This window comes from Delphinus delphis, chromosome 20 (assembly GCF_949987515.2).
Source record: "Delphinus delphis chromosome 20, mDelDel1.2, whole genome shotgun sequence".
NCBI classification, from domain to species: domain Eukaryota; kingdom Metazoa; phylum Chordata; class Mammalia; order Artiodactyla; family Delphinidae; genus Delphinus; species Delphinus delphis.
Genome location: NC_082702.1, coordinates 9296134 through 9360476, shown reverse-complemented (window position 1 = coordinate 9360476; position 64343 = coordinate 9296134). Strand labels below are relative to the sequence as shown.

At 50.4% G+C, this 64343-nt stretch overlaps 3 protein-coding genes and 1 pseudogene across 3 annotated transcripts; 3 read left to right on the top strand and 1 right to left on the bottom strand.

Annotated features, from left to right (window-relative positions):
- Positions 1–13021: 13021 nt before the first annotated feature.
- On the top strand, positions 13022–13633 carry PNMA8C (PNMA family member 8C). The gene has a single exon (XM_059999585.1). It carries the CDS (start codon positions 13022–13024, stop codon positions 13631–13633), a length of 612 nt encoding a protein of 203 aa, XP_059855568.1.
- A 9320-nt stretch (positions 13634–22953) lies between these two features.
- Positions 22954–25149, top strand: CCDC8 (coiled-coil domain containing 8). Its single transcript, XM_059998954.1, has one exon. It carries the CDS (start codon positions 23143–23145, stop codon positions 24574–24576), a length of 1434 nt encoding a protein of 477 aa, XP_059854937.1. The 5' UTR covers positions 22954–23142; the 3' UTR covers positions 24577–25149.
- A 2575-nt stretch (positions 25150–27724) lies between these two features.
- On the bottom strand, positions 27725–37409 carry LOC132417026 (paraneoplastic antigen-like protein 8B). The gene is given in 9 exon segments (XM_060000637.1): positions 27725–28181; positions 28183–28273; positions 28276–28537; positions 28540–28595; positions 28598–28685; positions 28687–28827; positions 28830–29636; positions 37041–37157; positions 37245–37409. Coding segments are annotated over 9 exon segments (2184 nt in total).
- Positions 37408–38986, top strand: LOC132417025 (paraneoplastic antigen-like protein 8B; annotated as a pseudogene).
- The last annotated feature ends 25357 nt before the right edge of the window (positions 38987–64343 follow it).

Sequence of the window (64343 nt, the reverse complement as noted above, 5' to 3'; positions counted from 1 at the left end):
TCATCAGTTCTACTTTCCGGATGGACCCAGAATCCATCCACTTTTTACCCTGGATTGGTCTCCATCTCCTCCCACCTCCCTGCCTGCTCCCATGATTGCCACATAAACCCAATGAAATTTAGATTTCAGATAAATGATTTTGTTTGGTATAAGTATGTCCCAAATATTGTATGGGACATGCTTATAACTAAAATAATATTCATTGTTTATCTGAAATTAAAATTTCACTGGGCAACCTACCTTTTAATTTATTATATCCAGCAACCTCTAGCCTCACTATAGAAGATTCCCCACATGCGGCCAGAGGGTTCCTGTTAGCCCCTAAGTCAGATCATGTCCCTCTCTGTTCAGAACCCTGGCTCCTATATCCCTCAGAATCAAAGCCCAAAATCTCATCATGGCCCTACTAACTTTACCTTCTACTTACTTCTTTGCCTTCGCCTCCCTCCACTCTGTCCCTTGTTTACTCTGCTCCAGCTGAGACAGGCTGGGACCTGGGACCCTTTGCTGCAGTGCCGCCACGCTTGCACCTGGACACACCTCTTCTCCAGCAACAGAATACAAAGAAACTGTGTGGGACTAAAAATAACTGCGTGCATGTGCACTTGGGGCAAATTCTGGACCAAAGATACAAAGAGACCAAAAAGACCCAACTGCCACTTTTGAAGAGCCTGGAGCAAAAGCAGGGGTCGGGGTGGGGGTGGGGGTTCGGGAGCAAAGACAGGGTACTGCGCTCGCCCCCTGCACACAACACCACCTAAGGGGTGGGCAAACCACCTAAGCCACCGCTCCAGCCGGACCCCTGGACACACCCCTTCCCTCACCCCATGTAAGGAACAAGCTCGCCCCCCAACCCCCTGGCCCCAGGGAGCGAGCCAGCAAGGAAACCTGTTGTTTGTTCTCGCTCCCCCCTGCTGCCGCAGGGGCCCCAAAAAAGCCTTGCCTGACTTTCTTGGCTGGCCTCTGATCAATTTCTATTGTTGAAGGAGGCCAAGAACCCTGGTCCGTAACATAGCTACCCTGCTATTCCTTGATCACAATACGCATAGTCCTGCCTCGGGGCCTTTGCACTGGCTGTTCTGTCTGCCTGAACTGCTGTTGCTCCAGATAGTTCCATGACTTACTCTCTCATTTCCTTTAAGTCTTTGTTCAAATGGCATCTTTTCAATGACACTCGCTCTGACCACTCTACCAAAAAATGCCTCCGTCCTCCCCACCCTCGTATCTTTAGAACTTATCACTTCCTCACTTACTGTTTTATTTATTTATTTATTATTTGTCTCCTCCTACTAGAATATAAGCTCCATGAGGGCAGGAATTTTCTTTCTTTCTCTTTGGCTGCGTTGGGTCTTAGTTGCTGCGTGTGGGCTTTCTCTAGCTGGCGGTGAGCAGAGGTTACTCTTCCTTGCGGTGCATGGGATTCTTATTGCAGTGGCTTCTCTTGTTGCGGAGCACAGGCTCTAGGTGCGCGGGTTCAGTAGTTGTGGCTCGCAGGCTCTAGAGCATAGGCTCAGTAGTTGTGGCGCACGGGCTTAGTTGCTCCGCGGCACGGGATCTTCCCGGACCAGGGCTCGAACCCGTGTCCCCTGCATTGGCAGGCAGATTCTTAACCACTGCACCGCCAGGGAAGCCCCTTTTTCCTTCTTTTGCTGTGCACACCTCTGTAAGACACTTCCCAGCCTCCTCTGACCACATGACCTGAGTGGAAGGGAATTTAAACCTCCTGCCCATGATTCTCTCTACTTGTTCCTCGTTGAAGCCAGCTGGAACAGAGAAGCCTCCCGGCACCACCTCAGAAGCCAAAAGTTGAACATGGAGGAGCTATAAGGTGGAAGGAACTCGGGTTCCTGGATCACACCTTGAGGAAAAGCATTCTTTACATGAGCAAGAATAAACTCCTATCATTATTTGAGCCATTAGACATTTTTGGGGGGCGTGTTTGTTACAGCAGCTAATGTTCCCCTGACTAAGACAACAGGAGAAATGAAGTTTATAGTTTCCCCAGGTGAAGTCTAGTTGATAGAGAGATACATATTCCTTTCCCAGCTCTGGACCTAGTAGTCAAAGGCAGGTTCTGGTATAAAATTCATGGAGTGTCTTTCCAAGGAGGACTGATAGCAACCCTCTTCCCTATGTATTGATCACATCAACTTAAGAGGCTGTATTTATTAGGCTATTTTACTTTTAAGCTACAGAAGCTCAGGCTTCTGTTTTAAAAAAGCTGAATTGGCTCTTGGAAATACAGTGCGGGCAGAGCAGAGTGCGTTGTATTGTTCGTTTGTTTGGACACCTTTACAACAATTGGGATATAAATGGCTGTCTCTCTGAGTCTGCCTTCTCTGCACGTCTCTGCCTGTTGGCTTTATTTTTTGAATCTGAGACCACCTTTTTTTTTTTTCAGGAGAAGCTCCTGGCACATTCTAAGCTCACATTCCCCCAATTCTCATTTTTCCAAAGAAGAATTGAGGCTGTCTCTGGTCTTAAGGTCTGAGAGCCCACCTGTCCCCTCCTGCAATCCTGTCCTGGCATCTCCAACAACTGTCTGCGTAACGCTGAGTAACACCCCATGGCTCTCTGGGCCCAGTTTCTCTTCTGTAAGTCAGTCAGTAAAGAATGTGTTTGACTGAAAGTAATAGAAAACGATGATATAAAAAATATGTACTTATTTTTCTCGCATAACAAAAAATCCGGAAGAATGTGGTTTGGTATTGGTTCAATGGTATTGAAGGTATTGGTTCAATGACATCTGATGTCCCAGGTTCTTTGTCTCTCTGCCTCACCATCCTTAGAGTGTTGACTTTCATGTTTGTGCCTGTTGCTTCATGACCACAGGATGGCTGCTACAACTCTGACCATCACATCCACAATCAAGGTACGAATAAGGGGAAAGCCCTTTCTGACCCTTATTATCAGGGACACAAAGGTTTGCCCGAAGCCTCCCAGCTGACTTCTGCTTTCATCTCCTTGGCCATGATGGTGTCACATGACTGTGAGTAATAGTCAAGGATGCTGGGAAAATGAGTCCCTGTCTTTCAGCCTCGAAAACAGTGGTGGGTAGTGAAGAAGGGGGCTGGGAATGATCTTTGGGTTACCATAGGAACCACTGGAGTTCAGTGTCATGAATGTGATGAATAAGGAAGAGTCTGAGACAAGGAGGAAACAGAAGTTCTTATGGGGGGTGAGGATGATTCCTTTCTATGGGGGGTGTAATTTACAGCTGGGGGACAATCCATGGTCAGTTGTGACTCTGGAATCTTCTGCAACAAGGGAGAAGTAACAGAAACAACAATAATAATACAACAGTAATAATTAGCAACTAACATATGTGCCAGGCACCTGCTCTACAAACACAGACTCATTTATTGCTCCAACAAACCCTATGATTACTCCTATGATCATATCCTCACTGGGCTCACAGCTTCACTCGTATTCCCCACGGTGTGTTCCCCACTCAGCAGCCAGAGGGAATCTTTAAAACTGAAGTCAGATTATGTCTCTCCTTAGCTCAGAGCCCTCCCACAGCTCCTCCCTCACTCACAGTAAAAGCCAGAGTCCTTGCCGCGGACCCAAAAGCCTCAGACAATCTGCCCTCCCTCCACCTGTCATCTCTCTGACCTCATTTCCCCCTACTTCTCACCCTGCCAGCCACACTAGCTTCCTTGCTTTTTTCTTGCAAGCTCTAGGCATGCTCCTGCCCCAGGACCTTTGCACTTGCTAAATCCTTCTGCTAAGGTTCTTTCCCAATTTCCAGAGGACTTGCTCCCTCGCCTCCTTCAGGTCTCTACTGAGATGCCCCTTTCTCCCCAAGGTCTCCTTGACCCAGTCCCCCAGCTCTGTCAGTTCCTCATTCTTGATTTGTTGGCTACCTAGCCCTTAGCACCATCTAACTGCCCGTAGAGTTTATTCATTTCTTTTGTTTTTCTCCTTCTCTAGAGTGGAAGCTCCCCAAGGGCTGGGGTGTTTGCCTGTCTCATTCATGCTGCATCTCCAGCACTTAGAACGGTGCCTGAAACGTAGAAGATGCTCAATAAATATTAGTTGGATACAGGAATGGTTGATCTCCATTTGGAAGATAAAGAGAGCTACTGTTGATGGTGCACTTACTGTGTGCCAGCGACCACCCTAAACGCCTCCAGTGTATCCATGCACCAAACCATTACAATGCTGTGAGGATTCAGTTATCCCCAATTTACAGATTGAGAAATTGAGGCCCAGGGAGATGAAGAGAGCTGCTCTACCAAGTTTCTGCTACGGTAATAAATTACCACAAACTCAGTGACTTAAAACAATACACACTTATGGTCTTAAATTCTGGAGATTAGAAATCTAAACAGGTCAGCAGGGCTGTCTTCCTTCTAGAGGCTCGAGGGACGAATCCCTTTCCCTGCCTTTTCCATTGTGTAGAGGCTGCCTGCATTCCCTGGCTCACGGCCCTTCCGTGCCTCTCTCGGAACTCTGCTTCCCTCCTTCTCAGACTCTGACCCTCCTGCTTCCCTCTTTCCTGTATAAGGATCTTTTTGATTCCATTGGGCCCCCCTGGATGATCTAGGTTACTGTCCCCATCTCAGGGTCCTTAACCTGATCACATCTGTGAAGTCCCTTTTGCCGCAGCGGGGCAACACGTTCCCAGGGTCAGCACAGCAACTGTCCTTGGGGGACATTATTCACCCCATCACAGTTCCTGTAGTTACGTTCAGAAAATAATCCACAGCGCTGAGATCCAAACTCGCATCTGGCTGGCTGCAGAGCCCCCGATCTATCCTACTCGCCATGACTGCGGGAGGAGACCCGTCACAGCCCCCACCTTTCTCTGGGGTACAAAGAGAAGCTTCCCAAGCCGCTCGGAGGCCCGCCAAGCTCTGCGCGCCGCGTTCCCTCCGTCCCCCCAGCTCCCCACCCCCTGCCACTGGGTTTCTGCTCCTGGAATGCAACTTGTTTCCTTTGGACTTTGGCCTGTGAACAACCTTCCAGGCCCTTCCCTCCCCCTCAGCCCGGGGATGTGCTCAGGCGTGTTGGAAGGACCGAGGGGCCAGCCGGCGCCAGATTCTGGGCCCGGAGCACAGGGAGGGTTTGCAGCTGGGCTGGGGAAGGGGCCCCACTTTTTCTGCAAAAACCATGCCCTGCCATGATGCAGGGAAGACTCAAACATCCAGCCTCCCAGATTTCACAGAAAACCCAGAACCACAAACCTCAAATGCGTAACCCTCCTGTTTTTCTAGTAAGTTTTCCTCACCAAGCCTGTGGCTGGCGATTCTCCTCTCTCCTCAAACCTCCAAGTGCCCCCACCTATCCTGAATCCCCAACTGCTGATCGCGCATCTTCCTTTATTAAGAACAGAGACGAGACAGGCAGAGGTATTATGGGATAGAATTTAAGTCTGGATTCTGCAGCTCAACTGCCCAACTTCAGAAAGACTTGCCTCTTACCAGCTGTGTGACCTTGGGGAAGGCCATTCCCCTCTGTGGGCCTCAGTGTTCTCATCTGTAAGATGGGGATGAAATCGTAACAGTACCTACCTCTGAGGATTTTTATGCAAATCCAACGAGTTATATTTGCAAAGTGCTTAGAACAGGGTCTGGTATGTAAGCACTATATAAGTTTTTGTTAAAAAAGAAAATAAAATTAAAATTTGCTTCCTTAGCTTCCCATGGTGAAACCCACCTTTGCCAACATACGCTTGCTTTTCTCTTCCATCCTTGGAGGAAATGGCCATGCTCCCACCAAAAGCCAGTCCCTTCTCTGCACTGGGGTCCCACCTTCCTTACTGGGGGAAGGCTCCATCTCTCTCTAACCTGTTTCACAGTCTTGCTTGCATCATTTATTGGTTTTGAGAAGCCCTCTTTGACCCCATCTCCAGCTGCCACCCCATTCCCTCCCTTTCCTCTTTATAGCAAAACACCTTGAAAGAACTGCTACCCTTGGGTTTCGACAGACACACCTTCCGGTCACTGTTCCAACCCCCTGTGCTTTGATTTCTGTTCCCACCTCTCAAAAAGTACAGGGGCCTCCGTTTTGTAAAGCCAGCAAAACAGCCACTTCTCTGCCCTCATCTGACTGCTACTCCTTCCCTGAAGCCCTCTCTTCTCTGTGCTGTTACATTCTTCTTTTGAAATAATTTCAAACTTACAGCTGAGTTGCAAACTAGGACCAAGAACTCCTGCATCCCTGTAACATTCTGGCAGGTATGTGTCATCATTCCATCTCTCTCTGTTTCTCCCCAGCCGTCCTCCTTTCTCCCTCTGTTATGAGCTGTGTCCCTCCCCCCAAAATGATATGTTGAAGTCTTAACCCCCAGTAGCTCAGAATGTGACCTTATTTGCAAAGAGGGTGGCTGCAGACGTAATCAATAAAGATGAGGTCCTACTAGAGTAGAATGGGCTCCGAATCCCATGTGACTGGTGTCCAGTAAGAAGACAGCCACAGGGCTTCCCTAATGGCGCAGTGGTTGAGAGTCCGCCTGCCGATGCAGGGGACACGGGTTCGTGCCCCGGTCCGGGAAGATCCCACATGCCGCAGAGCGGCTGGGCCCGTGAGCCATGGCCGCTGGGCCTGCGTGTCCAGAGCCTGTGCTCCGCAACGGGAGAGGCCACAACAGTGAGAGGCCCGCGTACTGCAAAAAAAAAAAAAAAAGTGGCATCTGCCAGGCTGCTCTGGCATGAATCACTACCTTTCCCTTTGTAACTCCTCTCTTTGCTTTAAACACACACACACACACATACACACACACACACACACACTTCCCTTCGTTTTGTAAGCAATACCTCTTGAGGATTTCAGTTTCCTAGAAAGGGAATCTTGATACCTGCACAGGGAGACGCCCTCCTGCTTTTTTTTCACATGTGCAATTGTCCCGTTATACGGATGCATCATGATTTGCTAAACAGCCCTCTATAAGCGGATTCTTGGGCCAATTCCAATATTTTGCTATTCTTCTTTGCTCTTCAAGCACACACTCTTGGGGTTCTTCTGCCCCCTCCCCTCCTGTGCAATCCCTCTTCTTGACTTCTCCTCTTCTGCCTGACATTGATCCACCCCAGGGCCATTTTCTCTCCTTTCTCCACACCCTCTCTCTAGATGATCTCATCCTGCCCCTCAGCTTAAAATACCTCCATGTGCCAATGACTTCTATATTTATATCTCCACCCCATCTCTCCCCCGAGCTCCGGGCTCGCATGTCTAACTCCGTTTGGAGGTCTGATGGGCATATCACATTGAAGACCTCCCCAAAAGGAATTCCTGATCTCCCAGCTCATTTCTCCCTAAAGTTTCCCCATCATGGTGAATAGACCCACCATCGTTCTAAACATCTGAGCCAAAAATAGAGTCATTAAGACTTTTTCATTGAGGTGCAATTCATGTAACATAAAATCAACCATTTTAAAGTGTACAAGTGGCATTTGTACCTTCACAATGTTGTGCGACCATCACCTCTATCTAGTCCAAGAATTTTCATCACCCCCAAAGGAAATCCAATACTCGTTAAGCAGTCACCCCCCATTCCCCCCTCCCTCAATACCTGGCAACCACTAATCAATTTTATATCCCTACGGCTTTACCTATTTTGTAAAGCCTCTCTCCTGCTTTATTTTTTCCCAAAACCACTCATTATCACCCTGTGACATATTCTATATCTTTCTTATTTATTTTGTCTCTGCTCTGTCTGCCCAACAGAGTGCCAGCTCTCAAACGGCAGGGAATTTTGTCTGTCTTGTTCACTGCTCTATCCCCACTGCCTAGAATCCAACTCATACGTGGTGCAGATGATATACTAATTTCCTTTATTTGTAAAGCTTTCCTACTCCTCAGCAAAAAAAAAAGAACCTCAAATTTTTTTTTAAAAGAGTAAAGATAGGGCTTCCCTGGTGGCACAGTGGTTGAGAGTCCGCCTGCCGATGCAGGGGACACGGGTTCGTGCCCTGGTCCGGGAGGATCCCACGTGCCGTGGAGCGGCTGGACCTGTGAGCCATGGCCGCTGAGCCTGCTTGTCCGGAGCCTGTGCTCTGCAACGGGAGAGGGCACAACAGTGAGAGGCCCGCATACCGCAAAAAAAAAAAAAAAAAGAGTAAAGATATGAACAGAAAATTTAGAGAAAAAATTAAATTAAATTAAAAATTAAAAAGTTAACTAGCTGTGTGGCCCTAGGTAAGTGATTTACCCTCTCTGATCCTTTCCCTGACTATAAAATACAGGAGCTGCTCAATAAATACTCGTTGAATAAATGAGCAACTAAATCAGTAAAACAATATATAACTCATAAACTGTGGTAAAAGTTAAATGACTTACTGAAAAAGAATATATATATATAGAAAAAGAATACATATATGTATATGTATATAATTGAATCACTTTGCTGTACACCTAATAAATACAACATTGTAAATCAACTATACTTCAATTTTTAAAAAATGGTTTAAAGAAGTTAAATGACTTAGTACAGATTCAGGGCTTAGAATGTTGTCTGGCACACCGCATGCCCTATGTAAGTGATAGTGATGACTCCTTTTAAAAATAGTATTATTGCTGTGGTTATTATATGCAACCTTCAAGATCCCTTCCAGTGTCACCTCCTCCAGGAAGCCTTACTGGATGAGACCAGACAGGACCAGTTGCTCATGGTCCCCAAAGCACTTTATGTAGTTTTCTCTTTAAACTTCAGCAAGACACGTCCCAATTAGTATACTCTGTATTCTCTGCCCCGCACCAAAGATCAGAACACATTTTCGTGATAATTATAGGGCTTTTCTCCCTGTAAACAGGCTGGCCTGGCCTGTCCTAACCACTGGACTCTAAGCTCCTAAAAGTAGAGCTTACTTCACTCACTCAAGTATGCCTAACACGTCGCCCAGAGCCTGGAACAAGGAAAGTTCTCAAGCAATCTTGGTGGATCCAATAAATGCACCATTCTGTCACCTGCCTCTCAGTATGTAACGTGCATAAACCCAGGGATATGCAATAGTACCCCAAGGATTCATAAATCCATGGCAAATTGTTTTTGCAAGGAGCTTGTTAGAAACATCGCTATTACAAGTCTTCTTTCCCTAGTTTTACTGAAAAATTGACATACATTACTGTATAAGTTTAAGGTATATGGCATCATGGCTTGATTTACCTATATTGTGAAATGATTACCAAGTTCAGCCAATATCCACCTTCTCATAGAGATACAATAAAAAGAAAAGACAGAAGGAGGGGAAGAAGGAAACATTTGTTTCTCCTTGTGTTGAGAACTCTTAGTACTTTTTTTTTTCTTTTTTACACCCTTATAGTTATTTATCAGGTGAACAATACGTTTAAAAATCGTCATTGCAAAAAAAAAAAATCGTCGTTGCCAAGAACTCTTGGTATTCTTTATTTTTTTTAATTAATTAATTAATTAAGGCTGCGTTGGGTTTTCATCGCTGGGTGCGGGCTTTCTCTAGTTGAGGTGAGCTGGGGCTACTCTTTGTTGCGGTGCACGGGCTTCTCATTGCCGAGACTTCTCTTGTTGCGGAGCACAGGCTCTAGGCGCGCGGGCTTCAATAACTGTGGCACGTGGACTCAGTAGCTGTGGCTTGCGGGCTCTAGAGCACAGGCTCAGTAGTTGTGACGCGCGGGCTTACTTGTTCTGCGGCATGCAGGATCTTCCCGGACCAGGGCTCGAACCCGTGTTCCCTGCATTGGCAGGCAGATTTTTATCCACTGCGCCACCAGGGAAGTCCCTCCTGGTATTCTTTTTTTTTTTTTTTTTTGCGGTACGCGGGCCTCTCACTGTTGTGGCCTCTCCCGTTGCGGAGCACAGGCTCCAGACGCGCAGGCTCAGCGGCCATGGCTCACGGGCCCAGCCGCTCCGCGGCATGTGGGATCCTTCCGGACCGGGGCACGAACCCGTGTCCCCTGCGTCGGCAGGCGGACTCCCAACCACTGCGCCACCAGGGAAGCCGTCTCTTGGTATTCTTTTAACAACTTTCCCATATCTTGTGCAGCAGTGTTAACTAAATTCCTCATGTTGTACATTACATCCCTATTATTTTTTTATTACTCAAAGTTTGTACCTTTTGACCACCTTCACCCATTTTTTTCCACGCTTGACCCCCTGTCTCTGGCCACCACCAATCTGTTTGCTTTATGTATGAGTTTGGGTTTGTGGGTTTTTTTTTTTAAAGATTTCACATATATTTGAGATGATATAGTATTTGTCTTTCTGTATCTGACTTATTTCACTTAGCATTATATCCTCAAGGTCCATCCACGTTGTCATAAATAGCAGGGTTTCCTTCTTTTTAGTGGCTGAACGGTATTCGTGTGTGTGTGTGTGACATTTTCTTTATCCATTCATTCATTGATGGGCACTTAGGTTGTTTCCATATCTTGGCTATTATAAATAATGCTGCTGTGAACATGGGTGTGCAGATATCTTTTAGTGTTTTCCTTTCCTTCGTATAAATACCCAGAAGTGGAAATGTTGGATCATATGGTTGATCTGTTTTTCATTTTCTGAGGCACCTCCATACTGTTTTTCATAGCAGCTGCACCAAGTTACATTCCCCAAGGCAAATATTTATGACCTTCCCACCATAATAGCTATTCCGTCACTTCTGTTATCTAAATCTCATGCAAATTTCCTTTTAGACAACTCTAACCCAGAGCCACCAGGGGAAAGGTGTTCTAGGATACAGAGGCCCCACTTAGTTAAGTTGGACAGAACTAAATTGCCACACAGCCCAGAGGGGGACAGCAGCCTACCCAAGGTCACACAGCAACTGTATGATGGGACAGGAACCAAGCCAGGTGACACAATAGGGCACTTTCTTCTCAGGGAACAGCATAGTGTTATATGAGGTTAAATGTTTAGGCCCAGGCGTCAGGGTGCCCAAGGAAGGAAGTCTAGCTTTGTCATTCATTAGCTATGTGGCCTTAGGTAACTGAATTAACCTCTCTGATCCCCAGTTTTCTTGCCTATAAAATTGGGGACATTAATAATACCCCTTCATAGGGTTGCTGTAAAATGAAATGCGTGTGCAGAGTTTAGCATGGTGCCGGGCACATTGTGAGAGCTTGTGGCAGGCACGACTGTGTACACTGTTATTTCCAATTCCCCTGCACTTCTACGTGCAAGGGTGACTGTACTTCCCCACCTCCCGGAAGTTAGGTGTGGTCATGTGACTTGCTTTGGCCAATGAAATATGAGCAAAAGTCACAGGTAGCTTCCGGGTGGAAGTATTCAAATGCTGGTGCATGAGTCCCTCTGCTCTCTATTCGCTTGCTGTGGTAGTCATGGGAGCACACGATGACTTGGAAATAAAAAAGCAGCCTGCATCACTGAACCACAGCATGAAGGCGGTTGCCCTGAGAGGTCTCTGTGATTCTCTCAGCTCTGCCTTCCTCTGGAAGTAGAATTCATCCTCAAGATGTCTTCTCTTGTGGTTCCCAGATGGCTTCCTGCAGCTCCCATATTTATTCTTTCCCATCTAGGGGGAAAGAGAGGGTATTCCTCCTTGTAACTAGTCACAAAACTCCTGAGCGTCTTTCTGATTGGACTAAGTCCATGTATCCAGCCCTTAACCAATCTCCATGACCAGGGAGATAGAATGCACTGATTGGCTTGGGCCTGGGTTACCTGGGTGACCACTTCTGAACCAATCACTGTGGCAAGGGGGTGGGATTATGCTGATTAGTTCAAACCCTTCAGTGCCCGTCCCTGGAGCTGGGAGTTTGGAGGGTGTCAGTCTGATTCAAACTTATGGCTTTTATTACTGGGATGGTAAGAGGAGAAATGGCCATTGTGAAGGTGAACACGTGTGCAGGACATTTCTTTTTCCTTTTAAAAAATATATTTGAAACAGTCACAAACTTATAGGAAAGTTGCATGTATGGTACAAAGAACTTTCCCCCCCACCGACGGTTTTGAGAGTAAATTGCAAATCTGGTACCCTATCATCCCTGAATATTGTAGTGGGTGTGTCCTACAAACAAGGACATTCCACGGTAAAGATACTTTTGTTCCCTTTGATTCATACATTTTATATGAGACAACATAATAGACCACATTCCTCCACCAAACTTTCCATCTACCCGTTTACTTATATCCACATAGATTCATGGATTCTTGTTTTATTTAAGGGGTTGTGATCCGTTGCGCTCATTTTTAATGTTGATGCTCAAAATGTCCCAGATTTGGCCAGTGGGAGCCCTTCAAGCTGGCTCTATGCCCTTCCACCTGTTCTCATCATTCTTTGAGTATTTCCTTACTTTCTGACCCCAAAAGTGTTCCAGGCTCTTCTTGTATCTTCCCTGTCCCCCGACCCCTAGAATCAGCCATTTTCTCAAGGGAGAAGAGAGGGTACTTCTGAAGGCGGGTGGCTGACCCCTCACCCCTGAATGACTCCCCTCAGACTCAGATTTCAATGCAGCGGGCCGGGCCATTGGCAGAGGCAATGCTCTAGGAGTTGCCATGGAGACCGCTGAGCTGCAGAGCGGAAGGAGGCGGTGATGTCATTGTGGGAGCAAGTGCAGCGGCCACATCCTTGTCTCAGCCAGGCCACAGGGCAGTGAGGGTAGCCTCTGGGCCAGCGGCAAGGAACGAGCCGCCCTGCCCGCCAGGCACCCTCGCAGGACACCCCGGTGACAGCAGCCCCAGGGCGATCAGCTGTCCCAGATCTGCTGAGACTGACAGGGCCTGCGAGGCCTTTGAGGACCACCGCCAGAAAGAGGGACCAGCATCTTCATACTCTCTCTGGTGCGGCCTTGCCTAGGACTCAGGATCCACGAGCTAGCCGGCAGACACCCACCCCTGCTTCACACTCTGTAAGTCCCTAGGAATTCCCAAGAGCCCCCTGGGAGGGAGGTTACAGAAGGTTGGACACTGTGCAGCCCTGTGGGCAGGGCCTGGGGCATCTTTGGCCAAGGTGGACAAACTAGGCCCCGTGAGGCCTCTCTCTTTGCCTTGGGAAGGGGTCGTGGCGTCCTGGATAACGTTTTGGATTCCCGAGACAGCTCAGGTGTGCGCCATCGGGCATACTGCTGCCTCAGAGAGCTGGGTAAGATGCTTTTCGGCGTCAAGGACATTGCATTGTTGGAGCATGGGTGCAAGGCTTTTGAGGTGGACAGTTACAAGTCTCTGATGATCCTGGGTATCCCGGAAAACTGCAACCGTGAGGAATTCGAAGAGATCATACAGGCCTCCCTAAAACCTCTGGGTAAGTTCAAAGTGGCTGGGAAGGCCTTTGTGGAAGAAGAGAGCTCCAAGGCCATCATCGTTAGGCTGGCAGAGGACATCAATTATGCCGTGATCTCCAGGGAGATCAAGGGCAAGGGCGGCATGTGGAGAGTGGTCTACATGCCCCGGAAGCAGGATATTGAATTCCTGACCAAGCTGAACCTCTTCCTGCAGAGCCAGGGCAGGACGGCGGAAGATGTGGCCCGGGTCCTAAGGCAGGAACTGTGCCCGACAGTGACGGGCCCCAGAGAACTTCCTGCCAGAAACTGCTATGAGCCTGGGCCAGGGGAGAAACCGGGGCCTGGGGCCACTGCTGCAGTGGACAGGGTGCCACCTGTGGACTCCACGAAGGAGAGCAAGGCGGGAGATGGCAAGAAAGGCAAGCGGAAGCACAAGAAAAACCGTCGACGACACCATGCATCTGACAGGAAGCTGTGAGGTGACCTGGGGTGGGCGTCAGCTGAGTGGGTGTGGGTGGCGACTTGGAAAGGTGGGTGCCCTCTGAGTAAGGTCGGGGGATGAGAGTGAATGTGGATAATGCGAGTGAGGATGAGTTACCCAGTCAAGGGAGTGGGCAACTTTTCAGTAAGAATGGGTAACATCTGACTAGTGTGAGCAAAGGTGGGTATTTTTGTTTTTGTTTTATTTGCGGTACGCGGGCCTCTCACTGCCGTGGCCTCTCCCGTTGCAGAGCACAGGCTCCGGACGCGCAGGCTCAGCGGCCATGGCTCACGGGCCCAGCCGCTCCGCGGCATGTGGGATCTTCCCGGACCGGGGCACGAACCCGTGTCCTCTGCATCGGCAGGCGGACTCTCAACCGCTGCGCCACCAGGGAAGCCCTGCATTGTTTTTAAAAGGGGTGTTATCAGGTCTCATGGCCAAGAGAACACAAAACACACAGCTTTCTTCTATCTCACTGGCTTCCAGTGGCTGATGGGAAAAGTGAAACAATTTATCTGGAATAAAAACAATAACAGCTATCCTGTGTTCCAGGCACTGTGCAGAGTCCTTCATATCCACTAATTCATTGTATCTTCCCATCCCTTGGGGTATGGGACTATAGGTCCACAACCCCTGATTCAAAACCCTCGGGCCAGGTGTGGTTCAGAATTCAGAGTACTGGGTTTTAGAAAAGTGATACAGAGACTATATCTTATATTGTGTAATTCACCCCCAGGGGGATTTGGGCAGCTCCCATAATCATATCCATTAGTATTCTAATAGTAGAGAAATACTGACATTAAGTGAAATAAATTAAAACTGTAGGGCTTCCCTGGTGGTGCAGTGGTTGAGAGTCCGCCTGCCGATGCAGGGGACACGGGTTCGTGCCCCGGTCCGGGAGGATCCCACATGCCGTGGAGTGGCTGGGCCCGTGAGCCATGGCCGCTGAGCCTGCGCGTCCGGAGCCTGCGCTCCGCAACGGGAGAGGCCACCACAACAGTGAGAGGCCCGCGTACCGCAAAAAAAAACAAAAAAAAACCCTGTAAATAGCCTCATGTCAGTCTAGATTTTGCTTCCAATTTTTTTTCATTTTTTGGATACATTTTTTGGTGCAAAGCTTTCAGAGCTTTTTGGATTTCAGAAGAGGAGCTAAGTGATTATGAACTATCATTTTATCGTGACCATCTTCTCATTCTATGGCTGAAGAAAGCGATGCTCAGAAAGGTTAAGTGACTTGCCTAAGGCCACACAGGAAAGCTCAAAAGAAATTGAAGCCCAGATCTTTCTGACTACAGTCTGTGCCCTAACACAGATCCCAAGAAAAGGGGACAGGTCACACCACAGCGGTGGGGGGGGGGGGGGCACACGAGGAAGCTCCAGGATTGGTCAGGAGGCAGAGGGAGAGGGAGAGGGGGAACCGTGGACAAGAACTTTATTATGGTTTCTTCAGGGAAGGAATGGGTGAGGCAGGGAAGGCAGGCTCAGGATTGGCTAGTCTGAATAATTTCAGCAGGCTCTGGGGTAAACGGACTGTCCCTAGGTGTCTGGGACCTGGCCCCGGAGTGAATAGGGTAGGTGGATGGTGGCCCAGAGTGTAAGGGCTTAATAAAGAAGGTAGCTGGGGGCACGGGCTCTGCATTGGTTGGTTCGTTTGCATTTGAAGAACACGTTCAAGGACAAGCATTGTTCCCTTTCTCTAGGAATTGCCTAACCCTGGGAAGGGCAGCCCCTCAAGGGTCAGCAAGTCCCCAGATGTCAAAGCATCAGAGTACAGAAAATAAAAGACATGGTTAATACAGTGATAAACATACAACATGGATAACTATCTCTGTAAGTTCATAGTGGAACTAAATTCCTCTAATCTGCTTGCTCATTAGGCAACCTGCCAGTTAAGGCAGCAGAAGCCTCTGTCTGGTGTATGGAGGTTGGAGGTGAGGAATAGTGTTGGACGGATGGCCTGGGTACGAGTCCGGTCTCTTCCACTTCCCAGAGCGTGAGCCTGGGCACGCCTCTTATCCCCCTGTGCCTTGGGTTGCTTATCTGTAAAATGGGGCTAGTAGTAACCTATTTCACCAGGTTTGGGGGAGGAGTAAATCTGTCCAGACATATAAAGGACTTAGCACAGTGGCTGAGAGGGGGAAGCTGTTAAGTGTTGGCCGTTGGGATCCTGGATCCAGTGACAGTTGCGTTTTGCGTTGACAAAGAACACAGTCTGGTTTTAGAGCTCAGATTCCTGAACTTGATAAAAGCGTACCCAGCTCCCACAGCAGACTACGTGTTCTCTGTGTGCTGACAAAAGGCTGCTTCAGAATGGGATGCCGAAAGGCAGCCTGGTGAATCCACCAAGGTCATGACCTTCGGAAGACAGTACCCACAGGTCCCTGGCATCAACAGGGCACACAATGGAAGGAGTGTCAAAGGATTTGGGGCTACACAGTCCTGGGTTCAATTCTGGATTCTGCTGCCTGTTTAGCCGTGTGTCTTCAGGGAGCCGACTTCACCTCTCTGGGCCTTAGTTTCTTTATCTGTAAAGTGGGGCTAATGCTACCCATGCTACAGATTCTTTGCAACAGAGAGAGGACACAGCTTGCAGTGAAAAACGTAGGCTCTGAAATATTCATAGGAGCGTTAGATATAAAGCTGCTAGAACCCAGATCTCCACTGAGAAGCGAATGGATAAATCGTGGAGTATTCACTCAATAAATGATGACATAGCAACTAAAAGGAATGATCTACAGATACAGCACCACAGATGAATTCCCAAATCATGATGTTGAGTGAAAGAAGCCAAACAAAAAGGACACATGGTATGATTCTTTTGATATAAAACGCTAAAAAAAGCAACACTTATAGGACAGAAGTCAGATCAGTGGTTGGGGGTAGGCAGAGGTGACGGCCATAAACAGTACAAGGGGAGTTTTGGGGCTGATGGAAGGATTCTATATCTTGATGGTGGTGATGACTCTAAAACTTACCACAATGGACATTTAAAAAGGTTATGTTGTATAAGATATAAAGTATACTTTCAATAAAACTGACTTAATGAAATAAAGAGTGGGGCGGTCTGGAGGTGGGCTGCTTGGGTAAAGTACTTCATTTTTGTGCCTCAATTTCCTCATCTGTGAAATGGGTTGATAGTAATCGTACCTATTGTTGAGGGTGATCATGAAGACTCAAAAAGATGCTATCTGAAGATCAAGTGCTCAGTCAGGGGGAGGCGATTTTACAGGAAAGTTCGGTGTGAGATATGTGAATGCCAAAAGTTTCATAGACTCCTGAGAGAAGGGAGGTCTAACCATTGGAACGCCCTCGTGTGAGGCTGCCGACGAGGGGCAGGCAGCAGACAGAAGCTCTGCAGGCTGGGGTGGGGGGCATTTTAAAACATTTCCAAGGTTCCCATCACCCAAAACTGACTCCTGGGGATCAGGACACTGCACAAGAATTCTTTCACTTCAGGAATAATTATTCTTGAGAGACAAGGTCAAGGAATAAAACTCGAATGCTTTAATTTGGAGTTTTCTTCAGTCCTGCCAGAGAGAAGTCCAACATCAAGGTGTTGGCAAGGCTGAGCTCTCTCCAGAGGCTCTAGGGAAGACTTCCTTGCCTCTTCCAGCTTCTGATGACTCCAGGTGTTCCTGGGCTTGTGGCCCCATCACTCCAGTCTCTGTCACCATCTTCACATGGCCTCCTCCGATTCTGTACCTCTTTTCTGTGTCTCTGTCATCTGCTTCCTCTGCTTCTCTCTTATAAGGACATCCCTGATGGTAGTTTTTGGGTCCACCCAGATAATCCATGGCAATCTCATCTTAAATCTTTACCTACATCTGCAAAGACCCTTTTTCCAGATAAAGCACCATTTTCCAATTCCAGGGATGAGGACCTGAAATCTTTGGGTAGATATTATTCAACCTGAGAGCCCCCCGCACCCTTTAAAGGGCTCCTCTATGTTGCTAAAATTGGACAAACAGTAATTTCCGATCCGGTTCTTCGCTGCTATTGTGGTACTTCCAGTTGGTCAAGTTCCTCTATGGACATTCATTTCCTCACCTACTTCTGTCCATCCTTACCAGCCATCACCTCTGTCAGAGTCATTTGGGAAGATTTTTAAATGTAGGACCCCACCCCCACCCTAAGACATTCTGATCCAGTAGGTTGGACTCAGGAAAGTGGGATTTCTAAAACTCTTTCCAGTGATTCTAATGTACAACCAGATTTGAGAATCACTGCTTTAGAGAAATGTGCCACACGAATAAATGAATGAATGAATGATTCTTTAAATATACGGCTGCTCTAACTACCAGCTTTGCTTCCATACTCACCAAAAGCCTTCAGATTTGGGATTGGGGAGGGTGGGAGGGGAGTGCGACCCAATTATGTGGTTGGAGTGTGGGCCACAAGGCTGCTTCCTGCCGTATGTGTTGAGGACCTACTATGTGCTGTCACTTCACCCAGTGATATCTGGTTCAAAAGTGTGGATAATTTATATCCTGTTCATTCTAGATAGGGATCTGATTTTGGGACATTTAGGACAAATCTGGTGACTGTGCCAGAGTTACAAATGTCACCTGGGAGAGAAGTCTTCGGGGATCTCCCGCCAACCTTGTTCCCTACCCACAACCACCACAGGCAACAGGGCAAATAAAGGAGGCTTAAGAGTATGGGGCTGGAGGGACTTCCCTGGCAGTCCAGTGGTTAAGATTCTGCACTTCCACTGCAGGGGGCAGAGGTTCGACCCCTGGTCAGGGAACTAGGATCCCACACTATTTAAAAAGAGTATGGGGTGGGACTTCCTTGGTGGTCCAGTGGTTAAGCCTTCCCCTTCCAATGCAGGGGGTGTGGATTCGATCCCTGGTGGGGGAGCTGAGATCCCACATGCCTGCAAACAAGGAACCAAAACATAAAACAGAAGCAATATTGTAACGATCTCAATAAAGACTTAAAAAAAAAGAAGTAGGAGGCTGGAATCTAGGAATCCTGAGTGATTCAAAGTTCTGCCACTTCTTAGCTGTGTGGCTGCCTTTGGCCTCAGTTTTTCTCATCTGAAAAATGGGAATAATACTTGTTTAGGAGGGGTTGTGGGATTAAAAGAGAAAATGCACAGGGTTGAGGGTAAAACAGATGCTCAAGGAAAATGAATTATTATCAGTATTATTACATTCCAGGCTTGAGGGCTTATGCAAAGATGAAAGCTGCTGAGAAAAAAGAAAACTGAGATCGATCTGCTTGTACTGATATGGAAAGACGTCAAGACATGCTACTAAGTGAAAAAAGCATGTTTTATAGCACTAGATCTATAATCCCCTCATTCATTCATTCAACAAATACTTTGAGCTCCGATCAGCACTGTTCTAGATTCTGCAAATTCAGCAGCGAACAAACTAGACAAATATCCCTGCTGTCATGGGGCTAGTATTCTAATAGGGTGAGACAATGAATAAATAAGAAAATACGAGGAAGTGGTAAATGATGTGATGAAAATAATTCAGGATCATGTTAAAAATCCTCATGGGTTAAATTCTAAAATTACCCATGCCAGCATTTTTATTTTAGAAAACAAAGTACAGAGGCATTTAACTGTGGTTACTTTGGGGGGAGAGGCTGGAGGCTTGGGACTGGGAGACTTGTTTTTCATTTTAGCCTTTCTGTAAACTTCAGCATTTTCTTAAATGTGTGTGTGTTACTTTTATTAATTTTTTTTAAAGTGGCAACCAAGTGTAGCTGGGTAGAGAGCGTTGAGCCATGTTTTGTTTTCTTCCTCCATTCTTTCTGGATTTTTCATTTCTTTTAAACAAGTATAGTAGGAGCTATAATTATCGGGTTTTTCTGGGGCGGCTGGAGAATCTCGCCTGCCAGAGAGCTGGGTAATCTAAATCGCCCACAGCGGAACTGCTCAGGGATTGGCAATTTGTGTAACAATGTTGAACATTTGAGGGTTTTATTTCTAGGATAATCCTCCCCCCCCCACCCCCAAACACAATTTTTACCAGTTACAAAACCCAATGCCTCATCTGCGAGGCCATTCCCACGTGGAAGTCTTGACTTATCAGAGTTGGATTCTTAAGCCAACATTCCTCAACCAGAGGTGTCGCAGAAATTTTTAGTTTCGGACCTCTACAAAGCAGCTTCTCCGGGAAGCTGATTTGTGGGATCAGGCCGAGGGAAGTAATAAGAGGCTGAGAGGAGTGGCTACCTTGCTCCGCCCTCCGCCTCCGCCCACCCTCTCAGAGCGGACCATCGGGAAGGAGTGCATCTTCCTCGTTGCCATGGAGAACGCTGGGAGGCGGGGAGAGAAATTGTGCAAGAGGGAGGGGCGTAGTGACCCCGGCGGCTGGGATGGAGCTTGTGAGAGGAGGAGGAGAAAATCCAGCGAAGCCTAACGATCCGGCTCTGCAAAGGCAAAAACAACCCGAATGAGCCAATAACTGTGAAAAGGTCTCAGCGAGACCTTAACCATCCCCCGCCCCCGCAAGCATCTTTCTTCCTCCCTTCTTTCCTTCTCTCCCTTCCTTCTTTCCCTAAACATCTGCCTGCTTCCTTCAAGAGTGAAATAAAATCACACGTGGTGAGTTAAAGTTACACGTGTTCATTTTTATACTTTTATATTAAAGTCATTAGTTTACAGGTTTTGTTGTTGCGATATTTCTTTTAACAGTTCTAGTTCTTTATAATTGGTCTCCTTTGTAATCCCATGGATGCAATTCTATGCGTTGAAAAGCTATCCTGAAAAGGGTCTATGGCACAGAAAGGGTTAAGGATTCCTGGACTGGAGGGCCCAGAAGAGGGTGGAGGCCAACTAGTAGTTTGGGGGTGGCAGGCAGTATGACCTTTCTAAAATGATGACCTTTGAGGTGTAGGAGATTGCCAAGAGGAAGTGGGAGCAGAACATTTTGGGTGTTGGGAACAGCAAGTGCAAAGGTCCTGAGGTGGCAGTAAGCCTGTGTGTTGGATGAACAGTTAGGAGGCAGGTGTGGCTGGAGTGGAGTGAGGAGGAGAGGAAGAGAGAGGGAAGTGGGGAGATTTCATAGGGCTTCGTGGGCCTCAGAGTTACCTGGGAAGCTTTGCAAATCCTGGTCAACACGTCCCAGGGATCCTGACGCACTATGTCTGTGGCCAAGTCTGAGGACCTTCCATTTAATTTAACTTACTTTAATGAACATTTTTCTTTTTTGGCCCCTCCGCAGGGTTTGTGGGATCTTAATTCCCTGACCAGGGATTGAACCCGCGCCCTTGGCAGTGAAAGCGCGGAGTCCCAACCACTGAACCTCCAGGGAATTCCCTTAATGAACATTTTCGATTGCTAAAAATCTAAGGAATCCCAAAGGATAGAGAGTGAAAAGTACATGTCTCTGCCACCTCTGGGGGTCCCTAGTGCCCCTCCCCAGACACAGCCATTTTGGGCGGTACTTATATACGTGATGAGTAAACATATGCACCTAGACCCTTTGGCCTTCGCATGCGCACACGCTCACACGCACACGTCAGACTGTTTCAGATTCAAATCCAGGTTCCAATACTTCCTGGCCATGTGACCTTGAGCAAGTGATTTTATTTCCTCAGCTATAAAATGGGAATGATCATCATATTACCTGTCTCATAATGTTTTGGTGAGTTAATTTCATGAGTTAATTCGTAGAGAGCACTTAGAAAGATGCCTAGTACATAGGAAGTGCTCCATAAAAGGTGATTCTCAGTCACTTCTTTTTTTTCATAGCTGCCTAGTATATATCACTTTAAGAACAGAGCTGTGCAGTTTAGTCAAATACTACAAATGAACAATTAGGTTCATCTGAGACAGGCTGGGACCTGGGACCCTTTGCTGCAGTGCCGCCATGCTTGCACCTGGACACACGTCTCCTCCAGCAACAGAATACAAGGAAACTATATGGGACTAAAAATAACTGCGTGCATGCGCAGTTAGGGCAAATGCTGGACAAAAGATACCAAAAAAATCCAACTGCCACTTTTGAAGAGCCCAGAACAAAAGCAGGGGGTCTGGAGCAAAAACAGGGTACTGCGCACGCCCCCTGCACACAACATCACCTAAGGGGTGGGCAAACCACCTAAGCCACCGCTCCAGCCGGACCCCTGGACACACCCCTACCCTCACCCCATATGAGCATCTCCCCCCACACACACACCCGGCCCCAGGGAGCGAGCCAGCAAGAGAACGTGTTGTTTGTTCTCTCTCCCCTCTGCTGCCGCAGGGGCCCCAATAAAGCCTTGCCTGAATTTCTTGTCTGGCCTCTGATCAATTTCTATTGATCAAGGTCAAGAACTCTGGTCGGTAACGCATTCACTCACTCAAAAATATTTCTTGGGCACCTACTGTGTGCCAAGCCCCACACTGCAGTTGGTGCAGAAAGACCCTGGTACCAAGGTCTCCACCCACACATCTCGGTATATAGGTAGGAACTGCTGGTACCACAAGTCACGCGATTTTAAAACGGTAATATACAGTGCCAATGGCTTTCAAAGGGACTGTCCCATTAGCACGCCCACCTTCAGGGCTTGGCTGGAACCCGCACGTTTAGGATGGCAGGTTTGGGAACTGCTGCCTTTCCTGGGGTAAGGTGCTGACGTGGGCTTGGGCTTTGGCGCGGGCGTTCAGCTTGGAAGATAGGGCCCCTGAGAGGCCCGGGGCGCGGCCACACCCCTGTGGGGGAGGGGAGCGAGGGCGTCCCGAAGGGAGTGGACAGCCCCCTTGTCAGTCTTCCCGAGTCCCGGAGTGTAAGATGAGAAGGGGGTAGGTGGGCCTCATCCTGGGGGAAGGCGAGGAGGAGCTTCCTGCGCGCGCGCGCGCTCCTAGGCATTGAGCGCTCGGGCTGGGAGGTGGGAGGTGCGTCAAGGTCAGCCTGGACCGGGGTGGCAGCCTGCCTAGGGGCGGGAGACCCTCCTGGGGAACTGGGCTGCGGCCTCCAAGCGCCTCGGCCATATTGAATAGCCACGGCTGAGCCTTCTTTGTCTGCGAAGTTCTCTCCCAAGTTCCAGGCACGTCCCTGGAACAGGAAGAGCCTCCGGGCAGCCCCTGTATCGCAGCTGCAGCCGGGACACCCGTTTGCAGCTTGCGGTGGGCTTGGAGCCTCAGGACTGACCTCATCCCGGCTCACGTAAGCATCCTGGAAATTGATCCCCACCAGTCCTTGAGGGGAGCGGGACTTGATCAAGACCAGACTCGTTGCAGGCGGAGAAATTGGGAGGTGAGACTCTCCCGGCGGCGCCACCGAGACCCCACCCTCACCCCCAAGACCCGGGGCTACGAGTAGTTTGGGCTCATTGCCCCCACCCCAGATTTCACCCTGGAGATTTTAAAGACCCTCGAGAAAAGCCATGTGGGGGGCTGGTTCCCCTGGGGCTTCCTCCCATCCCCCGACTGCCTGATCCTCTGGAGCGTCCCCGACGTCTGCAAAGATGTGGATTTGGACGTCCTCGTGGAAGCCTTGAAGCCTGTGGGGACCTTTAAGAAGATCGGCAAGGTGTTTCGCCGGGAGGAGGACTCCACAGTGGGGATGCTGCAAATCGGGGAGGACGTGGACTATTTGCTCATCCCCCGCGAAGTCAGGCTGGCGGGAGGCGTCTGGAGGGTCATCTCCAAGCCCGCCACCAAGGAGGCGGAATTTCGGGAGCGGCTGATCCAGTTTCTGGAGGAAGAAGGCCGCACCCTGGAGGATGTGGCCCGCATCATAGAGAAGAGCACTCCGCATCCACCCCAAACCCCCAAAAAACCCAAGGGGCCCCGGATGAGGAGAGTCCAGCAGATGGTGACCCCACCTCCCCGGCTGGTCGTGGGCACTTATGACAGCAGCAACGCCAGTGACAGCGAGTTCAGCGACTTCGAGACCTCCAGAGACAAGGGTGACAAGGGCCACAGAGGCACGGGGCGTGGCAGGAAGGTGCGCAAAATGCCTGTCAGTTACCTGGGCAGCAAATTCCTTGGGAGCGACCTGGAGAGCGAGGATGACGAGGAACTGGTGGAGGCCTTCCTCCGGCGAGGGGAGAAGAAGCCCAGCGCGCCGCCAGCCCGCCGCCGGGTGAACCTGCCAGTGCCCATGTTTGAGGACAACCCGGTGCCCCAGCTGTCCAAGGCGGACAGGTGGCGGGAGTACGTCACCCAGGTGTCCTGGGGGAAGCTGAAGCGGAGGGTGAAGGGCTGGGCACCGAGGTCCAGCCCAGGGGTGGGCGAAGCCTGGCAGGCCTCTACCAGGTTGGAGAGGGATGGCGTATCAGTGCCACGCAGCGCCAGCCTGGGGGATAATGTGGGAAATGCAGGAGACGGGCAGGTGCCTGAGAGCCCCCCAAGACGGTGGAGGCCTAAGATCAACTGGGCCTCATTCTGGCGTCGCAGGAGAGAGGAGGCAGCAGCCAGGGCTCAGGGGGCAGAGGCTGTAGATGAGCAGAGAGTGGAGGCCGTAGATAATCAGAGGGTGGAGGCCGTAGGTGATCAAAGAGCAGGGGCCGTGGCTGTCCAGGGGGCAGAGGCCATGGCTGTCCAGGGGGCAGAGGCTGTGGGTAATCAGAGGGCAGAAGATGCAGATAATCAGAGGGCAGAAGGCCCAGCTGTCCAGAGGGTAGAGGATGCAGATAATCAGAGGGCAGAGGCACCAGATGTCCAGGGAGCAGAGGCTGTATCTGAGGAGGCAGAGGCCATATCTGACCAGAGGGCAGAGACCCCAGCTGTCCAGGGAGTTGAATCCTCGGCCGCTGGGAGGGCCCTAGGGGTCAGCCCAGGATCTAGGACCCGGAAACAGGTCAAGACAGTGAGGTTCCAGACCCCTGGACGCTTTTCCTGGTTTCGAAAGCGCCGGAGAGCCTTCTGGTACACTCCCCGGTTGCCCACCCTGCCCAAGAGAGTCCCCAGGGCAGGCGGGGCTAGGAGCCTCAGGGTCTTGAGGGCTGAGGCCAGAGCAGAGGCAGAGCACGGGGAGCAGGAAAACCAGCTGTGAGGAGAGGGCAGGGGGGCCACGGAGGACCTCGCCACCAGCCACAGTATGGGCCGCTCAGGGTGTGTCCCTAACTCCGACCCTTGGACAGAGGTGCTATCTCCGTACTTGAAAATGGAGGTACAGCAAGGGCTTGGCAGTGCCCCGCACATCTCCATCTAACACCCCTCTTTGTTTTCTTGTTAAAATTGTGGCTCTCAGGCATTGATTTAATTTTGTTTTCTCGTGGCTTGTGGGATCTTAATTCCTGGATCAGGGATTGAACCTGGGCCCGGCAGTAAAAGTGCCAAATCCTAACCACTGGACCACCAGGGAATTCCCCATGCATTGATTTTTTTTTTAAAAATATAGACTCTTTATAGTAACCCAAGGAATGTAAATAAAGAAACCCATACAAGGGAGTCGCATCACCCATGATTTTAACTTCTTCATATGCAATTCTGGGTGCTCAGCTTGAAAAAGGGAGAGAGGTGAGGGAGAAATTCCTTCCTCTTCTCCTTTTTCTTCGCCCTTTCGCCTGCACACTTAAACTCACTGCCTCCTGGAACTTAAAAAGAGGGCGCAGGTCAACATGCAAATAAAAGTGTTTACAAACTTATTTCTTGGCTGTGGACTCGGCAACTGAAGAGTGCTCCAGGGTGGTTTTGTCATACCCTTGTGTCCCCTCCCCTCCCCCCCTCCATGACGGGCGACTTGTGTTTAAGTCACTTTGCTTGCCATCCCCACATTCCTGGGTTCTGCAGTCTTGGTGGGTACAGGGCCCGCAGTTTACATGCTTTGTCACATCTTGGCTACCAAGTACAGAGTCATCATCTGGGAAACGTGGCCAAAACGCAGGTTCTGGAGCCCTTTGTGCCAGAGCTGTGAATTGCTGGTGCAGGCTGTGAGGCCCAGGAATCCGTTTTGATCAAGCCCCACAAACGTCTCCTGGGGCAGCTTGGCTCCTGGACACACTGAAAAAACTTCATTGCAATAGGAACAGGGCAAAAGGTGCGTTGTGGTGTGGTAGTGAGCAGTACGCTGTGACTGGCCCTTATAATCGGGAGACATCAGGTTGCTACATGCTGTGGGAGCTGGGGGACATTTCTCTGTGTTGTTTTGTGTCCCTTCACCCAACCTCACTGGGGGAAAAACACAGCAAATGACCCTGGCCCAACCTCGATACAGGTAGGAAAAAAGGGAATTCTTGGAGGGAGGTCTGAAGGTCACCTGGGTCCTCCTGAAGCTGCAGTCCTGGCCTGAGCTTCTTAGACCTGACTCAGTAGAGCTGTAGGGCTGGTTGGGGGTAGGGGGGGGGCGAGAATATGCATTCCTAATAAGTTCCCAGGAGACGGGGATGCAGCTGGTTTCAGGACCTTATTTTGAGAACTGCGGCAGCCTGGCCGAAAGTTCAAAAAACAGGCGGAGCTTTGAAGTTTCAAGGCAGTGGACCAGTGCCCGCGCACCTTTAGTGCTCAAGAAGGGCCGTTATCCCCTTGATTTTAACCATCTGTCCCGGAGCGCTTCCTGGTTGGGACAGTGGGCGCACCCTGAGAGCCACCACGTTGGGATTTTAACCATCGGTCTTGGAGCGCCACCTGGTGGATAAAATGGGCCACGGCAACTCGCCTGAGTTGACACTACCTCCTCAGGCCTAGTTGTAGCGGGGCGGAGCGTCCTGTCTTGGGGCGGGGCCTGCAATAAGGAAGGCGGGGCCTCGTGGGCAACAGACTTTGAGGAACCGAATAGAGGGAAAGGCTTGTTGTTTTCTGTTTCTGGAGCCCTGGCTTCTCCCTCCAGGCCGTTCTAGGACCAGGTCACATGCCCGGGAGTCTCAGGGGGCCCCTGTCTCCGTTTGAGCAGACCGAGGGGTGGGACAGCTTACTCCTAGAGGTACCAGGAAGGGGAGGGGGGCACGCTCCCGACCTGTCTGCTCGCCCCGACCCCAGGGACCTCTGCACGCTAACAATCTAAACTCCGGTAACGTGGAATCCAAATAGACAGCCACCCCCGTGAAGGCAGATGGCCTGTTTTGGAGACACGGTCTCCCCTGCGCTTAGCAGGGAATCCTGGCACCTGAGCGGTCAGGGGTTACACACGAATAAACCCCAATCACCACAGCCCTGGCTCGGGGCTTTTGCTCGGGCTGTTCCTGCCTCCTGAGAGCGCTTCCCTCGGGTATCTGGCGGCCATACCTCTCCCCTCCAGCGCTGAGGGGAGTCAGCCCACGGGAGGTGGGGTGGGGGACAGCTGGTGGGACGTGCAGGGAGCCACAGGCCCGTGAAGGAGCACCGCCTGGTACTGCAGAGAAAATCCAACACTCTGTATGGGAATTGTCCCAAACTGAAAATGTTGCAAATAATTCCCACTCTTTGAAAACACCGTGCAGGTTGAGTGACAGATTCAGTGTCTGGGCACCAGCAGGTGGCTTTGGCCTTGAGGAGCTGGTGCATTTGTACCAGCTACACTTCAGATGGGCAGGGCAGGTGTGGGTCTCTCTCTCTCTCTTCCTTCCCCTCCTTCCTTGGTCCTGGTCACCAGGGCCCCGCCCCTCCCTTTCCCTCCCCCACCTCTTTTCCCCTCCCCCAGGAGCAACCCCTCTGCCTCTCAGGCTTCTCTTCCTGGAATCATCTCCTCCCCCAGCAGGGAGGTTCAGCCTTCCTGACTGAAGGCTCAGCTACATCCTGACACCCCCGCGCGGCTGGGTGGCCGAGCCTCCATCACAGAGCCCGGCCCCCATCAGATTGGGGTGGAGGACAGGGGCACAGAGACGCTGGCCAGAAGCATCAGTCTGGAAGGGATCGGGGCTCTACGAACAGCCAGAGAGAACTCACTGGCACTGCTGGCCTCGCCCGGTGCCCGGTGTCCACGGACACGCTCACCCCTGCGCTAACGCGGGAGACCCAAAGACAATCCCGCTGGGGGGGCCTGAGACCCCCGTCCCATCACCTAGGGCTGCTGCCTCCGCGGGCGCCCGTTACACTCTTCCTTCTTCCCTTGGGCTTGCTCGCGCCACCTGCAAAGAAGGGACTGAAAGGACAGGGGAGCGAGCGGTGGGCGGGCGCGCACTTTAGAGCTCGGTGCCCGCGGTTCAGCGGTTGCCGCCTCCGCGGCGGGGAGGGCCGAGGGGCGGAGCTGGGGCCCCACCGGCAGCTGCAGCCTCGCCGTGGCCTTAGCGGCACTTGGGGGGCAGCCTCTTGCCCCGACCAGCCTTCTTCCCACGCGTGGACTTGGAGCCGGCGGGCGGCCGAGTCCTGGGCTGGCCGCCCTTGGCCTGCGCCCCAGCGCCCGCGCGCCCCTTCCTGCTCTTGCTTCCTGCCTCCTCGTCCTGGGCTTCCATCTCGGAAGGGATGCCCAGCCCGCCGGGGCCGCCGCCTCCCCCTCGGGTTTTGCGGGTCCCCGACGGGGCGGGAGCCGCTGCCCAGCCCGCCCGATCCGGGGCCCTAAAGGCCAGGCGGGCCCGCTTGGCCCGGGGCTTCCTGGACGCGCGGTCCTCGGGCTCAGACTCCTCGCTCTCCACGTCCTCCGACTCCCTTTTCCCGCGGACCGCCCGCAGCGCCAAGACCTCCCCGAGGTTGCCTTTGGCGCATCTGAACCTCCCGCTCTGCCAGGCCTTTTCCTTTTCTTCCTATCACCTCAGCCACGTCCTGGGCATCCAGGAGCACCGCTAGCTCCAGGAGGCCGCCCTCATCTTCCTCGTCCTCGCCCCAGCCCCCAGCGGGCCACCGGGAGCCTTCTTCCCTTTGCAGGTGGTCCGAGGCTCAGCCATGGTGGAGATGCCTCCCAGCAGGTGAGCGCCGGCTTTGGCCTTCCTCAGGACCACGGCGTCCACCTGGCGGCCTGCCTCCTCCACCTTCACTCGGGTTCCGGAAGTGTCCTTGGCCATGACGGACAAGACCTCGGGCAGGGCAGCCTTCTTGTCGCTCCAGCCCAGAAACTCGATCACAGAAGCAATTTTCAAACATCTCGTCGCAGGCGGGAGTGGCCCGCGGGGTCTGTACAAGGCACAATGGCCACAAACTCGGGAATGTCCACCCCCCTCTTTCTTGATCCCCGTTTTCCTGAGACTCGCTTTGGGAGGCGTCGCTGCCCATGGTCTCCTCGTCCGACGTGTCTCTCACTGCGAGTAAGTAGGGCCACTAAGTCTGGAATTTCGCTCCGGTCTTCTTTGATGTTCAGGCTGATCGACTCAGCCCCAGGGAGATCGTTCTCCATCTTCCTCTTCTTGGCTTTGTCCGTCACCGTTGCCAGGGCCAAGAACTCGCCGGGACCATTCCATCATCTCCTTCCCTCTGGAGGGCCCACTTCCTAACAGGCTCCTTCGCGGCGGGCTGGAGGGTGGCGTACAGCGCGCTCTGTTCGCCATCCCCGCTCAAGTCCTCCTCGCCCATCTCCTCGATCGTGATACCCAGGCTCTAGTCGGGAGAGTCTTGGGACTCCCGCTCCCCGACGTGGATGGCCGCCCTCCACGACGCTCTTCTGGCCCACCTGCTGCCTCTGGTTCTGTTTCTGCGACCCCGACGGCCCCTCCTAGCACCTTTGGCTGCACCAGGAGGGGGGCCAGCCTCCCTGACCCCCGGCTCCGACCCCAGAGCCAGGGTCTCCGAAGCGGGAGGGGTGGGCGTGTCCCCGGGGGCCCTGGCCACTGCGTCCTGTGGGGGCCTTTTATCCAACAGCAAGCGTTTCATCTGCCTCAGGACTCTCGTGCCCTCCGCGCTGTCCTTGCACAGAACCCTCCAGACGCCGTCCTTGCCCGGGATCTCCCCGGGGATGGCACCGTGATTAATGCCCTTCACAAACTCCATCAGGGAGGCCTTGGCCTTCTCGTCCCTCACGGCCCGCGTGTTCCGCAGCCTGAACTTGCCCAGGGGCAGCAAGGCCGGCTTCAGGACGGCTTCGATGGCTGTCTGCTCCAGGTCCTCCGGGATGCCGGTGACCAGCAGGGCCCTGTGCACGTCCACGGCCAGCCCCCTGCACCAGTCCCCCAAAAGGCTCATGGCCACGGTGCCGCCGCTGGCGCTGACAGCGGAGCAGGAGGGAGCCCGAGGCGGACGTGGGCTGCGGTCCCCTGTGCAAATGCCATTCTGGAACAGCGCCACAGGGCTTGGAGTTCAGGTTCAGGTGAATGTGGCAAGGCTCGGGCTCCAGCTGCCCCTGGGCGGCTGACGCAGCGTCCTTTCCCGAGGCCCCTCCCCACAGGGGTCCTAGCATCCACAGGAAGCTTACGAGTCAAACCCAGGGGTGCCACCAGCCCGGCCCCTCCGCCCTTTGTTCCTGACAGAGGCTGAGTGACACCGCGGCGCCCGGGACAGGTGCTAGGGAGGGCGACGCCGTGCGCCCCCGGAGCGGCGCGGGGAGGGGCGCCACGCTCGCCTGCCTGTGGTCGGGCCTGGCCTTGCACCCTCTGCTCAATCTCAGCAGTTCCGGGCGACGGATCTGCTCCGCCCTGCACCTGCGCACACGGGCTAGCCCCGCCTCCCAGCGGCACCCCATCTCCATGGCAACACTACGGGCTGGAGCAGGGGTCGGAGTTGGTGGGGTCTGAGGAGCCGGCTCTGGACAAGCCTGAGGAACGGAAGACTCAGGGGGTGGGATCACCATTAGTGATGAGCCCCAAAAGGCCATATTCACAGGGGGTGAAACAGCAGTCAGGGGGACCCGAGCTCCTTCAGGGGATAGAGGCCTCTTTTCGGTAGAGGACCGGCTTCCTGCAGGGTTGCAATTCCCCTCCACAGTGTAGGTGGAGTTCAGGATAGAGAGACGTAAATCAAGGGCTATGGGGGAAAAAAAGCGGTGGGGAGGAATTCCCTGGCGGTCCAGTGGTTAGGACTTCGTGCTTCCACAGCAGGGGTCACAGGTTCGATCCCTGGTCCGGGAACTAAGATCCCACAAGCGGCCCGGCGTGGACAAAGAAAAAACAACAAAAAAGCCTATGGCCTCCACGGTGGAACCAGGACTCACTCAGAGTTTTCAGGCCTCACTCAGTGGGGACGGGCTTCAATAAGGGTACACAGGCCTCAGCTGTGAGGTGCGGGCATCATTTGGGGTCCACAGCTCTCACTGACGGGGCACGGGCCTCGTTCAATGAGGCCTCGCTCTTGCAGATGTTTCTGTAGCCATAACGATGCACGTGCAATTCACCGTGTGTTTTTGTACACAGTTTCTGTACGTGTATGATCCTCAGTGAGATCAGACGTGAATTCTGCAAGAAGGCATTTCCGCTGACTGGGTCCACAGGCTGGGACAGGTGAATATCATAGCTACTCTAAATACACATCTGCATCGCCATCGTTTATAAACCTCCCCCACCCGCAACTCTATGTAAATCAGGCGCTGTGGTCCAGCTATTGAGTTTCTACTGCTGCTCGCTGCCCCCGCAGTGACTCTGGGAAGGTCCCTGGGCTTCTCTACGCCTCGGTTTGCTCCTCTGTGAAATGGCAATAACCATTAACCCTACCTCACAGGATCCTTAGGGGGATTAAAGGCGATGAGCCATGAAAGCCCTTGGAACAGAGGCTGGCCCAGAGCTGGTGCTCCATGAAAGGTACCTATGGGACTTCTTTCTTGAGAACGTATGATATAATCATTTAACATAAATATATTAATTAATTTAATTGCTAAATAAATAAGTATATAAATAAAGAAGAAACCCAAACACTTCCTTTTTTTTTTAACGTAGGAAGAGTTTATTGCAAGGTTACCATGGAAACTGGGCCTAGGGCAAACCAAACGGCTTTCTTACTCTCCTACCCACGCCCTTGCAGCTTTTATTTTCCCGGCTTTCCTCTTTTCCTTTCGCCCTCCTGGTCCCCAAATGGATGTTATCCTTCTCTCTAGAGCAGCGTTGTCCGACAGAAATATAATGCGAGCCCCCAAGGCAAGCCACATGCAAAACGTTAAGTTTGCTAACGTCCACCTTCAATAAATACAAAACAGGTGAGGGCTTCCCTGGTGGCGCAGTGGTTGAGAGTCCGCCTGCTGATGCAGGGGACACGGGTTCGTGCCCCGGTCCGGGAGGATCCCACATGCCGCAGAGCGGCTGGGCCCGTAAGCCATGGCCGCTGAGCCTGCGCATGCGGAGCCTGTGCCCCACAACGGAGTGGTCACAACAGTAAGAGGCCCACGTACCGCAAAATAAATAAATAAGTAAAAATAAAATAAAATAAAAAACAGCTGAAATGAATTTTAAGAATAGATTTCATTTTTTATATAAATTTGTTTATTTATTTTTGGCTGTGTTGGGTCTTCGTTGCTGTGTGCGGGCTTTCTCTAGTTGCGGCGCCACAGGCTCAGTTGCTCTGCGGTATGTGGGATCTTCCTGGACCAGGGTTACGAACATGTGTCCACTGCATTGGCAGGCAGATTCTTAACCACTGCGCCACCAGGGAAGTCCTGGCTACAAGTTCTTTGACCGCCATCTGGAAGCGGCGTCCACATACCCTTTTCTTGAATCTGAATCTAGACATGCTGTGACTGCCTCGACAAGTATGGCAGCAGTGATGCTATGTGTCTCCCAAGGCCAGTTATAAAAGACTTTTGCCCACTTCTCTTGGAATATTTGCTCTCAAGACCCCCCTCCCAGGACATTCCTGCTTGAAACTTAACCTCCATGCTGTGAGGAAGCCCACCTCACACGGAGAGACCAATAGAGGCACTCAAGTCAACATCTCCAGCTAAGCCCAGTTTTCAAGTCATCCCAGACCAGGCACCAGACATGACTGATGAAGCTTCCAAATGATTCCAGACCTTAGCCATTGGAGTCACCCCAGCTAAGGTACCAGATGTTGTGGAACTGAAAAAAAAGCCATTCCCCATTATTCCCTTTCATTATGCTGACCTACAGATTCCATGAACATAATAAAACATTTTTGTTTTATGCCAGTGAGTTTAGGGTGGTTTGTTATGCAGCAAAAGTAACCAGCACACACCCATCACATCCTTACTGCTTTGGACAGGTAACTAACCTCTCTCCGTGCCTCCATTTACGTCCCTGAAAATGGGGATCACGTTCTCTTAGCGTCGTCAGGAAGATAGGAGAGGTTGTGGCGTGCTCGTGCCCAGCGAACCCCCGTAGCACTCAGCAAGTCCTATTGAAGTTATGAATCAGCGGCCGGTCACTTCCAGATTACCCACAGCTGACCATGACGGCAATGGGGGCAGCTTGCGTAGAGACCACGGCGAGCCCCAAGACCGTGTACCGTCCCCATCCCGGTGCCTTGGGCCCCTAATGATCTGCCCCAGCTCACCCTGGCCTCTCCCCGTCCCTCGCTCCTCCACACCCAGTTTTCCCCTCCCCCCAGAGTTTGCGGAGACGGCAAGGAAGGGGTCCCCTCACAGACCCTGGAGTCACACGGACGTGACTTGAGTCAAGCCAGATCGCCTGGGTTCAGATTCCGGCTCTGTGTGACTCTGACAAGTCATCTGCCTTCTCTGAATCTGTAAAATGGGCACAGTAAGGGCACCTAAACTTGCGTTGAAATCATCAGAGAGCATGTATTAAGAGATATATAAATAACAGCTATTGTTGTTCTTGCTGTTAGTGTTGAACCCCAGCACCCCACTTCAGAGCTGAATCAACTTAAGCAAATTATTTCGCCCGCGCACTTGAACGCTGGGGAAGCGCCTTCGCAGGTGCGTCTTTAAGCAGCGGCCCTGGAGCGTCGCCTGGTGGTCAATACGGGCGCCGCAGAACTTCATCTACTGCGCGCGCAGCCCCCCCACTATTCCCTCCCCGCGGTTCTGGGACCTGGTACATCCCTGAGAGGGGGAAGAGTGTTGAGGGAGGGAGTCCCAGGTTCGGGCATCGGATCTATCTCCCCGCCCCCCAAAACTGAAGGGGCTGGTGTTGGAGGTTTGCTAGATTCAAGGTGTGACATCAGGCTCGTGTCAGCCCGTACCACAGTCACACTAACACACACAAAACACACACTGGCTCACACACACTCACTTGCATTCACACAAGGTGACACTGACACACACTTGGACTGAGCTACTCTATTCCCTCCTACAAACATACACACACACACACACACAATTCGCACATAACCTGAGACATACACAGAAACCCATTCATTGACACCCCGAGACTCGCCCCACCTACATCCACAGAGAGACACACACAGCCCTAACAAATGAAACACACAGATACACTACACATGCCTCAGCCCGAAACACCCACATCCTCATCTATAACACGGGAACAAACCCACCAACTCCACAAGGAGACCGCCAGAGAGCATGCAGGGACCAAGCGACGCCTCACCCCTCGCCCACTCTCGCCCCGCTCTTGGAGCCGGGAAGGTTGCTCCTGCCCATGAAGGGACGGACCCCGCCCGGAGGGGCCCGCCAGATTCTCCCTCAGGCTCACCAAGGCCAACCGAACCTGCCCTGGGGCGCAGGGAGCTTGGACCTGCAGGCTGAGGGGGTGCCACCGCCACTTGGAGCTCTGTGTGTGGACACTGGCCTGGAGACTTGGGCCAGGTCCGTGGGTGTGTGTCGGGGAGCTGCCATCAGACTGCCAGACTTGGGAAGACTCCGAGGGAGGGCGAGAGTCTGATCCAGCCCCACTCCCGCCCTTCCCATTCATCCTCCACGTGACATCACAAACTTGACCCTGTCTCTCCTCTCCTCTAAACCTCTCTATGGCTCCCCAGTGCCCTCGGGAGAAAGCACAGTCTCCTCGCCTTGTCCTATGAGGCTCTGCATACTGCGGTCCCGCCCTCCTCCCGGGTCTCTTTCCAGCCTAAAGTATCCGGCTTGCGTGTTAAGCTCTACTCAGGAGTGTCCTATGACGGGCACCCCTCTGCCCACAAACACACTAGGCTGTGAATCCCGGGAGGGCAGGGCCTGGGCTGTCACAGTCACCACTGGGTCTCCAGATAGGTGGAAGCAGGTTCTGGGGGGATGTGTGTGGAAGGAAGGAAAGACGACAGGGAGAACGGAACGGAGGGAGAGAGGGAAGAAAGATCTTTAAAATTTAAACCTTTGGTCCATCTTTCTTCTCTGAGCCACGTCTCCCTGTGCCCACCAGAGGACGCTCTGACCCAGCAAATCCCTAAAGCAGCGACTCAGCCCGCTCTTCGTACAAAAAGGTATTACGATACTGAAGAGGATTAATACCAATAACCGCTACTGAAAGCCCTACTGCACCCCAGGACGTGTGCTAAACCCTCCACGTGCCTAAGCCAACACAGCAGCTCAAAGTATCGTGCAAAGGAGGAAAGTGAGGCTCAGAGATGTTGTTTAACTCTCCCAGCGTCACACAGCACCTAAACTGCAGAGAAGCTTCCCACTCTGGCCTTGGAGACCCAACCGCCCTTTGCTCCTTGGCCACATCCCTGGTGTAACCAACTCACAATTCCCCGTGGACCTGGCCTTGCCTCTTCCCCCACTCGGCCACACCTCATTCCCCTCAGCTCTTCAGGTCTCCTGTCCTCCATCCAGCCACTGGGGTCTTCATACACCAACCCCCTCGAAAACACTTCTTCCCTACTTCACAGAGGGTCACCTCCTCCCTTCAGACTCAGCTCAGTGTCACCTGTTTCGGGAAGCTGGCCCCAATCCAGAATCAGCTGCAGCTCTTCCGACCCACCTCCCCTGAGAATGCAGGCGTTTCCCTCCTAGCACTCGCTTCCGCTTCCGCTCCTGAGCTCCAGGAGGCAGAGCCTGCCTCAGTCATCACTGCTCCCAGCGACCTGCACAGGTGGGTCCCAGGACAGCCACTAGAGAAACACTGAATGAATGAGTGAATGAAGTCTCTGGGCGGGAATGACTTCAGTGAGCACCTGAAAGGGTGAATGCTCTTCCCCAACCAGTGTTCCAGAGATTCGACAACAGACACCCCCAGCCAAGGAGAGGGCCCCATACTCCCTTTCAGGCCCTCCCCTATCCAGGTACAGTGAGTCTCACTACTGCCCTTCCTCCCCTGGGGACAGAATCTCCTGCTTTCCAGCCCAGTATCCACCCCCCACACTCCCACCCCCGTCTCCTAACTGATTTGCCTCCATTTCTCCTTGTGGCATCCCCTCCCTCATGTGGAGGGAGCCAGGTGGTTCCTGTGGGAATCACTAACCCTCACCCATCACTCCCCGAAGCCTGGCCAATCAAAGCACTCCCTCCCTCTCCAGTCCCTGTGATTGGTGCAGGGGCAGGCACGTGACCCAGCTGATCCAATGGGAGCTGGTCCAGAGTCTTTGGTTGAATAAATGAATGAAGGGGCCCTGGAACCAGCCATGACTGAAGCTAATACAACCTGGACTTTATAGTAACGTGAGCCAATGAATTCCCTTTTCTGCTTAATCCAGGACAGCTTCGGTTTCTGCACTTGGAACTCAAAGTGTCCTGTGTAATTGGTTCCCCCTAAAGCATTCTCCAAGCCCCCAAGAAGGAGGGGCACAGGGGCCTCTCAGTACCCTGCCAGACATTACCTCGGGCTCCAAGTGCTGGAGCAGGACTTGAGGGGACCAGGGAAGGGTCTTCCTGACTTCTCAGACCCGGCACCGTCACCTGCCATAGGTTCCTGAGGCTTTTTGCCTCATTCCTGGGGCCCCAGGTCTCATGCCAACAGGGAACCAGTAAAGGCGGTCTTGCTGCTCTGGAAGAATCCCAATGGCAGGAAAGTTCTCAGTCAGTGTTTGCTGGATGGGCCCACGCTTGCGCAGACTGGCAGCTCAGCCATCAGATGGGCTGAGGAGAAAGGAATCTGATTTTATCTCTAATAGTTTGCCCAGATGGAAGGAGGGAATGAACGAACGTCATTACCTGGGGCTCATCCTGCAGCCTGGGGCCTGGGTCACCACCACAGTGTGTCCAGGTCCCAAGTGAGGGGGAGGGGAGGGGAGGGGAGGGGGAGGGGAGGGGGAGGGGAGGGGAGGGGAGGGGAGGGGAGGGGAGGGGGAGGGGAGGGACAGGCCCTAAGGCTTGAAGGGGCAGTTCTGGAGGTAGCTTGGGGTGTTAATGGGGTAATTACTGAGATATCATTCAAGTGGCCCCCTGGGGGTCACTATGATATGATTTGCAGTGGCCGCAGGCCCTTCCCACGAGCATGCCTTGCCCTCTGAGCACACCACCCGCTCTGATCTACAGAGAAGGTCCCACCGCGGTCCTGGTAGCTGTGGCTGCCCGGAGGGCTGTGAAACCCGGACAGCGGTCGTGCCCCTGAACCAGGCCTGGCCCACTGCTCGGGCTCAGCCTCCATCTCACACAGCCACCTCGGGGCCCTTAGCCCCACCGGGACACAGACCTGCCACTTGCGCTCCCATCCCCGGCCTCAGCTTCAGTCCAGACCCCGCCTCCTGGCCCTAGCATCAAACTCACTCCAGACCCGGAGTAACCCCGAGTGAGGGCTGATCACCCCCCATTAAGGCCTGGACCTCCTGAGACTTGATCCGCGAGTGAGCGGGGCTGAGTTTTCTGTGTGAGGCCTGCCCAGTGAAACTACAAGGCGAATATTCTCATTTCCATTGGGCTCCTCAAACAAATGCTCAGACCCTGGCAACAGCCTGAAAGCGGTTGTCATGGAACCGGCAGTAGCCCGTGGGGGAAGGAGAGCTGCCAATGCCCGGGAGCCAAAGCCTGCTGCCCACTCTGATGCAGATGCGGAAAAACTGGCAGGACGAAGCGGGAGGGGGTGTGTGTCACACTTGGCTGGAGTGGGAGGGAGAGTAGTGATCCGTCACCCAGGAGGCCCATACTCGTGCAGGGGGCTGGCTGTGGACGTGCACAGGGCCCTGCTGGTCACCAGCATCCCGGAGGACCTGGAAAAGGCAGGTCCTGCAGCCAGCCTTCCCGCGCCAGGGCACGTTCAGGTTGAGGAACACGAGGGACGTGAGGGAGGAGAAGGCCAAGGCCGCCTTCATGGAGTTTGTGGCGGACATTAATCACGGTGCCACCCCCAGGGGGACCCCGGGCAAGGACGGCGTCTGGAGGGTTCTGTGCAAGGACACGAGAGTCCTGAGGCGGAAGAAACTGTCCTGAGGCAGCTGCTGCATGGAAGGCTCCCACGGGCCGCAGTGGCCAGGGCCCCCAGGGACTCACCTGCCGATTCAGAGACCCAGGCCCCGTTCCTGGTGCAGCCAGCAGGGCTAGCAAGGGCAGTGCGGGGCGGGGGGGGGTCTCAGAAATAGAGCCAGAGACAAAAAGAGGGGCCGAGGAGGACCGCCATTTACCTCTGCAAAAGAGAAGCTGAAGGATTCTTCCATCAGAGCCTGGGCCTCGAGATCGCAGAGCTGGAAGAGGAGGACTTGGGCAGGGATAAGTGGCAATGCCAGCGCGCTCTACGCAACACTCCAAACGGCTGCGAGGAAGCCGTGCAGAGAGACGTGGATGAGGCAGTCAGTCTCCATGGAGTTCTTGGCCCTGGGGACCGTTTTGGACAAAGCCAAGAAGAAAGTGACAGAGAAAGAGCCCCCGAGGTGATCAGCTTGAGCTGATCACAGAAGCCAGGAGCGGCATCTGCAACACGGTGGCTCTCGTGGCCACGAGGGACACACCTGATGAGGCGCTCAAGGGCAGTGCTTCAGGAGGTGAGTCTGAGGAATGAGGCAACCAGGTCACCCAGAAGGGCATGGAGAACCCCGAGTTCTAGACATCATGGCCTACAGGATTTCATCAGACATCAAAACCTGCAGGGAGACGTTGAAAATCGCTTCTGTGATCGAGTCGCTGGGCTGGAGCGAAAAGAAAGACAAGAAAGCTGCCCTGCCCGAGGTCTTGTCCGTCATGGCCAAGGACACTTCCGGAACCCGAGTGAAGGTGGAGGAGGCAGGCCGCCAGGTGGACGCCGTGGTCCTGAGGAAGGCCAAAGCCGGCGCTCACTTGCTGGGGTGCATCTCCACCGGGGCTGAGCCTCGGACCACCTGCAAAGGGAAGAAGGCTCCCGGTGGCCCGCTGGGGGGCTGGGGCGAGGATGAGGAAGATGAGGGCGGCCTCCTGGAGCTAGCGGTGCTCCTGGATGCCCAGGACATGGCCGAGGTGATAGGAAGAAAAGGAAAAGGCCTGGCAGAGCGGGAGGTTCAGATGCGCCAAAGGCAACCTCGGGGAGGTTTTGGCGCTGCGGGCGGCCCGCGGGAACAGGGAGTCGGAGGATGTGGAGAGCGAGGAGTCTGAGCCCGAGGACCGCGCGCCCAGGAAGCCCCGGGCCAAGCGGGCCCGCCTGGCCTTTAGGGCCCCGGATCGGGCGGGCTGGGCAGCGGCTCCCGCCCCGTCGGGGACCCGCAAAACCCGAGGGGGAGGCGGCGGCCCCGGCGGGCTGGGCATCCCTTCCGAGACGGAAGCCCAGGACGAGGAGGCAGGAAGCAATAGCAGGAAGGGGCGCGCGGGCGCTGGGGCGCAGGCCAAGGGCGGCCAGCCCAGGGCTCGACCGCCCGCCAGCTCCAAGTCCACGCGTGGGAAGAAGGCTGGTCGGGGCAAGAGGCTGCCCCCCAAGTGCCGCTAAGGCCACGGCGAGGCTGCAGCTGCCGGTGGGGCCCCAGCTCCGCCCCTCGGCCCTCCCCACCGCGGAGGCGGCAACCTCTGAACCGTGGGCACTGAGCTCTAAAGTGCGCGTCCGCCCACCGCTCCCCTGTCCTTTCAGTCCCTTCTTTGCAGGTGGCGCGAGCAAGCCCAAGGGAAGAAGGAAGAGTGTAACGGGCGCCCGCGGAGGCAGCAGCCCTAGGTGATGGGACGGGGTCTCAGGGCCCCCCCAGCGGGATTGTCTTTGGGTCTCCCGCGTTAGCGCAGGGGTGAGCGTGTCCGTGGACACCGGGCACCGGGCGAGGCCAGCAGTGCCAGTGAGTTCTCTCTGGCTGTTCGTAGAGCCCCGATCCCTTCCAGACTGATGCTTCTGGCCAGCGTCTCTGTGCCCCTGTCCTCCACCCCAATCTGATGGGGGCCGGGCTCTGTGATGGAGGCTCGGCCACCCAGCCGCGCGGGGGTGTCAGGATGTAGCTGAGCCTTCAGTCAGGAAGGCTGAACCTCCCTGCTGGGGGAGGAGATGATTCCAGGAAGAGAAGCCTGAGAGGCAGAGGGGTTGCTCCTGGGGGAGGGGAAAAGAGGTGGGGGAGGGAAAGGGAGGGGCGGGGCTCTGGTGACCAGGACCAAGGAAGGAGGGGAAGGAAGAGAGAGAGAGAGACCCACACCTGCCCTGCCCATCTGAAGTGTATGTAGCTGGTACAAATGCACCAGCTCCTCAAGGCCAGAGCCACCTGCTGGTGCCCAGACACTGAATCTGTCACTCAACCTGCACGGTGTTTTCACAAAATGGGTATTATTTGAAACATTTTCTTTTTTAAAAAATATTTATTCATTTATTTTTGGCTGCGTTGAGTCTTCGTTGCTGCGCGCAGGCTTTCTCTAGTTGCGGCGAACGGGGCTACTCTGTTGCAGTTTTCAGGCTTCTCATTGCGGTGGCTTCTCTTGTTGTGGATCACGGGCTCTAGGCGTGTGGGCCTCAGTAGTTGTGGTGCGCGGGCTTAGTTGCTCTGTGGCCTGTGGGATCTTCCCGGACCAGGGCACGAACCTGTGTCCCCTGCATCAGCAGGGGGATTCTTAACCACTGCGCCACCAGGGACGTCCTATTTGCAACATTTTCAATTTGGGACAATTCCCATACAGAGTGTTGGCTTTTCTCTGCAGTACCAGGCGGTGCTCCTCCCATGGGCCGGTGCCTCCCCCTGCATGTCCCACGAGCTGCCCCCACCTCCCATGGGCTGACTCCCCTCAACGCTGGCCTGGTAGCCCCTGACTTAAGGTGATAGGGTTCCCCAGTTCGCTGTCTGAGTAAATCAAAGGCCAGAGGGAACTCTGAGGGGGGACCTGTGAGGGGCTGAGGCTGGTCTGGGCCAGTGTCGGAGCTGCCCCAGGACCTGTCTTTAGAGGGGAGGAAATGCCCCCAGAAAGGAGCCACATCCTGGCCTTAGAGTCCCCCCAAGTAGCCTGGCCTGGCGCTGTCAGGGGTCAGCACGTGCTGTCCAAGTGAAGACGCTTCCGGGTTGTGTCCGCGTCCGTGTGGTGACACGGGCACCAGCCCCCTCTGCCCATCGCAATGTTTTCCCTGAATCGCTATCTCCACCACTGCCCCTCCAGGTCCCCTTGTCCTGGGGCCATTTGTGTATCTGTGTCCAAGTTCCCGTGCCGGGAGGGAGCCCTGCACATCTCGAGGGAGGCACAGGGGCCTGGGGGGGGGGTGTCCCCACAGCCCAGCTGGACGGTCCGAGCCCCACCTCGGGACACCCAGGGGCAGAAGGTGACTCAGGAGCTGCTTCCCCGGTCGTGGTCGGAAGTGGCCCCCTCTGGGCTGCAGGGACCTTCCCGGGGACAGAGAGGAGCCGACCCTGGAACAGGCCAGGGTGGACCTGGGGCTGGGGACGAAGCCCCTTCCTCCCCGGGAGGCTGAGGGACCTTGGGGTCCTGGCCCTGGGCTGAGCAGCCTCCGGCAATGTGTGGGGTGGCGAGGCCCCACGTGCGACTTCTCCCTGTGTCACCTGGGATCCTGCAGTCAACTGAGTTAAGCACCTGGCCTGGTCTCTGGGTGTTCCGTGCAATGGGGGAGGGGAGCATCTGAGGCTGGGTAACACATGCCCACGTGTCATGGCTGATGTGTGGCCAGAACACCCTGGAAACACCCTGTCTCTGTTTTACACCCAGTGTCCTTTGCTTCTTCAGTGCCTGGGCCCCCGCCTGGCCCTTAGCCCAGCATCATCTCATCCTGAGCAAGTAGGATGAGACGATGCTGGGCTAAGTAGAATTAAGCTCCACCTCTTGAAGGGAAGAGCATCAAAGAATTTGTGGTCATATTGTAAGATCACCACAGAGATCTTTATCATTTCTTGGCTCATTTTCTGCCAAACCATACAAATTAAAGCTGCATTTGCACAGGGGGAGAAATTGTTGGCAGTTCCTGGGATTTTCTCCATTCTCCATCACAGCACGTGCTCATGCATATAAGGATTTGCTTGGGACTAAGAGGTAAAATGTATGTAATGGGCTCAAGGGCAGATTCCTTCATTTCTTAACAGCACCTTCTGGTTCCATAGGAATTCACAGTTTCCGTCCTGTCTAGATCTAGGGCACATTGAGACAGATAGGGAAATTACAGCAGAGATTCATTACAGGGCAAAAAGGAAGCCCAGTGCCTCATTAGGAACATTTTCAGGGACAAGTTAAAGAATACTCATTTAGTAGTGATTTAAACATAGCAAGAAGTCAAGCAGTGGGAGGTGCTGGGTTTGATTTAGCAGCTCAACAATGTGAATTTCAGAGTGTGCAATTTCCCTGGCTTCTCCTCATAGTCACAAAATGGCTGCAGCAGCTCCAAACATCATATTCATACACCATGTTCAAAGACAGGAAGTAGGGGAATGCAGAAAGCAGGAAATTTCTCCTCCTTAAGGGTAGGAAAGCCTTTTCCCAGAAGCCTCCAGCAGACCTCCTTTTTTATATCACTTTGACCAGTACGTGATCACATGGCTACCCCCCTGACAAAGGGTGGAGTTGATTAAGGTCAAGGAAGCTCTGTCTGACACCTGAATAAAATCCAGTTTTTGTTAGGAAGAAAGAGGGGCAGGGATAGCTTTGTGGATAGGCAGTAAACGGTATTTCATACATGTTCTGGTTATCTATTGCTGAATAACAAACTACCCAAAAACTTCATGCCTTAAATCAACAAATATTTTGCACACATTCATCTCTTCTCCATGCGGCATTGGCTAGGGATACCTCTACTGAGAGCTAAGGATCCTCTTCTAAGATACCTCACCCCTTTGGCTGGCAAGTTTGGGCTGACTGTCACCAAGAAAACTATTCCTAATCGATTCACATACCATGGAATGTGCGATACAAGTGCTTCCCATGCCTGATCTCATGGACTCTGTGCAGCACCCCTATAATGGAGTTACTATGATTTCCATTTTAATGAGGCCCAGGGAAGTTTAGAGCCTTCTGCATCATCACACAAAGGGTGCGTGTCAGAGCTGGGCTCTTTGAACCCAAACCTTCTGGGCTCCAAAGCCTGTTCCATTAAGCTCAGTAATTCCCAGCTCTCTGGATGCACTCTGCCTCTTCCTGCCCCCTCCAGAAATCACGTGACAATGAAAGCGGGGCAGAGTGTGGTTGCTATAGAAACAGCTCCGAATCCACTCTGGTTTATAAAATCGAGCGCATCCCGTGCTGACTTGTACTGCGTTAGCACAGGTTACCTATGACCTGCTGGAGACACGCGGCGGGTGGCGGGGGCGTGTGGGGCTGCTTCTGATTGACTCACTGCTTATGAGTCACAGCTGTGACTGTAGGTGTCGCTGTAACAAATACCCCGACATCTCAGCGGCTCGCGGCAGCAAAGGCTTGTTTCTCAGGCGTGTTGTTACACATCTGTGCAGTGGGCTGTGGATACTCCCCATTCTAGAAGCCTAAGGGGCAGCCCTCATTTGGGTGTCTTCTTCTGATGCTGGCAGGTCAATGGCCAAACCTGCAGCGTCTGTCACAGCTTCCGCTGGCATCGGGCACTCGGCACATCCCCTCGCAACTGGACCAAGGCAAATCACAAGCCGCCTTGATTCTTGGGAGTCGCCAGCTCCTTGGCGACAATCAGGAATGTGTACCCTCCTTAGAGGATCGGTGAACGAATGGAACGATAGAATAATCTAACCCTCCACCGTCACACAGCAGAGGCAAAACCTCTTCCCGTGGGGCTTTTGAGCTCTTGTCTCCTGCACTAGGCTGTGCACTTGTCTGTCAGGTTTGGGGATCAGACTGTCCTCAGCTGAGCCCCTCGCTGCCCTGAGCCTCAACGTCCTCATCTGTAAAATTCAGCTTCGGGTGTTCTTATGAGGTTGGGCTGTGATCGTTCATGAAAAGCATTTAGTACAGCCCAGGGCACGAGAAAAACCTAAGCCTTGGCTATGAGGGTGTTAGGAGCCGGAGGCTGGGATGATGCGTGGGTTTGGAGCGCCTTCTGCTGGAAGAAGACATAACAGCAGGGCTGCCCAGGCCGGGGACCACTCTGCATCTCAGAACCTCATCTGTAACCCTGACCTAACGATGATGTCAACATCGTGCGATTGCTTGAGGACTGATGGTGTTAATGCATGTAAAATTACTAGAGTAATATGATGAATTAAAGGTAAGTGCAAATTCTTTATCCTTCTCCCCATCTGGAGGTGGAGTTTATTAGAATGAAGTGGTAGTCACATTGAGGCTGCCTGCTTCTGCTTACGGACTTTTGGAACATTCGCTCTCGGGAAACTCTGTCGGAAGACCCAGCCGCCAAGTTTTGGGAAGGCCGAGCCACATGGAGAGGCTGTGGGTAGACGCTGCAGTTGAGAATCCCAGCTGAGGCACTAAGAGTTTGTTCCCTAAACTACACTATACCATTTGATGGAGGGTAGAGAACCCCACCCAAAACAAATCCTTTGTAGCAGAAGATTTAGATCTAATGGCTGAGGGAAACCTATGTATTTGTAATTTGGGCTTACTATGCCCCCAGGAAAGTGAGCAAATCCAGAAACCTTTTGGGACTGTTCAAAGAAGGACTTCCCAAGAGTATAGGAGGAATGTATGGCTGATTAATAGAACAGTTTCCTGTTTTCCAACAGGAAGCTTGGGTATATATGCATGGTGACGAATCACTCATCTTCTGGTGAAATTTTTTTAATCCTTTTTTTTTTTTTTTTCTGGCTGCACACAGCATGTGGGATCTCAGTTCCCTGACCAGGAATCAAACCCGTGCCCCCTGCAGTGGAATCACAGAGTCCTAATCACTGGACTGCCAGGGAATTCTTGGAAATTTTTAAAAATAATTCTCAAGGACTTACATTCTGCATTGATTAGGACTAGGGTTGAAGCTGTTGGCTGCAAGTTCCAAAGGTGCTGATGGGTATAAAAAAGCATGATAGCCTGGTGACTTAAACAACAGAAATTAATTTTCTCACAATTCTGAAGGCCAGGAGTCTGAGATCAAGGTGTCAGCAGGGTTGGTTTCTTCTGAGGCCTCTCTCCTTGCCTTGCAGGTGGCTGTCTTCTCCCTGTGTCCTCACAAGCTCTGCCCTGTGTGTGTGTCTGTGTCCTAATTTCCTCTTCTTATATCATCAGTCCTATTGGATTAGGGCCTTTTAATCCAATTTAAGCTCATTTAACTTAGTTGCCTCTCTAAGCATTTTATCTCCAAATACAGTCACATTCGAAGGTGCTGGGGGGTTAGGACTTCAACATATGAATTTGGAGAATGACACAATTCAGCCCATAACAATAGGAAACTCTGGCCTGGAGAGACTGTTGACACAAATATTTTCCAGGCAGGTGGGGGAAGGTTCTGGTTAAGTTTCAAGAATGTAAGATCCTTACAAACAGGGACCAGTGCCTGATTGTTCACTGTTAAATCCCCAATGCCCTGCACTGTGTGTGGCACAGAGAAGAAAATAAATGTTCGTTGAATGAATGAATGAATGTATGAATGAATGAGAAGCTTGCCTGTAAGAGGCCATTTTAACCTTACTGGTTTTGTGTTGATACCTTCTGGAATGTAACTCTTCACCCTGAGGCCATAGTTCCTACAAAGCGTGTTTCAAATGTTTGTGGTGAGAGGGGCTTCCCTGGTGGCGCACTGGTTAAGAACCCGCCTGCCAATGCAAAGGACACGGGTTCGAGCCCTGGTCTGGGAAGACCCCACAGGCCGCGCAGCAACCAAGTCCATGCGCCACAACTACTGAGCCTGTGCTCTAGAGCCCGTGAGCCACAACTACTGAGCCCACATGCCACAATTATTGAAGCCTGCGCTCCTAGAACCCATGATCCACACTGCAATGAGAAGCCCACGTACCGCCACGAAGAGTAGCCCCCACTCACGCACAGCAACGAAGACCCAAAGCAGCCAAAAATAAATAAATTAATTAATTTTAAAAAATATTTGTGGTGAGAAACTTCATTCACTGCACATCTAAAAAATAGGAAATAGAATGCATCACTCCAGCTGGAAATATTTAACTCCCTGATTAAAGCATCACTAATCCTGTTATAATTAACTCACCTTGTCCAGAAAGTGGGAAGGGTCTCCTGCAGTTAAGAAACAGATTGGTGTGCTTTTTCTCCTTTTATAAGTTTATGTAAGTAAAAGGAAAATAAAGTTATAGCAGCTTCATTTTCACATCAGCTACCTGGTCTCTGGATATCTGAGTTTGGGAGCTCTGCTCTAGCGCAATCTGGAAAGGAGCATGGATCAGCAAGGGGTGTTTTGGCTACAAGTTACAGATAACCAAACTGACAGCAGACATAAGCAAAAAGGATATTTCTTAGACTTTTAACTAAAATTTTGGAGGAAGGAGGCTTCTGGGTTTAATCGGTCAAGTATGTTATCAAGAACCTAGAATGTTTCTATTCCTCCACTTATTAGCTTTTGCCTTCCAGCTTGTTGCCTTATGGTTACAAAATGGCTGCCAAGCTCCAGGCATCACCTTTTCACACAAAAAGCAAAAAGCAGGGAGGTGGGGGTGATGAGAGAGTCCTTTCCTCTCATGCCTCTCCTCTTTTATCCAGCAGCGAAAATATTTCCCAAAAGCCCTCAGCATACTCATTGGCCAGAACTGGCTCACTGCATACCAGTAGCTGCAGGGGAGTCTGGGAAAGAAGGGAGCTGGCTTTTTTAGCTTTTATAGTATCACAGTAGTATGTAGGAAAGGGGCTGGAAGTGATTGTTAGATCAGCCAATCAACATTATTAACGACTGAGGTGCACTCATGCCCACCGAAAAAAATAATTTTTATAAGTTTTTTTAAATAAACTTATTTTATTTATTTATTTTTGGCTGTATTGGGTCTTCATTGCTGCACACAGGCTTTCTCTAGTTGCCGTGAGTGGGGGCTACTCTTCATTGCGGTGTGCAGGCTTCTCATTGCAGTGGCTTCTCTTGTTGCAGAGCACAGGCTCTAGGCATGCAGGTTTCAGTAGTTGCGGCGCATGGGCTTAGTTGATCCATGGCATGTGAGATCTTCCTGGACCAGGGCTCAAACCTGTGTCCCCTGCACTGGCAGGCAGCTTCTTAACCACTGCGCCACCAGGGAAGCCCACAAAAATTATTGTTAAACATTAAAACAAAGAGAGAGAGATGAAGCTGTCCCTTCTCTCCTGCAGCTTCAGTGGGAGGGTTACTACCTCTTATCATAAGTCTTTCTAAAGAATCAGCTTCGAGGGGACTCCCTGGCCGTCCAGTGGTTAGGACTCTGCGCTTTCACTGCCCAGGACGTTGGTCGGGGAACCAATATACCCGTAAGCCGCATGGTGTGGCCAAAAGACAAAAATTAAAATTAAAAAATAAAATAAAAATCAGTTTCCATAAAGTGGCAGATTGAGAATAATCCCCAAACATCCATATTGTTTTCCTGTACAGCCAGGAGGCTTGAGTGAATTTTCCTGTTACCAGCCTCCTCTGTTCTCTGTTCAATTTAAGCCTGTCCTTGGAAAGAGAATTTGAGCAAGAGTCTGGGAGATTCTCTTAGAAACTGTTGCAATTTCCAAAGAAAAATAACCTCCCAAAGAAGCCTACTTTTCTGATTGGCTGTCTTCCTTGATATTTGTTGCCATGGTGTTAACAAGATTAAATAGTCTATTTTTTAAAGAATAAATAACCATAGGTCTTCTCTATCAAATCAGGAAAAGACTATTTCTATCCTTCCACGAACATTATGAAATAAAGGCCCAAGTCTTTTCTAGACTTGCTTTTTAACAAAGAAATCGAAGGTCTCATCCCAACTAAATTAACAAAAGCGTTTATCACAACGTCTACTCTCCTGCTAATGGCAAGTATTGCTAGCGGATCCAGCGCGCCATCTGGTGGTCAGTGGGAGAACAGCAGGACTGTATCTACCGCAAGTCGCCCGGTTTGCGATATGTACTGTTACGGCAGCCCTAACAAATAATACAATAGGTTTGTTTCTGGTGGTCTTAGACTGATTGGGCCAGAACACCTGACTGCTTTGACCAACAAAATATGACAGAAGTGACATTATGCCAGTCCTGGACCCAGCCTTTAGAGGACAAGCAGCTTCCATTGTGACCTCTTGGAGCCCTGATCTGCCATGTAAGAATTGCAACTACCCCAAGGGCATCCTGCAGTGAGAAGGCCCAGGAGAATCGAAGCTCCAGGCCTGTGAGTGAAGAAGCCATCTTGAAAATGTATCCTCCAGCCCCAGCTGCCTCAGCTGATGCCACGCAGAGCCGAGATGAACATCCAACCAAGGCCTTTCTGACTTCCTGACCCACAAAATTGTGAACTCCAGTTTCTAGGTACTTGATAAATGTCTGTTGGATCGTTCAATGTATAAACGCCCTCCTCCTTCTCCACAGCCACTTTCCTTTGGCTTCTAGTGTCTCTCACTGTTCTTCTACATCACAGCTACCCCTGGTCCTCCTGATGATTCCTTTTTTCTCACTTTCTTGAGCTTCCATCCTCCAGAGGCTTTGTGATCTAATCCCAGAAGCGACATACCTTTTTTTTTTTTTGCCATATTGTATTTGTTAGAAGCCAGCCACTACATCTGACCTACCCCCAAAGGGGTATAAATCTCAGAAGGATGTAAATGCCTGGTGGCGGGATCGTTGGAGACCATCTTAGAGGTTGCCTATCCCAAGTACATGAGTTAAGGTGATTATAAATATGACCACGGCTCCATCTGGTGGGAAATGCTGGTAAACAACAGAATATGTGACAAACTGGGGAGTTTTAACAATTCGGACTCCATGAAACACAGAAAACACAGGACACCCAGTTAAACTTAAATCTCAGAAAAACATCGAATACCTTTTTTAGTGTAAGTATGTCCCATGCAATGATCCGTACATACTTATTCTAAAAAATAACTCATTGAACACCAAGGGAGGGGCATCCACGGAGCCTTTGGCTATCCAGCCCGGAACTCAGACACAGGGCTGGTGGGGTCGGCAGAATAATGGCCCCCAAAGATGTCCACGTCTGAATCCCCGGAACCCGTGAAAATATTACTCTACATAACAAAAGGGAATGTTTCGCTGTGATTAATTTAAGGCTGTTGAGATCGGGGACTTCCCTGGCGGTCCAGTGGTTAAGACTTCACACTTCCACCGCAGGGCATGGGATGGGTTCCATCCCTAGTGGGGGAACTGATTCCACACGCCGCACAGAGTGGCAAAAAAAACAAAAAGAGGCTATTGAGATCAAGAGTTATCTTGGATTCCTTGGGTAGGCCCACTATAAACACCATGGTCTTGATAAGTGTTAGGAGTTGAATTGTGTTCCCCAAAGAGATATATTGAAGTCCTTTCCCCCGGGACCTCAGAACGTTCCCCACAAAGATATATTGAAGTCCTCTCCCCCGGGACCTCAGAACTTTCCCCCAAAAGATATATTGAAGTCCTCTCCCTCAGGACCTCAGAATGTGACCTTATTTGGAAATAGCGATGTTGCAGATGTAATTAGTTAAATTAAAATGAGGTCTGGGCTTCCCTGGTGGCGCAGTGGTTAAGAATCCACCTGCCAGTGCAGGGGACACGGGTTCAAGCCCTGGTCCGGGAAGATCCCACATGCCGCGGAGCAACTAAGCCCGTGCGCCACAACTACCGAGCCTGCGCTCTAGAGTCCGTACTCCGCAACGAGAGAAGCCACCGCAATGAGAAGCCTGCGCACCGCAATGAAGAGTGGCCCCCACTCGCCGCAACTAGAGAAAACCCGCGCGCAGCAACGGAGACACAAAGCAGCCAAAACTAAATAAATAAAACAAATTTTTAAAAAAATGAGGTCAGACTGGAGTAGCATGGGTTCTTAATCCAATATAACTGGCGTCTTTATAAGAAGACAAGGTGAGGATACGAGGGAAGGATGCCATGTAAAGATGGAAGCAGACAGTGCAGTGATGCAGCTGCAAGCTAAGGAATGCCCCGGCCACCCCCAGAAGCTGGAAGAGGCAAGGAAGGATTCCCTTACCGGTTTCAGAGGGAGCTTGGCCCTGCCAACACCTTGATTTCCTTTGTTGTTTTTTTTAAAATATATTTATTTATTTATTTGGTTGCATCGGGTCTTAGTTACGGCACACGGGATCTTCGTTGCAGCATGCGGGATCTTTCGTTTCCACGCACGGGCTTCTCTCTAGTTGTGGCGCCGGGGCTCCAGAGCACGCGGGCTCAGTAGTTACATCGCGCGGGCTTAGTTGCCCTGAGGCACGTGGGAACTTATTTTCCCGACCAGGGATCGATACTTCACCCCTGCATTGGAAGGTAGATTCTTAAGCACTGGACCAAAACCATGAGATAATAAATTTCTGTTGTTACAAGTCACCCAATTTGTGGTACTTTGTTACAGTAGCTCTAGAAAACTAATACAGTAAGGAAAAGAAGGATGCCAGAGAGAGAGAGAGAGATGTGATGGTGGAGGTAGAGGTCAGAGAGGGAGAGAATGGAAGATGCTCTGCTGCTGGCTTTGCAGATGGAGAAGAGACGGTTACTGACCAGGGTTCTTGGCCTCCTTAATCAATAGAAATTGATCAGAGGCCAGACAAGAAATTCAGGCAAGGCTTTATTGGGGCCCTTGCTGCAGCAGAGGGGAGAGAGAACAAACAACAGTTTCCCTTGCTGGCTCACTCCCTGGGGCCAGGGGGTTGGGGGGCGAGCTTGTTCCTTATATGGGGTGAGGGTAGGGGTGTGTCCAGGGGCCGGGCCGGAGGGGTGGCTTAGGTGTTTTGCCCACCCCTTAGGTGGTGGTGTGTGCAGGGGGCATGCAGCAGTACCCTGCTTTCGCTCCAGGCTCTTCAAAAGTGGCAGTTGGGTCTTTTTGGTCTCTTTGTATCTTTGGTCCAGAATTTGCCCCAAGTGCACATGCACGCAGTTATTTTTAGTCCCACACAGTTTCTTTGTATTTTGTTGCTGGAGGAGGGGTGGGTCCAGGTGCAAGCATGGCAGCAAAGGGTCCCAGGTCCCAGCCTGTCTCAAGACCACGAGCCAAGGAAGGCAGGTGGCTTCTAGACGCTGGAGAAAGGTTAGGAAATGCATTCTCTCCAGAGCTTCCAGAAGGAGCACAGCCCTGCTGACACCTTAGTTTAGTCGTATGTAACCCACGTCAATCACCTCTGCTCCAGAAGTGTAAGAAAATGCGTACGTGTTATTTTAAGCCACTCAATGTGTGGTGACTTGTTGCAGCGGCAACAGGAAACTGATATGGCTGGGCTGAGGACAAAGATGCAGGCGGGCAGACCGGAAATGTCATTAGAGAGAGAAGCATAGAGATGAATAAGATCAGGGTGAAAGGCTGAAGATGCCTAGAGGGCCTGAGCACGGGGTGGGGGGAGGGGTCAGCCATGTACCATGCACAGACCAGGGAAGGGGAGGCCCTGGGGGAGGCTGGTAAGAAGCCATCAGAGAGATGATCAGAGTGCAAAGGACAGAAGGCCAGGGCTGACGCCTGTCATTCATGTAGGGTGGGGGGTGGGGGTGGGGGTGGGCGTGGAGCTCCCACTTCTCAGGGATGGTCCCCACGTCATCTCCGTGCTGATGTCTTCCCTATACGGCTCTCGCACCCAGCCCGGCTGCCGGAGCACCAGGTCCCATTGGGCCTCGGCTGCAATTACATGCAAACCATGGGTGACGAGTTCCAAAGGTACAAATGGGAACCTTGAATGGAGGGACTGGAGACACAGTGTTTCCCGGTGAGATGCGGTTAATGCGCCAGTTCCACTGGAAAAATGGAAAATCCGAAAGAGCACAGACTTGTCTGTTTTGTCCACCTCTGGATTCCTAGGACCTAGAACAGCAGCTCTTGACCGGGGGGGGGGGGGGGGGGGGGGGACGGCAAGGGACATCTGGCAGTGAAACCTTTTTGTCTGTCACAACTGGAGTCAGAAGTGGAGGTGGGGCAGGGATGCTAAATGCCCCACAGTGAACAAGAGAGCCTCCTGAACACATACACATACACACACCCCCCTAAGAATGATCCTGACCATGGCAGACAGAATAATGACCTCCCAAAGCTCTGTGTGTCCTAATCCCCAGAACCGAGGAACATGTTAGAACACATGGCCAAGAAGAATTAGGGTGGCAGATGAAATTAAGGCTGCTAAATCAACCTAAATTAAGGAGACTGGGAATTCCCTGGCCGTCCAGTAGTTAGGACTCCCAGTTCTCGCTGCCAAGGGCCTAGGTTTGAGCCTTGTTTGGGGAACAAAGATCCCCACAAGCCACGCGGTGCGGCCTAGATAAATAAATAAATAAATCCAACCGCATAGGAATTAAAAATAAAACAAAATGGGGAGATTATCCTGGATTATCTTGGTGGACCCAAGGTAATCATAAGAATCCTTAAAAGTGGAAGAGGAAACAAGAAGAGAGAACCAGAGAGACGGCAGCATGAGAAGGACCTGGCCTGATGTTCCTGGCTTTGAGGATAGAAGAAGGGGCCACAAGCCAAGGAAAGCACGTGGTTTCTAGAAACCGGAAAAGGCAAGGAAAGAGATAACAGATTCTCTACTAAAGCCCCACCACCACAAAAGGAATACAGCCCTGCTGACACCTTGATTTTAGCTCATTAAGACCCATTTTGGACGTCTGACCTTTAGAACCGTCAAAGAATAAATGTGTGTTGTTTCAAGCCAGTAAATTTGCGATCATCTGTCGCAGAAGCCATAGGAAACCAATACAGGCCCCAAACGTCAATAGATTTGGTTTCAAGAGAATCTAGCCTTGAACAGCACCTGGCATGCAGTAGTGCTCAAAAGATATTTCTCGAAGGAATGAATGATTGAAAGTTGGATCTAGGGACTTCCCTGGTGGTCCAGTGGGTGGGACTCTGAGCTCCCAATGCAGGGGGCCCGGGTTTGATTCCTGGTCAGGGAACTAGATCCCACACGCATGTGGTCACTAAGGGTTCGCATGCTGCAACTAAGAAGCCCTCATGCTGCAACTCAGACCCAGCGCGGCCAAAATAAATAAATAAATAAATTTTTTAAAAAAGAAGGTTGGATCTATACAAATGATTTCCGTTTTGTGACAGAAGAGTGTTTCCTGACTGGTTTCTTAGCCAACAGATTGCTAATGAGAGGTGCCTTTCCACATCATCACCTGTGTTCATTCATTCTGGAATTTCTTTTTCTTTTTTTAAATTTTGGCCACGCAGCATGGCTTGCGGGATCTTTCTTCCCGGACTAGGGACTGAACCTGGGCCCACAGCAGTGAAAGAGTGGAGTCCTAACCACTGGACCACCAGGGAAATCTCTGGAATTTCATCTTTAACCCTGAGGCTGAGATGACCACAAACTTGGCTTACACGTTTGCTACCGGGAGGTGTGTTTAATTATTGTGTGTGCGCGAAATAGAACTTATCCCTCAAGTCTGAGATTTAACCCTTCATGACATCGTCACTAATCCAGTTATAATTAAATCACCTCGAGCAGAAGGGCCAGAGAAACTGCTGGAGTTTTGAAAAGAATCTGTGTGCTTTGCTTCCTATCATAAGTTTATGTGAGTAAATATAAAATTAAGTTCGAACAGTTTCAGGGTTTTTGTAAGCTTGATAGGTATGTAATTCACATGCCAGAAAAATCCACCCTTTTAAAGTGTACTAGTCAGTGGTTTGGGGTACATTCCCTGAGCTCTGCAGCCGTTAGCACCATCAATTTTAGAACATTGTCATCACCCGACAACAGAAATCCTGAAGTGTTCAAACAAAAACTTGTACATCAATTTCTCAGCAGCATTATTCATGACAGCCAAAAGGTAGTGACAGCCCAAATGGCTATCAACAGATAAATGAATAAACAAAGTACAGTGTAGCTGTACAATGGAATATTATTCAGTCATAAAGAAGGAATGAAGGACTGATACACACTACTTCTTTTCTTCCCCCCCACCATCCCCTTCTGGCTCTTGCTCTCCTGGCCCTTTGGACACCCTTGTAATAAATCCCCTGCGTTAAATTTCCTCTGCTTGAAACACCTGGAGTAGCTTCTGTTGAGAAGACACAACTCTACAGAGCTCAATTTCTGTGAGTGTATCTCTATTCCAGGCAGAGCACAGCTGGAAAGGGAGCAAGATGAAGGGTGGTTATTATGACAGTGCCTCAACTAAAGACGAATTCTAGGAAAATAGAACTTTTTTTTCAACCTCTACCCGCTCAGGCTGATCCGGGACAAACACCCTTGTTCAGGGGTGTGTAGGGGATGGGGTTGGAGGAGAGGTGTGTGTTACTCTGTGGGCCCCTGAGCCTAGGGGCGGAAGAAGGGAACTCAATGTCTTAGTTTGCTCACGCTTTGGTAACAAATACCCTCAATTGGGTGGCTTTAACAACAGACATATATTTTCTCACAGTTCTGGAGGCTGAGACGTCCAAGATCAAGATGCTGCTTTTTGCCTGTGGTGTCAACCAAGGAGATTCAGAATCAGCTCCTTAAAATGCAAGTTCTCAACTAGTAGCCAATGCAGTTTGAAAAAGTGATTTTAAATTTTTAATAAAAATAATGTTTGAAATGTAAAAAAGAGGACTTCCCTGGTGGCGCAGTGGTTGACAGTCCGCCTGCCGATGCAGGGGACGCGGGTTCGTGCCCCGGTCCGGGAGGATCCCGCGTGCCGTGGAGCGGCTGGGTGCGTGAGCCATGGCCGCTGAGCCTGCACGTCCGGAGCCTGTGCTCCACAACGGGAGAGGCCACAGCAGTGAGACGCCCGCGTACGCAAAAAAATAAAATTAAATTAAAAAATAAATAAAAAAGAGGGACTTCTCTGGCGGTCCAGTGGTTAAGACTCTGCGCTTTCAATGCAGGGGACGCGGGTTCGATCCCTGGTCAAGGAACTATGATCACAACATGCCACGCGGCCAAAAAAAAAAAAAAAAAAAGTAAAAAGTAAAAGAGGTGAAGATGTTCTCTCTTCCCTGCAGCTACATGCATAATAAAGCCCATCTAAAGAATCTGCCCCATAAGGAAACAAACTGAGAACACCCATCTGGTTTTCCTGTGCAAGCTGGAGGCTCGAGTTCCTGTCACCAACCTGTTCTGTTCATTTAAGACTGTCCTTGAAGGATAATTTGAACAAAAGAGTCTTTGAGAGTCTCCTTGAAATTGTTGCCATATCTTGAGAAAAATAACCTCCGAGAGAAATCTGCAATTGTGATTGGTTTTCTTCCTTGATCATTTGTTGCCATAGTGATAACATCATCTCTATTGTTAAAAGGAATAAATGTCGGTTTTCTCTCTCTCTCTCTCAATCCGAAGAGGATCGTTGGCACTTTTCTCCCACAAACATAATGGAAATAAAAGCCTGTGACTCTGCTAGATTTCTTACTTTTAAGGAAGACATTGAGAATCCTGACTCATTTAAGTGAACCAAAGCGCTCAGCCACTATGTGCACAAATGGCGGTAGCAATGGTCACCGCGATGGCGGTGAGTTGCAATCCTAACTTCACCAGAGCGCCCGCTGGTGGGAAATGAGAGAACAACAGGTCTGGCCCTGCTAGGAGACCCCCCCCCCCCACCTCCCCTCCATTCCTCTTTGGAGCGCTCACCACCACCAGCCACCTTGGTCAGGCTCGCGATGGAGGACAGAGAGAGGACAGAGATCCTTGCAGATTCTGCAGAGGATGGAGGAATAGCCTCTCCCTCTCTCAGCACACGCTATGGACACCTACTGTGTGCCAGGCATTGTGTCATGCCTTGCACACTATCCAACATCATTGCAACCCCTTAAGGAGGAAATATGACCCTCCCGCTTTCTGCAGATGAGGACTCCAAAAACAGAGGGGTTAAGTCTCTTGACCAAGGTCACACAGCCAGAAACTGGAGGAGCCATGAGTTATTTAAAACCAGGTCTCTCTGACTCTAGGCAGAGAAATTCAGCACAGAGGAAGTGTGATGGGATCCAGAAGGCTCCCAATCTACCTTCAAGAGAGCTTATCCAGTAAGGGGCTTTCAACATCCAACCATATAATTGTCCTGGTAAATCATGGCTAACAGTTACTGAGCACTTGTTATGTGCTATGTTCTTGGCTAAGCACTTAAGATACATAATCTCACTAAATCCTCCTGATAGATTTAGGGAGAAAAATTATTGTGCCTATTTCATAGAAGAAGAGACTGAGGTTCAGAAAGGTCCATTAAATTGCCCAAGGTTACACAACTGGGAAGTATTGGAATCAGGATTATGAACGCATGTCTGCCTGGCTCCAAGGGTTCTGCTCTTCTGGACTACACTATTTAGGAAGAGAGACAGGATTTGGATTTGAGTGTGGCCCTGACTCAGTGCAAAAAGTGCTTTCTGGACCTAGGCACCAACTGTGACATTTTCTGATTATAGTCATTCTGTATCCAGGGGTTCCCCATCCACAGAGTCAACTAACCTCGGATCACAAATATTTGAAAAAAATTCCAGAAAGTTCCAAAAAGTAAAACTTGAATTTGTTATGCTCCAGCAACTATTTACATAGCAAATACACTGTATTAGGTATTATGAGTAATCTAGAGATGGTTTAAAGTACACGCGAGGAGGTGTGTACGTTATATGCACATACTATGCATGTTATGTAAGGGACTGGAGCATCTCAGGATTTTGGTACCCATGGCAGTGTGTGTGTGTGTGGGGGGGGGTTTCCTGGAACCAATCCCCTGCGGAGACAGAGAGACAACTGGTAGTGGCTTAGTTTTTTTGTCTCGGTTATCTATTGCTGTATAACAAATCACCCCCAAAACCTGGTGGCTTAAAACAACAATTATTTATCTTGCTCACAAACCTGCAATTTGGAGAAGGCAGTGACAGTACTCTGCTCCACATGGTATCACCTGGAGAGCATCAGAATCTGCTTTCAAAATGGCACACTCATGTGAGCTGTCTTCTGGGAGCTCAGCTGGAACTGAGGGCTTGAGGCCTCATTTCCTCTCCACATGGTTTCTTCCTCTGGCTGCTTGAGCTTCCTTACAGTATGGCAGCTGGCTTTCAAGAGCAAGCGTCCCAAGAGAACAACTCAGAAGTGCGTAGCATTTTTACAAGCTAGCTTTGGAGTTACGTAACATCACTTCCACTTTATTGGTCAAGGCCCACTCGGATTCCAGGGAAGGAGACACAGACTCCACTCTTGATGCAGGAATGGCAAGGTTCTAGAAGAGCATGTGGGATGTGAGACATTTTTGTGGCCATCTCTGCCACACTCCTGAAGGCAGCATAAGGTAGAGGGAAATCTCCTACTTGATCTCACTTTGCCCACTCTCTGGGAGGAGGGGGTGTTTTACTGGGGGAAGATGGGAGGCTGAAAACCCTGCCTTGGTCTTAGAGCCCTAAGAATCCAAGACTTGTTTTGAGGACAAAAGGTGTCATTTGGGGAGAAGGTATCTCTTTGCAGGGATATTTAAGGATCCATGGGCTGGACCTGCCTGTTATTGAATGGCTTACCAAAGACCTCCAGATAACTCAGTGGGTAATTCTGGAAACACCAAGGTCAAGATCCCAGTCTTTGCGGCCAGGCAGGCCAGTGTCCAAACCCCAGCTTTGCCGCTATCTGTGTATCTCTGGTCCATTGCCACCTCACTTTCCTAACTTCCTAATCAAAAGAATATCCAGTGGGGGGTCCAAGGAAGATTGAGGTACAAGGTGTATGGATCAGAGCAGGATCTGGAGCAAGAAGCAGTATTGGTGTTGCTGGCGGGTGTTTCAGGCCCACCGCGGCTAACATCTATTTCCATCGGTGCCGCAGCTGCTCCCTGCCCCTGTAGGGGCACAAGCTGCTACAACTGGGTCATCCAGGTTCACAGTACCTGTCCCCATCAGAACTGCACACAAGCTGGGATGTACGCCATATAAATGGAATAAACTACATCAGTTTAACCCACAACGACAGATGCCCCAAGGTGAAACATGCAATGAGCTTCCAGAGTACAAAATCATCCCCTCCAGAAATTTAACGTCTGTGACACTTTTGCCAGGGAAGAAAAGAGGGTGGCAGAAATCTGTGCAAATGGTCCCATGCACTGCCGTTTAATGGTCGCAGACATGAATGAGGACCCCTGGGAGCATTTTTGCTGAATATGGTCCTTGCCATTTCTGTACTGGGAGAGGGTTAATGAAGGGATTGAGATTAGGCTGTCCTACACTTCTGGGGTGAAAAAGATATGATGACAGAATAATATATAAAGACAGAAAAGCACTAATTATAGCCCTGCTTTTGAAGAGTTCTGTACATCATTTGGGGACCTCATCGTGTAGACTGGATGGTTCTTTTTTTTTTTTTGGCTGCGTTGGGTCTTCGCTGCTGCGCGCAGATTTTCTCTAGTTGTGGCGAGCAAGGACTACTCTTCACTGCCGTGCGCAGGCTTCTCATTGTGGTGCCTTCTCTTGTTATGGAGCATGGGCTCTAGGCGCACGGGCTTCAGTAGTTGTGGCACGCAGGCTCAGTAGTTGTGGTGCATGGGCTCAGTTGGCCTCAGCATGTGGGATCTTCCCAGACCAGGGCTTGAACCCGTGTCCCCTGAATTGGCAGGTGGATTCTTAACCACTGCATCACCAGGGAAGTCCAATACTGGATGGCTCTTGGGTAGCAGTCTGTGGAAAAAATTAAGTAATCTAAAGCAAGCAGAGGAAGGTCTGATGAGCACTGATATTTACGAAGTGTTGGAGTATTTCCCTGCAGATTAATTACAAAAGGAAAAAGAGTAACTTTACAGCTAGAAACATCACCATTGCCACTAATGGGACAAAATGCATCATCTGCCTCCAGATAAGATGCACTGAGGACACAGAATGACTTCTACGACAGTCTTTCTTTTTAAAAACTATATAACCTGGGGCTTCCCTGGTGGCGCAGTGGTTGGGAGTCCGCCTGCCAACGCAGGGGACACGGGTTTGTGCCCCGGTCCGGGAAGATCCCACATGCCGCGGAGCGGCTGGGCCCGTGAGCCATGGCCGCTGAGCCTGCGCGTTCGGAGCCTGTGCTCCGCAACGGGAGAGGCCACAACAGTGAGAGGCCCGCGTACCGCAAAAAAACCAAAACAAAACAAAACAAAACTATATAACCTGAATCTGGTCATGAAAAAACATCAGACCAACCCAAACAGACATTCTACAAAATAACTGACATGAAATTTCAAAACTGTCCATGTCATAAAACACAAAGAAAGACTGAGGAACTGTTCCAGACTAGTTCCAGACTGTTCCAAAGCAGTATGATAGTTAATGGAATATGTCATCCTGGCTGGATAAAATAAAGGAAAAAAACACTTTTTTTTTTTTTGCTATAAAGGTCATAATTGGAACAATTGACAAACTTTGATAAAGCTCCATAGATTAGATAATTGTATCATTGCTGAATTTCCTGATTTTGATTGTTGTAACTGTAATTTCATAGGCAAATGTCTTTGTTCTTAGGAAATTCACATTTGAGCATTTGGAGATAATGTGGCATGAAGTCTGCAACTTATTCTCAAATGATTCAGAAAATATATACATAAACGTATGGATGGATAATAATGTCATATTTAATCAATTCTCGGTCGCTCATTTTAACGTGTCTGAATCCAGGCTTCCTCTTCAACAAAGGTCAGCCAGGTAGCTGTCCACCTGAAGATGTCATCGGCTCTCTGCGTACATCTAACCTTGTGCATGGGTGACAATGGCTTGGAGGAAAATCCTGGAGACAAAAACAGCACCGTTTAACAAATGCTGCCTCATGATGGCACAAAGAATGATATCTTGAGTAGCAATGACCCTGAGCAAAAAGTGCATCTGTATTTACCTAGAAATAATCCTAGAGAACAAGCTGATATAGTATTAGAACGAGCTTCCGTAAGAGGCTGGATTCAAGATCACTTATAAAAAGTCATAACGTCAATACACACCAGGCTGCTAGAAAATTGTGGAAAATTGGATCCCATTCAGATTGTCAACAAAAACTTTAAAATATCTGGAAATAATCCTGCCCAAGTTAGTAGGAATCAAATGAAGAAAATTTTTTTTTTTTTTTTTTTTTTTTTTTTTTGCGGTACGCGGGCCTCTCACTGTTGTGGCCTCTCCCGTTGCAGAGCACAGGCTCCGGACGCGCAGACTCAGCGGCCATGGCTCACAGGCCCAGCCACTCCGTGGCATGTGGGATCTTCTCAGACCGGGGCACGAACCCGTGTCCCCTGCAACGGCAGGCGGACTCCCAACCACTGCGCCACAAGGGAAGCCCCTCCCAGTCTCTCTTGCAGTTATGTCTGGCCTGCGTCTGGGTTCTGGCCAATGAAATGCAATCAAAATACATGACCTACATCCAGGACAAGTCACCACAGGATCCTCTGTGTTCTCTCTTTCCCCAAATTCTGGCTGGACAGAGGATCCAGAAGAGAAGTTTGAGTATGCAGTGGATAACAGAACCATAAAAGAAAAGGAACTGGGTCTCTGAAGACCATCTCCCTAAAAGGAACTCCCGCATTAGACATTGTGTGAGTGAGATATACATACAGTTTTATTGTGTTAAGCCACTGAGACTTGGGAGCTTATTTGTTACGGCATCTCAGATTGCTTACCCTGACTACTGCATCTTCTCAGTGACAACACTAAATGTCCTTCTTTGCCTGTTTTTTACCTTCCTGCTAATTGGGAAGTGGCAGCAACTGTAGCAGCTCCTTAGGTACGTTCGTGGAACCCACATGTGGATGATGGCAGGGCCAACCCACCAGCCCTGGATGACCTCATGTAGTAATACTGGGGCTGAATCAGCTGCAGGAGATGATTTTTGGAGGAAGAAAGTGAGTTTGAGGAAACTGCTTTGGGAGAAAAGGTTTGGAGACAAAATAGAAATGAGTAAAGAAGGGGATTAAGAATGTTTCCCCATGTCATAGACAACTTAACTTTCCTCTTTTTTTCCAGGAATTTGCCAAGAAAAATCCAAGACATTTTTATGTGGTGGACCTTCTTCCCACCACACACCCCTCTTGCTAACCCGACCCCAGTTTTGTCCAGGTACCAGGTAACAATGTGCTCAAGGAAGGTGTGCCTTGACCCAAAAGGTGAACCTTGTTTGGTCTAAACCTTGTTCCTGTTTGCTAGTGATTGATTTAGGAGTGATCATGTGACCCATTTTGTGCCAATGAAACTTGAAGGGGGTTTGAGAAAAGGTTTATTCTCTCTGATAAAGGGAAATAAAAGAACCTTATTCCGTTCCATCCTGACTTTGGTTACTGCCTTGGGAAGTAACGTCTGGAGCTGTGGCAGCCACCTTGCCACCATAAAGCTATGAGCCTAAAGACAGAAAATATTGAAGATACCAGAGCAGAAGGAGAAAAAAAGTCTGGGTCCTTGGTTGCATCATTGAGCCCCTGAACCAGTCCTGATCTGACCCTGCCTCCAGACTATTATGTAAGATAATTTTTTAAAAGAAAACTTAGTGAGGTAAAAAAATCACAGATAGGTGACCAATTTAAGGATACTTGGAGCAATCACTATAAAACTGCAAAGAGGTAGAGTTAAAAAAAGCAATCTTCAATAGCAACAAGGACACTCAGAGCCCAGATCTTAGTTTCTAACCTAATTATCCAATAAAAGGAGCCAGGGCTCCTTAGAGAAATGGCTGATTGTAGGATTGGAGCAAGAAATATACAAGATGAGTCTGGAACATCCTAGAAAGTAGTAGCCAGAAAGTAAGGAAGTGCTAACACACACACACACGTGCGTGCACACACGCACACACACACACACACACACACACACACACACACACACACACATGATGAGGCTAGTGGAATCAGTAGGTCACAGTGAGCATCATTTCTGAAACATGAAATGGAATGGGAAAGAAAATATCAGAGTGCCTTGTCTATAGTAAGACCAAGTTCTGCTTCTGAAATTTTTGTTTCAGACTAAACATATAGTTTCTGAAAAAAAAATATATGAAACATGGCTGGATTATGAGGTAAAATGTGGTTCTTGCTGTGAAGCTCACTCAAAATAAGTTGAAAGCCACTTATCAAGGATATAGTTAAGAGTAGAACTGCTAGATTTTAGCAAATGTACACGTTCAACTTAACAGATATGGTCAAATGTCTCTCTGTGACGAAGACCATGGTATGATCACCAAATTCTGTTTCCTGTTTCCTCTTCTGGGGCACGGGAGAAAATACACTTCTCCATCCCTTAGCAGTGACATGGGACCATGTGGCTGGTTCTGGACAATGAAATGTGCGCTGAAGTGACAGATGTCACTTCTACTAAGACAATGAAAACTCCCTGGGACATTCTCCAATCTCTCTTCCCCTGCTGTGGCAACATAGACACCCTCAGGAGAGAGAAAAGAGCCTGGGACACTGAGTCACCACATGGAGGACATCTGTCCTGCAGAGAGGCCAAGACACTTGGTGGATTTTATGTGAATGAGAAAGAAACTTTAACTGTGTTAACTGAGATTTTTGCAGCTGTTACTGTACTATAACCTAGCCTACCCTAAATGGGACACTCACTAGGGTCCTTGTATCAATATATTCTCCCACCAGCACTGTAGGGGAATTTCCATCTCCCCATATTTATCTAGTTATTTTTAAAAAGTATTTATTGAGCACCTATTATATTCCTGGCTCTGCTTTTGGCACTGAAGATACAACAGTGAACACAATAGAAAGATCAGACCTCATGGAACTTATATTCCAGTGGGAGAATCAAACTCTAAATAGAATAAATAAGAAAAGTATATCATATTTGAGAAAGTGGTCCCACCTATGAAAAAAATAAGGTCAAGTAAAGGCAATTGGGAGTGTTGGTTTACAATTTTAAATGGGATGGTCAAGGTAGGCCGTCACTGAAGACGTGTCATTTGAACAAAGCAAAGGAGGAGACAAACCACATATAACTATCATGGGGAGAGCATTTGAAGAAGAGGAAATAATACAAAGGCTCTGAGGCAGGAGTCAGCCAAATGTGTTCAAAAAACAGCAAAGAGGCCAATGTGGCTGGAACCAAGAGAGTGAGAGAGGAGTGTGGGGAGGTGATGTCAGAGAAATAACAGGGTCACCAGATCGTGGCGTGGATCCAGCAACAGATCGTATTATTGGACTTGGTGTTTATCCAGCTGGTGGAAGTGAACTGGGATGTTGATGATAATGGGGTTAAGCCTTTGTTTATTGATCATTCCTAAAGCTCAGAAGATTTGAAGCCACTATCGAGATTCTTGCCTGGCTGTAGCATAGGACAACCTGAGACCTGGAAGTTCAGGTGGTCCCCTGTAAGTTCACTAAGCTCATTTCCCAACCATGGAAAGAAGGTGCTTTGAGATTAGGATCACCAGAGTTAGCAATTAGAAGTACAGGACTCCAGTTGAACTTGAAATTCCAGATCAACAACAAAAAATATATTTTAGTATAAGTATGCTCCATGTAACTTTTGCTCAAAAATATTACATTGAGGGCTTCCCTGGTGGCGCAGTGGTTGAGAGTCCGCCTGCCGATGCAGGGGACACGGGTTCGTGCCCCGGTCCGGGAAGATCCCACGTGCCGTGGAGCGGCTGGGCCCGTGAGCCATGGCCACTGAGCCTGCGCGTCCGGAGCCTGTGCTCCACAACGGGAGAGGCCACAACACTGAGAGGCCCGCATACCACAAAACAAAACAAAACAAAACTCTAGAACAGGCAAAACTAATCTCTAATGACAGAAACCAGAACAATGGTTGCTTGAGGGGGACAGGAATTGACGGGAAAGAGCCACAAGGGAACTCACTTCTGGGATGATAGAAATGTTCTACAGCTTGTCTTGGGTGGTGGTTACATGGCGTACACAATTATCAAAACTCATTGAACTGAACACTTTAAGATCTGTGGCATTTTATTGAATGTAAATTATGCCACGCCTGGAAAAAAATAAGAGTCACACAATTGACTCTGAACCACTCAGAGGTATGGAAGCAGGACATGCTGATTGGTTTACGCCTGAACCACATGACCCCTCACTAATGTAGGCATAAGAGCTTCCACCAAAGCAAGGGCAGTAACCAAAAAGGGGACATGTATGTGTTTGGCTGTTATAACAAAGTGATCCAAAATAACAGTGGCTTAAGCAATACAGAAATTTATTTCACTCTCAAGTAAAAGTTTGGCACTGGGGTTGGAAGGGTGGGCTCTGCTCCAGGCAATCATCAAGGTGCCAGGTGAGTATGGTCACCATTGGTCTCTCATCTAATGCCTACAAGGGCTGCTCTACTAGCAGGCAAGAGGAGAAGAAGGAGGGCATGTCCTCCCCTTTAACGGTATACCCAGAAGTTTCATATATCACTATCCTTTCTGGCAAGAATTCAATCAAATGACCACTCATAAGGGCAAGGAAGGTTGGGAAATGTAGTTTTCATTCAGGATCGCAATGTGCCCAGCTAAACTTCTATTATGCTGGAAGACAGGGAAAATGGATAATAGAAGACAAATATGATCTCTCTCACTGGTAGTGTAATGGTGTTTAAGAGTGTGGGGTTTTCAGGCAAACTGCTGGGGATCAAATCCTGACTCTACCTCCTACTGTGTGACCATGGGCAAGCTACTTCACTTCTCTGTTTTTGGTCAAGCTTTCATACCTCTCTGGTCTCATCTAATTCCAGTGGCAATAAAGCAGTTTCATCAGGTGGAAAATGGAAGTAACAAACCCATAGGGATATTGTAAGAACTAAATAAACTAATGGATGCAAAGCAAATGGAATGGTGCATGGAACAGAGTAAGTGCTCAAACATGTTAATAGTAGTATATGTATTATTTCGTAGGCCTAAGTAAATCAGAAGTTAAGGTCTGCCTGGCAGAAATCGAGACTCAGAGACAGGGAGGAGAGAGAAGGGGGGAGAGAGCATGAGCCTGACTTCATTTTGCTTATTTGTTCAGCAAATGTT

What these genes read in the sequence shown, in the direction of transcription:
- PNMA8C (XM_059999585.1), top strand. Translation starts at nt 13,022, where the DNA reads ATGCTTTTCGGCGTCAAGGACATTGCATTGTTGGAGCATGGGTGCAAG.
- CCDC8 (XM_059998954.1), top strand. Translation starts at nt 23,143, where the DNA reads ATGCTGCAAATCGGGGAGGACGTGGACTATTTGCTCATCCCCCGCGAA.